The following is a 72,089-nucleotide window of genomic DNA, read 5'->3' on the forward strand; positions in this document are numbered from 1 at the left end:
TCCTGCTTTTCAAGTACATACCAAATTTAATCACAAAAGTTTGAGTTAAACAAATTTCCAATTTGTATTAAAATGTTGATTCCTTCTGTGAATTATTCTGGACCTTTCATAATATAGTATCCAAGGGACAATTTGATCACAAAATATGTCATTTTGATTTTTAACTTAGAAATTATCAAGTTACTGCAGTAAGAAATTATTTTGAGTTTTATATATATATTTAGTGAATGGCAGACTGTGATGTTCAGATAAAAAATTGAGTTTGCTTTGTTTAAACTCATCCTCTTAAGGACTTATTGGTTACATATCTTCATATCAATGTGAACTCTTTCTTTTAAAGAAATAGTTATTTTATTTTTTGTGAAATCTGTGGTAAATGATCTCTGAAATTTAAACATTATATTATTACTGATAATTTAATTCACTTTGCATGTGTTTGATAAAAACTAGATGCTTTGAGATACTATTTTTTATTCAGTTGAAACTTTAAACAAAAAACTAATTCTGAATCAATACCTTAAACTTTAATTTCATTAAAGTTTGGTGTCATCATTTAGTCTCTCTCTTACATACTAGCTGCATGTTTTTTCATGTATTTTGATTTATAGTTTCTTCTATGGTTTAGATATTTTTCAACATTCTGTCACTGGAAGTTTTCTCTGAGAGGTTCTTTGACAAATTATACACATCTTTTAAGAGCAAGTGCTAGATTGTCTCAAAACCCCCAAATCAGCTTTTTACAAAAAAATGTTTTGTTACCCTTCACTGACTGATATTTTTTATTATTATTATTTTATTTTAGAAGAAAGTCCTTGACATTTTATTTAAAAGTCTAAGCATTGTGTAATAGTACCATCAATTGTAATTGCACATGACAAGTTCTCAGATACTATATTTTTAAAATTCTAAAAGTAAAACTTAAAAATACTAGCTGAATAAAACCCCTTCTCTTACTGGGGAGATTGATCATGAAACTGAATTTAAATATTTAAAAATCACATTCACAGTATATAATTTTTTTACTATTACTACAATATTATGTTGAAGAAACCCAACTAGCATAACAAAAAAATATGCGATTCCTATGAGATGCTTGTAATGTGTTAGGTAATTGAACACCATGCTGCTGATTCTCATTATTTATTGAAAGTGCTCATTTCCATTACCTTAAATCTTTAAAGACAGTAAATCAAGACTTGTTTTAATTATATTTTGTGCTCAAGAATTTCACAATAAATTGTTGTTCCCTTGTTCATTCTTTTTAAACAGTGCATCTAATTTTCCATCTTTTGTGAATCTTGAGTTCATTTTTGCAGCTTATTAGTTCAACTATTAAAGTTAAATACAACTTATAACTTATACTGGGAGTTAAATTTTATGCTTTTAACAAAAAAATCAGTTTCCTTCTTGTGGTAAGTCTCACTGCTTGTTAAATACTACATTAGATTTTGAGTATTATTACCATAACAAAAAGTAATCAGCAGTTTAATTTTAAATATTCTGTAACCATTATAATGATAATCCAATAATAATTGTTAATCACTAAAAATCACATGTAAATATGTTTAATTCTAGATATAATTTTCTTTCTTTCTATATTCTTGATTACTTGTCACTCAACATCTTTGAAAGACAGAACTTTAAATCCCCCAAATCAGATTGATCTAGATAAATAGCTGACAATTAGGACTGAATTTTAAGTGACAGGCTTCAATTTAACTACATTAATATACCAAATGTATCATAATGTGTCACTTGAAGAGTTCTGTGATATATTATATGCAATTTATATTCTCTCCTCCATCTACTCAGGAGAAGGTCACCTCAGAGACTAGTCTCCTTGTTGTGACAGGAAAACTATAGAGCAATCTTCAGTGTGTGAAAAATCACAGCTATCAACCCCCCCCCCAAAAAAAACCCCAACCAACCAAACAAAAAAAACCCCAAACCCACCAAACTCCAAAAAAGAAAACCCCAAATTTCCACAAAACTAAAACGCCCTTCACATCACCTTAACTTTTTGAAAACTGGATGCTTCTCACAAGGTATAACCAACTAGTGACTGTAATTAGCAGGGAGAAAGAAGCAATTTCTAAGGATGAAACTCTCCCCTACATTTCCCTTCCTTTGACAATGACCCTGCCCACCATTTGTAAGCACACAAAACCTTTCACTCAGAAGTATATATTTGGCTGGTTAACCTGAGCTTACTGACATGTTTCATATTGGTGCAATTTTACTCTTTAGTGAAGTTACTTTTAATTTTAAAAGTATGAATAATGGTAGACTAGATTTAGGTCGGGAGCATTCATTTTTATCTATGGCTTAATTTACTTTTGTTTGTAGAAATTCAAACTATTGAATAACAGCAACTTAAAGACCCCTTCCTGTTGTGTGTACGCAGTTGTGTGCATATGAGCACCAATCTATGCTTTCTGCACAACAGCAATTTTTATATTGCACTAACTCATTTCAAACAACAGCAATTTTTATATTGCACTAACTCATTTCAAGCAAATGGAGTACAGGTTTTACACTTCATAACTAGAAGGATCATTAGAGATGCTTCGGTCTACAAATGGAGTATGCTTTGCATTAATTCAGATAATTACCAGGGCAAGTGCAGAATGAAAAACCAAAAAGTTTTTGGGGGGCGGAGGGGGAGGGGGGAGGAGAAATCCCTCTGTATAGCACTGCATCATCATCATTGTTGCATCATTTAATTTTTCCTTCAAGTACTCTGTATCTGAAGTGATAGATATTTGACTAGATACAGACATCTCCAATTACTGGCTGGATTAAGTATTAAAACCACCTCATCCTTATGGTGTCTGTAACTCCAAACACAGCTGCCTCCCATATTTATGACAGGTAAAGGAAAATAATAGCATAGAAGCAAGTAACACCATATAAACAAAAAACAACAAAGTCCAACTATGTAGGGAGATATTTGTCTTACCAATATCAATGACGTTTTCGTCTTTGCCTTAGTCTTTCTTTTACTTATTAAATAGTTCTGGTTCTTAAGTTGTGTTCACTAAAGTTGTGCACTACTCTAGTAAAAGACTGTGTCTTCACTTGCTTTTCCTGTGTTTTTCAATCCATACGTTAGATAAATCTCTGCATAAAGAGCTAAAAAAAAAAGCAAACCAACCAAACAAAAAACTCAAACAAAAATCCCATGAACATGACACCCAGAGAAATCATTCTTATATGTTTAAACATAGCTATTGGAGAAGAATAGAAATAAGAAGAAAAATTAAATTGCTCCCTGCTTCATATCTTTCAATTTTGGTCTAATCTGCATGCTCACCATGCTAGTCTGCTGGTTTAGAATTGATCGAGTATGTTGATTTGCAAGACAAAGCAATGCTATGTAAGTTTTCTCATGCTTCCAACATCAACTACTGTCTGAACATGATCATGTTTGTCATTCCAAAGGAATTATATTTCCTTTACCGTAATGCGCTCACTGTCATAGGTAACTTGCTATACATCTTTATCCTACTAATCAGTATCACATAAAATTCAGAAACTGAAAATTCACAAATTATTCTAATGTGAATCTTATTTCAGTAGAAATAGGTAATCTTTCTCAGTTATGCCCAGACACCAGAAGGACTACTTTCAGGCCGAACTTTTTTTTTCTTCTCTTCAAAACATTAAAATTATCAAGATTAGAAATTTGATTTTGAGACTTTTACTTTCATATTTTACGATCCCATTTAACAAAGTGTCCGTAAAGATTCCCTTGAATCAGTAGAAGAGTAAAAGAGGCAAATAAAGATCTATTAGAAGAAATATAATTGAAAAATAGCATCTTGAAACACCATGGTATTTACGTCCATTTATGCTTTAAACTACATCACTTCTATATTTACTTTCATTTACATAGGAAAAGCATAACTCTTTTGATGTTGATTCTACATGATACTGCTTAATTCCCTCTTTCACCAAAATTCATTAGAACACTTTATCCTTTCCAAACCAAACCTTGAACTCCTAATCTCTCACTGACTTTTCCTCACTAATTGTCTAGTCGCAGAGAATAATACATCTTACATTCTTTTTCTTAATGTCACTGCAAGTAATGCAGTGAAAGCAAGAACAGGTATGAAGTTAAACAGAGTATCTTTAAACACAATGTAGTTGCCTGCAAGTGTTGTTTCTATTTGGGGGAAAAAATGATTCTGTTTGTTATAAGAAACATAGTGTATAATACACAGGAACTGCTGTTAGAGCAGGCAATGCAGTATGGTTATTTTGAGCTACCAGCATTATCACTGAAAGTGTCAAAGATCAACCACAGTAAAACAGGGACACAGTTATGTGCTGCATAATGTTCTGTCTCAAGCCTTGTTGAAAAATCAGAGTAAGTGTTCTACAGTTCCTTCAGTTTGGTAGACGTTGGCATTTTTCTCCCCCTTACAGATATTTTTCTCACTAAATCCTAATTAGTAAGTGTTTTCTTTCCCTCCCCAACTCCCTTCTTCTTTTTTCCTTAGCAATGTTTAGCCAAAGTTATTGTTCAGTATATCTGTCATTTTTATGTTTACTTGCATAACCGGTATTTATTTGTGTTTTAAATGAAAATGCAACATTACATAGCAACAGTAGAAGGGAGATAATTAAGTATAAAATTTGGAATAGGCAGTAATTTTATTCCCAGAATCTTCTCAGACTATTTTGAAAATAATACATAAGTATTAGTACAGAATGGATTCTTATAATTCAATATTGGAAGAGCCAAAGCCCCTAACTTTAGTGTCTAAATTAGAGCTTCTCTTCATGACATAAACATTATTTTTTAAAAATTACCAAAAGAAAGCAAACTTTTCATTTACCTGGTGATAAAATATAAATCTTGTTGTGAAGACCTATTTCATGCATCTTAGTACTTTGAGCCATTCTCATTACTCAAGAGGTGGTCATGCCGTAAAGGTGACCACCATTAGTGGGTAAAATCACGACTATTTCCCCAGAAAACTTTGGGGTCTGTACAGAGTATAATTGGATTTTTTGCACACCATCGAGATAATTAGATAATTAGATAATTAGAGGGGACAGATATGCTCGAAGTTACTTATATAAAGAATAGACACTAGTATCTAATGAATAAATACTTAGACAACCCTGAAGAGAAAACATTTAACTATAAAAAAACCTAAACAAACAAACATTTGTATTGTAAGAGAATGCAGGGATTTTGACATTCTTCCCCCCTTTTGTTTTTTTGAAGTAATCAAGATTAATTTCATTTGCTTGGCTTTGTTTTGTTTTGATTTTTAAAAAGGCTGATCAAACTCATTTAAAAGATGTATTAAAAACCATCGTGGAATTGAATATTTGAAAGTCTTAATCTCAAAGGAAAAAAAAAAACAAAAGCAAAGAAAAGCATTTGAATTAAGATATTTAAAATATTAAGATAAAATTTAAAAAGAAATCATTTAGAATACAAATAAATGCTTTTATTAACTGTATCAAAGGAAATAAAAAGTGTTTTTTGGAAACTGCTGCAAAGTAGTTGGTTCTGGTAACATAACTATGGCAGTATGGTTCATGATTTCACTTAACTTCATAAAGGCTATACATAATTTATTAGAAACTAATTTAGTCATGAATATAAATTTTCTGCCATTTGGAAAAAAAAATCTTTATTATGCATATTTTGCAGTTAAACTTCCTCCTTTCCTTGATAAAATGTGCTATTATGGCACTTTCTTGCATTAACTTCTGACCGTATAATTATAAACCAACAGGGACCATCAAGTCTCACAAGACACACATTTGTGATACTTACCTACCAGACATCTTATTTATAAGCAAAGAAGATATTGTATTAAAATTATAAAATTTTCTTTTAAGTTCCTTTACCATATCTAATTCTGTACTTTAGCAAGGATGCAGCTTTGTGGCTTGTTGTGAAAACTAGAAAGTTTATTTTCAAAATAAAAGCTTACAAAAAACATGTTTGCGGTTAATTTAACCTTCCATCATCATATGATAGCAAAAGAAACCCATACAGAAAAACAAAGACAATACAAGAAATATTTTCTTGTTAACTGATCTCTATCCAATTAAAAAAAAAAGGTCAGAGCATAACAACAATTTGACAGTATGATTTCTGGCAACAACATATATCATTAACAGCTTTCAATATGCCTTAGAAGCACAGAAAGGGTAGACTATGAGTGTTGACCAGGTCTCCACCAATGACCACGTTTTTGAAAAGAGGGGAAAAAGAATGTTGAGGGGGGAGGGGATGGTGAAATCCTTATGGAACTGCACTGTGATGCCATTCAGAGTTTCAGCTCTGTGGTCTAAGCAGCTACAAAAGGAAAGGAAAAAATGAGAGAGGGATAAATGCAAACAGACAAGCAGTTGTCCTCCTCAAACACCCAGATGAAAAATCTGTGCATAGTGGTTATAATCCAAATGCACTTTTCACTTTTATAATTCACATCCTCTGTAATATTATTGTTCTATCACATGCGAAATAAAGCCAAAACAACCTCCTTTGACCATGGTTATATAAATATTTTTTTAAAGCAGAAACGAAGGGTTTGTAATGACAAGGAGAATCAGGAATCTACTCTCTCAATGTACCAAAAGCTCTTGCTTAGTTCAGTAAAAAGATGAATGAGAGGAAATATAATTACAATTTTATAAGTCCATCAGCTGAGAACACTCAAGGGCTGCAGGGAAGATAAACTATTTAACTAGACAACAATACTGGCACAGAAACAAATGAGTACAGATTGACCATAAATAAATGTAAGTTGACAATGGACCTCTTACAGGCTTACAAAAGACAGAAGAGAGGGTAAAAGCACAACAAAAAACTGGACCTCTAAATTGAAGTTGATAAAACAATGTTGTATATTACCCAAGGTGATTCTCATGATAGCCCACGGCTAGACTTCAGCTCATGGGAAATCCTTTCCAATCCTATATTTTTAGGGTAAAACTATTTTTCACTCATCTGAGAAAAGAAAAATAAAACATGTAAACCAAAACTTTCTCTTAAGAAAAATATACAATAATACAATGCCTCTTGATTTTGAGATCTGAGTTTTTACAACGGAAGAGGTATGTAAGTCACTAATAAAGTTTTTTGAGAAATCTGTTAAACAGAACAACTTTTTGTGCCATGGCAATTTTGAGATCCCTCTCCTTCTCTCTCAGTTTTTCTCTAATGTCAAGTGCAGAAACACGCACAACATGCTGCAGAGAAAGGTCAATGTATTCTGATCCACGCAGAAAGAAAAAAAATCCCAGCTCTAAGAATCTCTATTTTTTGAAGACAAATCTTTTCACTGAAAAGCCTGTTAAATTTTTTATGCCATCACTAGGCACTGCACAACCAGCATGCCAGACGTGAGCATAACCTTAATGAGGAGTATACTACTGGTTTTACTTAAAGCACTTCAGAGCATTAATTCTAAACTGAATGAGAATATGTCAAATATAGAAGAGTATAAGCTAATTTTTTTTTATAAAAGAGAAATGCTAAGATTCCAATAAAACCTCACACAAAGGTGGAAATGTAGGTGATATAAGAAATTAGGTTAAGCTTCCCTATTTTAAAAGCAGAAAGGAAAGCTTCTGTTTTCCCTTACACTTACCATTAATGCTATAATAAGACAAAACATTCCCATTCAATCGAAAGAGTAAGCATCCACTATTCTGAAAACTGTGACACAAAATTGTCAAAATAAAAAAAGAGGTCAAATGTGTGATGAGTGTGAAAGCAAACTAAAGGCATTCTTGCACTGTAGCACAAAGCCCAGTTATTTTAATACTTCTACTTCCCATCAATCTGGTTTTTATGCATAAAGCTAGGGAGTATTAGACTTTGCTCCCCACTTTTATTGAAGTATTTGTATTTGATCCATTTACAGAGATAGACACACTGGCACGAACGCCAATCATTATACAAATAACCACACATGCTCTAAGCCAAATGTTCCTTTGATTTCCTGTTCTGTTTGCTACATTTCTAAATGCTGTAGTGGAAAGTAACTTAAAAAATTAAGTTGCTTTCTTTAAATTCTCATAAAATCTGCATGCATTTCCAGCATCACCCAAATCGAGTGGAAAAAGACAAATAAAAAACCCAAAACAACAAAGTCAAAACAAACTCTCTAAAAGACTGAATAAGCAAGGTGTTTGGTTTCTTTATGCAAACAGAAATCTAGGTCACACTGTAAAGTAAGGCTTTATTTGCATATAGGTTTTTATGTTTCAGATGGCTTAAAATATTAATGACTTTAGAAATTCATTCAAGATGCATTAAGTTCACAGAGCATTGTAACTGCAGAACTACATGCTACATTATAATAATCTTTCATTTTATGTTAAAGTGGAATTGTTTATATAATAATATATAATATATATTCCTGTTACTTGAGTAAACTAACTCATAAGTAGAGTTCCTTAAGGTTCATATTTTATATAAGGCTCTAGACATTGAAAAAATGGCAAAAATTTTGTTTGACCAGACAAATTATTAACTTGAACATTATAAACTGTGTGAACCCCACAACCAAGGAGCTTGGTTAAGAAGACTGTACATGCATCACTCCCTCATTATATGATACTGTAGTAAACCTCACAATCATCTGTCCTACTCAGAAACCAATCTATATATCTTAACACTCAGTGGTGGGTTTATAAAAACATATTGAAAATTGCACGATACAATGGTATACAAAAATGTACCATTCCATGCATCCCATTAGCTTTCAGTAACTTCAAATATTGGGGAAAGAAAGGAGGCAAAAAAAAGGGACATCAGGAACACTAGCTGTGAAATCTTGGAACATCATCTATATCACCTGTTCCACCAACAGATCAAATATCTTCCTCTCAGAGTAATAAATGTATATGTTCATGACTGGATAGGAACAGATGAAACTCTTCTACTAGGTAAAGTATGCCAGCAACAGGTAGGTTGCAGATATTTACAAGAAAATACAGTGTATACTTTAAGGAAGAAAATATTGCCACTCTAAGAAAGACAAAACACTGACTATAAAATAGGTGATATTTTATTTCTTATTTTTTGCCTTTTTATTAGTGAGTAGGAATTATAATAGCTCCTAATCCAGGATAAATACCTTTATTTTTTGAGGCAGACCTGCAAACAGAAAGCACATCTGTGCCAAGTCAGTCATGTTTTTACCATGAAAAACTAGAAAAAGAAGCTAAATTGGTGCCTTCTAACATCCATCTCTAATTGAATTTTCTACTAAACTAAATGCAAACCTGATTCAAGCCACCAGGATACAGCAAAAAATGTGCCTGAAATGAGCAGAGTAAAGCTAAAAAATAGAAACTGATGAGAGACCTACAAAGAACTGTGAAAATTTGTGTTCAAGAATCCTGGGTTAAACAATTAACAAGCCAATTCTATTTGCTGATAGGAAGTTGCAATTCCCAAGCAAAAGGTGACAATGAAAACTCAGTCCTAGAGATGAGGGAGTCAAACAGGGAAGTTGACGAGGAAAGGAAGCAGCAGCTGGTAAAGAAGAGGAAATGGATTGTCAAAGACATTGCAAAATTTTCTCTGGATCCAACTGTATGAAAATGAAACTGTAGTTCATTCAACGATACAAAAAAATCACCCTGGAAACACGGTGCCTTCCATTTATGAAACTAAGAAAAAAATAGTGCAAACATTAATGAAAGCATTTATTTTAAATATGGTACTGTACAAAGGTCGGGTAGAGAATAATTGCCATAAAAAGATTGCATGCAAAGATAAAGAATCATGAATGTCTCAGAGAAGCACCTGATGCAGATTATGAAACAGGAACTATGATTTGAAAGACTAGCAGAAATGCAGAAGGACATGCCCTACTAACCCTAGGTAGCAGAGCACTCCTAAGTAGAGTTTGGGTATGAAATCAACAGTGAAGCAAAATGAATAACCCCCAAAAAAGATACAATGACTAAGACAGTCTGTTCATAGGAATATATTGTGTTGACTGGGCTTTAAAAGGAAAAAGAGGAGTGACTAGAATCATGTACTCGGGCTCTGTGAAGATGCATAGGACTTGTCTTTATAATACCTTAGGGTAAGTCTCAAGCTCCTGAAGGCAATTCTGAAGGAACACAGACTTAAGAATAGGTCTTACCACATGACCATGAATTGCTCAAATTACTTACTCCAGACCCACTTCCTTAAGATTAAATCCATGGCATAAACCATGACAGGGAATACAATCGGAGGTGGACTGAATGTGAACTGTAGCCACAAACAGAGTGATAGCACAAGGCTAATCAAAGTGTCATTTCACACACAACAGTCCCCAGAGTAGCATTTACATTCACAGAGTTCTAGCATCAGAGATAGAGGGAGGTATAACTAGTGGAGGGAGTGAATTAATATCCTTATTAAAGAATATTACAATAAAATATACACATATACACTCACCCATATTGTATCACCTTTCAGGGTCTACTGAATGTGAGATCTAAGAAAATTTTAAATGTTTATATTGAGGGGTTTTTTTCTCCTACTGATTTTTTTCCTTTTTTTTCTGCAGAGAACATAAAATAAACAAAGCCAACATCTTTCCCATCTAAAAGAAAAAACGTAATTGGGGCATTAGTCAATGCAGTTAGCAATATCTTGATTACCTCCAGCATGCAGCAGTGTTAAAATTAGATTAGCCTTATAATGTACTGTCACTTGTGGATTGATTTAAATATAATTCTTAGACTAATACTTAATAACTGTGCTGTGTTCCCTTCCAATAAAATCTCTATATTTTCATGTGTTATGTTTTTTAGAAAAATACTCAGAGAAAATTAATTTTATTTTTTTCGATGTTCATATAATGTTTTGACTGCATGTTCATCTATGATGAGGAAATGGAAAGGACTGTGAAATACACAGAGCTGTAAGATCACGTTATCTTATAAACTACTTACTGAGCAACGCACACATGAGGAAAGCAAAACGCGATTAGAGAATGCAGTTTTGGGACAGGTTGTTGTGTATTCTTAGTGGAGATGACAGGTCAAATTCATCCCTAATGTAATATCGTAACGATGTTATTATCATTGAAGTTACTCAAGAGATTATCTGACTTGTGAAACATAAGATGAACATGCTGAGAAGCAGCAGTTTGGATGTGAACTCAGAAAAGTAGCTTCCCAGCACATCAAGCAACGTCATATAAAGATTTACTTAGAATTTTTTTTCAGGCTTGTGAATTCAAAACCTTTGGTAGCAGGCAATACCTTTGTTAACACCTTCTGCTCTCCAGAAATGTTGATGACAACAGGGAAATGTGAAGCAGTCACCATTAGAAGGACAGGACTGTTTTCTGCACTTCTGTTAGAGCATTGGTTCCTTCAGAGATCTCTGCCTCCAAAGAGTGACACTGACACATTGAGAAACTCTAGGTGAGCTGCAAGGACTGTATTCCTCTTTCCAGTTCTTAATTTTGAAGATTATAACACCAATATGCCCTTCCTCACTCCTTTACAAACAGCAAAGTATGTTTTCCAATTTAGCGAATGCTTGGCACTTCTGCCTTTTCAGCAGGTACTTGAGCTGCTAAACTCTACCAAACTCAACTCAGAGGTGGATGATACCTCCAATTTGATTGCAATGAGAGAAATCTGCTCCTGCTGGGCTCTAAGCTTCAAACCTTCAGCACACAAGTAGAATATGTGCTATTTGAATCGAAAAAAGGTTAAGGGAGCCTTAAACATGTGGTCAAAAGAGAAGATATATCATAAAAGCCATCTCAGATGTACTCCAAGGAGGCAATGAAAGATCAAAGCCTTTCTGATACTATATCAGTAGATTTAAGTTCTGATAAAGAGGTGGATAACTGTGACGTAAATGATCAGCACTGATTGTAAATTAATCCAGTCAGAACGTGCACTTGTTTTAAGAAATCAGAGGTTTACTGAATGTGTGGCATATTATGAAAAGCAATTTTTATTTTGATATTAAGAAGCAATATAACTCTAAACCATCTAATGCTAGATTAAATAATGTGAACATAAGAACTATATTCATTTTTAATTCCTACTTAAGGAACTTAATTTTGTGAGCATTGCACTAGCGTATATCTCTAATCTCGATGACAAAAATAAACTCTAACTAAAAAATAAAATCTTACAAAAACAGAAAAAAAGAAAAACAAAAAATACACTACTACCTTGAAAACACTGCAGCACAACTTTCAGCTGTCATTCTTTGCTGCCTCTACAACATCAGTTTCCTACAAGTTGTTCACATTATTCGGAGTCAGTGCAAATGCAGAGGTTTCCTAAATTACTTTATTTGTTCAGAGCACAGAAACAGCTGTGACATCATGTCATAAACCCACAAAATGCTCCTAGTTTCATAATTTTTTGGAATGTGTCTCTCTGAAAAAGAGATGGGCAAATGCATATTCCTTACACATTTATGGGTAGTATCTCGTAAGTATGAGATTAGGCCAAGATAGTAGATACCATCTGGAAAAGATGGTGTCTACTTCACTTTTGTTCAGGTCCTTATTTAACTATGACTACCGAGGCTGCACCATAGGACACACCATGTAGCAGTAATCTCACTTTGATGTTTACGTAACTTCAACATAATAAAAATTTCATTTTATTATTTGATGGAGTGGAGGTTCTTTTGTTGGTTTTTTTTTTCTCATTGTTTGTAATATAGAATTATTAGGAGAACAATCTATTTCCTGTAGTTGACAACGTATTTCTTCTCCCAGTAAGGAGAGATAATCTGTTAGTTTATTACTTGATTTACATCACTTCAGTCTACATTTTAAAATTTATTGCACCTATCTCAATAATAAGTAATTCTTTTCTTTGTATTTGAGCATATACAGAAACAACTAATGGGCCGTCGACTTCCTCAAAGGCAGAGAGGCCCTGCAGAGAGACCTTGACAAATCTGAGGACTAGACAATCACCAATCATATGAAGTTCAACGAGGGGAAGTGCTGGATTATGCATCAGGATAGGGTAACCGTGGATGTTTGTACAGACTGGGGAATGAGACGCTGGAAAGCAGTGCTACAGAAAGGGACCTGGGGTCCTGGTCAATGGCAAGTTGAATATGAGTCAGCAGTGCCCTGGTAGCCAGGAGGGTCAACCGTGTCCTGGGGATCAGCAGGCAGAGCATCGCCAGCCGGTCAAGGAAGTGGATTGTCCCACTCTGCTCAGCACTAGTGCAGCTTCACTTTGAATATTGTGTGCAGTTTTGGGCACTGTAATATAGGAAATATATTAAGCTTTTAGAGGGTGTCCAAAGGAGACCAATAAAGATGGTGAAGGGCCTTGAGAGGAAACCATACAAGGAGCAGCTGAGGTCACTTAGTCTGTTCAGTCTGAAGAAGATGAGACTGAGGGGAGACATCATTGCAGTCTACAACTTCCTTGTGAGGGGAAGAAAAGGGGCAGGTGCTGATCTCTTCCCTGTGGTGGCCAGTGACAGACCTGAGGAAATGGCCTGAAGTTGTGTCAGGGGAGGTTTAGGTTGGGTATTAGGAAAAGATTCTTCATCCAGAGGGTGGTTAGGCACTGGAACAGGCTACCTAGGGAAGTGGTCATAGCACCAAGCCTGACAGAGTTCCAGAAGCATTTGGGTAATACTCTCAGGTCTGTGGTGTGACTCGGGGTAGTCCCGCGCAGGGCCAGGAGTTGGACTTTGATGATCCTTGTGGGTCCCTTTCAACTCAGAATATTCTGTGATTCTGTGATTACTTATTGAATTAGTAACCCACTCAGTACCAGGCATTTGTTCTGAAGTTTGGAGAGCACTGGAATACAGTGAATATAACAGCTGAGAGAAGTAAGGGGAGGAAATTGAAACGACAACATAAAATGCAAAAGAGAAATGAAACTGAATTAAATAAACTAATTTAAGGCATAAAGTAACTGTGCAATCCAAAACATAATCAGTCAAGTAACCAAGTTTTTCTGAGACTAAGATTTGTAGAAGGGTGCCTCTAAAGGTGAAATTGAATTTACAACTGAGTAACAATCAAATTTGAATGCATATGGACAAGAAATAAGAAGTAAATCCAGTAAGGAAGTGCTGATATATCCTATTTTGGATCAGTTATTACAAGGCAACAATTTGGGATATTTCACCTTTATCTTAACATTTTTTTGACATCCATTAAGATGTCAAGGTGTTTTACACCTTGTAATGAAGCTTGTGAGAGATGAAAGGCAGGCATTAACCACTATTTCACTATCACGGAATGAGAAAGAGGGAGGCCAAAGGGGTGATTTTCACCTTGGGTGTCTTCAAAATACTGACAAGGACATTTGTTCATTATTAGTAATAGCTGAATAATAAAAGTCTGCTAAAAGCTGCATAGGGGAAAGAACAAACAGGAAAGAAAACCCTTCACTTGAATTAAGAACCAAATACATTAATATACTGAATTCTAAATATTAGCTGTGACCACTAACTTTAAGTTTCTTCTTCCTCCATGCAAATTCCCATATCATCTTTCAAGAAGCTTCTGCCTAAGGATAGTCCAGGAAGTTAAAATCCAAACAATCCCCCTCAAGCCCTGTCCCCAGAATGCACAACTTTGGTTATTTATATATTATAATATATATATATTTTTTATAAGGTGAACTAATTCAAAATATATCTATTATTGATACAGAAATTAGACTATCAAATAAAATGGTTGGGGTTTTTTTCATAATAAATTAAATGCTGACGCCACTCATTACTGGTTAAAGTAGACATGAACAAGCAGAGATTTTCACTAGCCTTCTCAAAAGCCTGATTGTATTTCATTGCTATGCTTACAGCACCATTGCAGGTAAAAGCTTTAATTAAACTACAGATACCATAGCATATGCCACTCATTTTTCAGTTCAGGAATACAAACCACAGAATATTTCTCAACTGGTAAAGAAGTAATTGTTCATATTTTGCCTAAGTGAAAACTTGAAATATAAAAACTCCCTTATGTTAATGGTAAAAATTACAATGTGAAATTACAATGATGTTGCTAAATTAGTTACTAATTAAAAAAAAAAAATACAGCTGCAATAGAGAATATCTATCTCTATAGCCACTGAGATAGTCAAGTGGTTTACTTATCCAAACTCAAAAATGGCTTATTCAAAGGAGAGGATGCTTTTTAAAATATTACTCAAATTTAAAATTTGTCTTTAAAAGTCAAATATAAGTATAATAATGATAGTCAGACTATCACTTCATAAACAACATTTGTATTTCCTTGCAACAGAATTTCAATTGCTAATAATGACAGATGGAATAAGAAGCGAATTTCAGAAAATGGATTAGGAAAATGAAAAATTTAAGAACTTCTACTGCAGAGACTGTCTGGGAATGTTCAGCCACCAAAAAAACATGTTCTAAATAGCTGAATACACATCAAACAGATGTGTATTAATGAAAATGTTACACAAAATAGCTCAGTATGGAGCTGTGTTGGCAAATTTCAAATACATAAAACCCGAGATGGGTATTATGAAAAGTTTTTGAAAGGCTTCTAAATTGAACAGTCTCCCTCTGCTTCTCTTCAGCTTTAAAATTCATTTTATTTATCAATATCTGTAGCAGCCAGACAGGTAAAAATACAGAGAATGAAATGTAACACAAAAATTCAGTGGGTGTTCATGGTGGTTTCCATACAACATGCCATCACTAAGAACCATTGCCATGGGGGGAAGATGATATCTGTGTGAACATGGCACACACAAGACACACACGGAGGATTTTTTTCTTGCAGTTTTATAAGAAGGACAGTAAAACACTGAGACAATTTGTATCACAGACACCATCATTAAATTCAAACTAATATAGATGTTACATGAGACAAACATCCACATAACTTAGGTTGAATGTTCCTGATTCTTTCAGAATATCTTCTCTTGAGATAATACTTTGAATAGATTTGTGGTTTTTGCCCTAATCCACCCCCATCCCGCCCCCTTGGAATTGGGGCTGGGAGTTCTTTCGGGACCACTTCTTCATCATCTTCTTCAGAGCACAAAGGGTACACTTCTACTATATAACTACTTATAAAGCTTAGAAAAATTAGAAAAAACAAAAAACTAAAAGAATCTTAAGGCATCACTACAAAGACAGCAGAACATGCAGAAATGTGGTAGGGGTCCCATCTGACATACTTTGTACACTCTGAAGAATTCAATTTTCCGGCTTTTCCTCCAATGGCATTTCTTTCAATATTTTGTACTTTTTCCGTGCACACAGGCAGAACACAGATGGAATCATTCTGTCTTGGCTTGTACCTCAAGTATAAAGTATTTTTTATGACTCTTCATAAAGTTTTTGGAATATATAGAAAGTGGAACCATATCTGGGGAAAAATCACAGCTTTAGCAAAGCAGAGTTTCCACTGAAATTAATGTTAATATTGAAATTAGAGGTATATATTACCTCATCTGGGGGGAGGAAAGCCCAAAACTCCAATGCTAACACTTTCACTTGCAGTAAACAAGTTAAAACTAGTTTTTTCCTTGCATATTAATAAATACATTACTTACTTTTTCATTATAAGAGGAATATTTAAAGTGCTTATCCAACAAACATTAAAAATTTTAAAAAATAATTAAATTCATAGGCTGATAATTCTATTATTTGTTTTCATATGTAATCCTGAAATTCCAGAATGAGGAAAAATAGATGAATGAAAATTACTTTTTTCAATACTATATTATTAAACAATGTTCTGAAATCTCTAAGTATGTGAGATTTCATATAGTATAACATATTCCAAAACCATTGCAGCTGTCAGAGCCTGACTAGCTAGGTGCTCATACACCAGAGTAACTTCAAAATCAGATTAAATTCATTTTTCCATACCCAGTCTATATTCGTAATTTTCTGGAACATTTTTGTCATACATGTCCAACTTCTTATGAACAACAGACTAGCATCTTGACAGTAGAAATGAAAAATTAGCATCAGTAATCTTGAAACAAGTTCTTGCTGGCCACCATAAAAGTGTTAAAAGTCATAAACTATAGTTGGAGAAAAATGTGTACATATTTTTCTTCAAGTGTAAAAGCAAATGATCTAAAGGCCATTCAAATTTATATGATTTTAAGTGAATTTTATTCTTTTATTAGTGATAAAAAATAAAGGATTTGGGGTTTAGTTTTTTTTTTCCTTTCTCGTATGTGCATTTTGAATAGATTTCCTAAATTTAAATATATTACAATGCTTCAGAATTTATGAACATGACAAACATTTCATACTGCATGAAATGAAACCTTCAATTTTTATTGTCTTACTGTCCTCTAACTTTAAGTATATAAAGCACAGGTGTTTGGATGAAGTAATTTCCCCCGCTTCCTATATCTAATCACTTTTGACAAATAAACAATTTTGTCTCGTCTTGATGTTCTGCTTTATGATAATGTAAACTAGACTAGGCTACTCTGATGCATTAAAGTAGTTTTTTATGACCAGATCCAAAGTGTACCTCTAGAAAGTAAACATACATTTAATCAGAGGGGAAAAAAAAACCAAAAAATCCCCACCAAAATCCACAAACAAACAGAAACCAAAACAAACCCCCCCCCCAAAAAAAAAAACAAACAAACAAACCCCACACAACTTAGTAATTCTTTAACAAATTTGAAATTCAGTGGGAAATTCAAAAGGTTCTGGTATTCAAAATAGCCAGAGGCAGTCTTGACCCTTCTGGCTCATCATATAAATAGATATTGTTTCATGCGTAGATCTTGTTTCTGCCAATAAACAAGAGAGTTTAAAAACAGAGGGACAGGACAATATTCTTTCTTTGCTGATGGTACTGGTAAAGTTCAAGTAAAATGTAATCAGAATTTCATGTTCCAGGTGTATCATTTGCTATATTTTAAAAATTAAAGTTTAATTTTGCACTGAGAATGGCATAGGCTAAATTAGACATCTATTCAGAGCTTTGTCAATTTAATGGACTTCCACAGAGCACAGAGAGGTCTTTCAGCCAGCTTATCCAGAACAAAGACTCAAAAACTTACCATTCATCTCTCCTCTGGCACAGACAGCATTTATAGTGCTGAGATATAAAAAGAGAGCATTTTTCCCACTTCTGTCTTTAGAATAATTTTCTTTCCCATATGGTACAGTCTCCCTGTTGGCTAACACTAATTCCAGATCACTCAAGAGGACCTGAAGGACAGGTCACCCTCCTTTTCTTCAGCACTGGGAACTGTGATGTCCCAGAGTAAATGAGATAAGGTTACTTATCCAGCTGTAATCCAACAGACACAAAGATGTAAAATATCCATCTTCATAGATTTAAAATCTTTTAATATGTATATAAAGTTTTCAGTAGACTCAACTTGTGTGAGAGGAGATATCAGACAAGTAGACTGCAAGAAATGGACCTCATCTTTCTACCACAGTGCAATCTAATGCAAAGCTTAGCATCAGCTTGAAACCTAGAAACATTGCAACACATACCATAAACAGTAAACATTCCACTTCTAGTACTGTGACACCTTTATTTCACACTTGGAAAAGTCCTCCCACCACCAACCATAAAGTGCAACTACTTTGAAGAACAAGGGAAAGCATAAACAAAGAATAAAAGAAACCAAAAAATCAGAAGAAAAACATATTTGTATTCACGCTATTTTTTTCTACCTCTTTAAAGTCTTTCCTGTAGTATTCCCTGCAGATTCACATGAAACTAAAATTAAAATTGCAAGTACAATAACTAATATATTTTCAGCTTGATATCAAATTCGTTATAACCTTAATACAGTTTTGATTTTCTCCCAGCAAGAAGTAGACTGTCATCAAAAATACTTTTCTTGAATCAGAAATATTTTAACATCAAGCAAAATATTTCCTTTGCTGCTTTAAAATTAGTACTATGAGAAGCTGAACAAGTCTTATTACTTCATGGAGTTGCTTGCCCTATTATTACAATGAGAAAACTAACACACAGTCTCTGATAATATCAGAGACATTTTAGAATTCAATAATTCCCTAGCAGACAAGAACTTGCTGCTTTGAGCTTCTTGCTTGACAACAGGAGAAGAAATTGCTGCTTATAACTATTTAAAATGTTAACACAGACAATGCAGGCCTATTGTAACCCTGATGAGGTTTCAACATCTGATGTTGATAGGTGGTGGATTAGAAAAAAACAACCCAAAAAACACACACATAAAAAACCACCACAAAAGAAACGAAAAAACAATAAAAAACTATTTTAACATTACGTTAATATGATATGTGAAAAAAACAGGTAATAAATTTCAGGGTTGTGTGTGCATTTTTTTTTAGTACATGCAAATGTATATAATTGACCAAAAGAAAGACAATATGAAATTTTTCAAATCAAAATCAAGAAGTCTATTTTTTTCTTATATTTGTTAATGAATTTCAAGTTCAGAGAGTTTACTTAATAAAGTTTTGTGGGATAAGTTGGTGTCTTGATCCTTTTCCCATTATATGCAATGGGACTTTGAATGGCAGCCAGCTGCTAATGACTTTGAGAGTGAAGTCTTCTCATAGCAAGTGCAGACCCTTCTGGATACTACCAATGTCTTAAACTACCTGCATTTTTTTAATAGCATTTGGCCTTGCTGCCACTACCAAAGTGCCAGAGAAAGTGGCAATTCTGTTGTTCAGGAAACTAATTCAACTAGCAACCTTTTGCATATCTGTAACAAAGAACGTTTCATGGGTTTATCTAGTATGCTGCTGCATATTTGCATTTTATTTAAGCCTCACATATTTTTCAACTTTAAGGATTTTTTTTATATAATTATGAAGTTTGAGAACTCTAAGAAACTGTGGTGTAGCTGCTGAAATTCTAAAGGCTGTCTCCGTTCTGATGCCTTTCAAAGCCTTAAATGCAAAATACAATTTAAATGTGACATCTGGTAGAGTTATTAAATCTAGCAGCAGCTGAGGAAACATAAAAGGATTCTTCTTTTAAATAGAAAACAAGCTGACATTTTACAAACACTTATTCACTATTTCAGCTTCTGGTATACATTAGAGAAGACTAAAATAATCAGAAAGAATTTGAATGATTTACAAAACAAAAGTATCTACTAAATTACAAAGACAGCAGATGTTTCAGCATTTATTTCTCTTTAAAGGGGTTGCTTTCATTCATTTCCAGGTCAAACCATCAGTACCTATAATTTTTTCTCCTATTAATTTTCAGCTGTATATTCCACTCCATAGTATGTATGACATTTTGTTAATTTATTCTGAAACGAAGTCTCAGCCAGATCACAGAAATACGATATAATTACCAGTCTATTATATCAGTTTTTACATAGTAGCTCCTTGAACTTCAGGTGTTTGATTTGCATGATCATAGGGGTCTTTGTTGTGAAATCGTCATTACTTTTACTGCATTTGTATCTTTAACCAGGCATGGTGTGGAATAAAACCTTTTCACTACCTGAATGTATCACACATCGTTTTACAAATGGCATGCGTTAGCATAGGGTATGTGCAGTCTGATTTTATGCACAGTCAAAACAAAAAATAATATCAATTGACTAAGCTAGCCCCCTTTACACTAGGAAGTGTCTTTAAATTATGCCTGTTGACTTCAGATGACAAACAGTTGGCCTCTGAGCAAAACTTTCCTCTCAGGTTTGAGTTGGGTTATTTTGATGGCTTTTTCGCTTGGGTTTTCGACCTGTGGTCCTGAATTTGCTTGCAGTTGTATTGTACTTACCCTTCCTTAAGAAGTTGTTTATTTCTAATTTTACTGGTCTATTATTTATTTAAGGGTTTGGAGAGACAGAAAAAAATATATCAAAACTATACTAAGAAAAACCCAAAGAAAACAGAGCAAAACCAAAGCATTAATGGTGCATTCCTTTTTTTCAGAGAAAATTGTCATTGACTTGAGAAGAAAGATATCTTGTTCACTTTCGCCTGAGAACTCATTCTCTAACAATTTCTTTCCAACTAATGATGAACAGGCTCTTTTTGATGATATACAGCACCAAATGAGTCACAGGCTATCCAGTTGTAATGGATCTCCAATCTTAAAGCTAATAGAAATAGCTAATAGAAATATGTGACTTAAGATAGTCACTGGTAGTGGAATGATTGACTTACAGTTGCTCTCAACTCTGGAAAACAACAAAAGGGGAAAAAAAGTACATGCTGGGTTTTTTTTAACAAAAATTGAAGTTAGAGAGTAGATTTAACAATGGGTAGAGCTCAGACCACTTCAGACAGAAAAAGTCTACAAAAAGGAAAAATAAAGAAAGGAGCAGAAACTCATCTAAAGTGTCCAAAGCATCAGATTCCATTAAACTATGCAAATTTCTCATATTTGGGAAGATTAAATTTCTTTTATATTCATTGTCAAATATTCAGATTAATTCACATGCTAATAATTTCCTTACTTAGAAGTCCAAGTCCTAAATTCTCACTGTAAGATCTATTTTCCATAAAGGATATAGAATCATAGAATGACCTGGGTTGGAAGGGACTTTAACGATCATCTAGCTCTAACCCCTCTGCCATGGACAGGAGCACCTTTCACTAGACCAGGTTACTCAGAGCCCCATTCAGCCTGGCCTTGACCGCTTCCAGGGATGGGGCATCCACAACTTATTTGGCCAACCTGTTTCAGTGTCTCACCACCTTCACAGTAAAAATTTCTTCCTGATATCTAACCTAAATCTAATCTCAGCTTAAAGCCATTCCCCCTTGTTCTGTCACAACATACTCTTTTAAAAGTGCCTCTCCATTTTTATTTTAGGCTTGCTTCAGGTACTAGAAAGCTGCAATTAGATCACCCTGAAGCCTTCTCATTTCCAGGCTGACATTTTCTTTCACATATGTGAAAGAAAAATGTTATCAAGTCCTGTGAGTACTGAATAACTTGAGCTGCCACATGAACTTTTGTTCTATAAAAAACCTGGTTTGGCAACCACTCCCAACTACTCACTCCCTCTTCTTTTCTTGCCTCGAGCCAATCGCTTCTCAGCTTTGCCAATGCAACTATTGAGGTGGCTTCACTTGAAACTCAGTCATCAAAATACTCATGGTTATCAGACTCATTCATGTCACAACAGAGTCAGGAATAAACTTTTATATCTTCTTTCTGCTGTCTCAGATCCAACTTTGAATAATGGTTATGTGATAGTCCAGCCATCTCCTTGCTGATCAATTAAATCAATGATTATGTGGTCAAAACAGTCTAATTTTACCAAGATTTATGGAATGAAATGAAACCTTGCAGTTCTCACAGGCAATTCTCATAGGCCCAGACCTAAAAGAGGACTAAACTGTAGAGCAAAAATTTTGTGACACTTGAATGTTTAGTTCTAAAATATAGTTCTTCTGATGCTTCAGGCACTCAAAAACTTGGAAACACTGGCATTTTTAATCATTAAAGTTTCCACAGTGACTAAATTCTTTGGCTATAAATTTTTCTATGCCTGTTTATACTTGTAAGCATCTTAAATAGATTAAATAACAAGAGTAGTACTCTTATTTCACATGTATGCCAAAGAAATAACTAACTCCATTGCAAGTTACATGTCCAAGAAAATCCACACTACAGTATTTCAGTTCTCCAGGAAAGTTTTAGGGTTTAAAACATTAAAATTACAACCAAGAAAATTTCTCATTTGCCATACTCAAGGACAACTGAGTTATACTGAGGAATGATTAAAAAGAACCCCAAAACTTGGATAACACTTGAAAGTAAGTCCAGTGTAATACTGATTTGTATTAATTTATTTTTAGTTTTACTATACCAAAATGCTACAGAAAGACATTATTCGCATTTTATACACAGCGAATTCTACTATATCATAGAATTTATGACCAGATTTCTGTTTTGAGCTTGTCATTGGCTTTAGCCAAGATATGTCACTTTAAAAAATTTGGTTTTCTTCTTTCATTGTCCCTCTCCTTTAAGAAGTGCTTTAAAAAAGTGAACACATTGTCCAGCTGTGGTTACCCAGGATGATAATGAAGACTGTGCTGATCAATATGGTCCCACTGTTCCTCTGTATCTCCACTAGCCTCCTTCAACAGTTCTTGCATTATATTTATATTACTTATGCTGTTTGAGGCAAAGATCATCTTTTCATTACACATGTGAATGATGGTTAACAGAGGGGAAATCTCAAAGTTCTCGGACCCTGAAATTACAAGGAAATCAACCTAAATCAAGTTAATGATGATGAAGAATTGCTGAATGGGATTTGAAATCACTGCAAGTATCACAATCTTATTTTTGGAGTAGTTAAATTTATGCTGTATGGATTTACGCACTTCATCTTTCTGTTTGAATATAATGCGAATTGGGTTGAAATCTAGTTTCTTAAAATTTCTATATAAAGGAAGAATTAAGTAACATATTAGAAAACATTTTTTAGATTTCATTTTCCTTATCCCTGAAAGTGATATTTTGTAATGATTTAAATAAAATTTTAGAATAATTAAGAACTCCTAACCAAATCAAGCAGATCAAAAGTTCGGTTCTTCAAAGAACTTCATGGGTCAAAGTTGTTCCTTTGTTCTAATTTTGAAAAAAAAAAAGTTATTAAGCTTTTCATGAAGAAAGATATTTAAAAATTCTTCACTGAATAAAACATTTCCTTTTACATATGTGCAAAGTGATTTTTTTTTTGTAGTTGCCAAAAACAACTTCAAATGGAAATTTTAAATAAAATGTTTCAATTTAAGTTATGCAATTTCTCCAAGTAGATACCTCAGCAAACTACAAATTAATTTGTTATGCATGTTATTTTTTGCATCAGCTCAGTTTTGGTGGAAAATTCTCCAACCAAATCTTTAGTGAAAGTTTTAAGATACTTAATAAAGTTATCTTATCAAATTTTAAATGTTAAGCTTGTATAGATGTCTGTTGCTGCATTCCTAATGTATCTTAATTTTGCACCTTCAATCTTTTACAGCTTTTATTAAACCTGTATAATAACTATATATAGACTATTCAGGATATCTAAAGGATTACACTAAACCCTGGGTTTGTATTTTTGAATGAGAGGAAACAACAAAACAGTTTCCCAAGTATTTAAAGTAGCCTTTTAAGAATAGTCACAGAGTTACAAAAAAATAAAAGAAACAAACCCCAAACTTGTTTTGCATTCAGGCTTCAGTCTTCAGAACGGTCTCTGGAGCCCTTTGTATCATCAGTGTGTTTGTGTTGGATATCTGTATAGACAGTAATGGCAATAGTGGCAGTGGATTCATGCTTTTATGAAAACTGAAAATCATTCCAGTCAGATGTCTCTTAGCAAATTTAAGAAAAATTACTTTGGAAACTGTCTATTCAGATGTGATTTATATCAGAAGTCTTCCAATGTAGCAAGGAACTTTTGAACAGGAAAGTCACAAGTTACAACAATATCTTACAGACTTGAAACTAAACCAACACTTGAATATGAAAAATCATTGGCAAGAAGGAATATATTTTTCTATGGTACATATTTAAGGATTGAAATTGTTCCTATGAAAAAGAAAAGAAAATATAAAAAAATCCTTGTCATACATATGTATTAAATGTTGGAGAGATGTGGCTCATCTGCTAAACAAAAAACTATAGATTGATGCATCAAAATGTTTTCATGCATCAACCTGAAAATCATTGAGTATTTGTTTATTATATTTTTTTTTCTCTTTTCATTAAAATGTCAACTCCTCCACTTGAAGGTTATCTTGCTCCCTAAAAAGTCTCAAACAAAAAGATAACATGAAATGACTACTACTGCTTTACCATTATATGTATGCAGCATCATAATGAACTTGTAAAATACTGTGAATTTACTAAGTTTACTAAAAGAGTACAGCAGAAACAGAATATTCATGAATTAGAAAGTTCTTTCATAATTTTGGTGCCTGCGAAGCAGCTGTTTCTTTGAGCCTCCTCCTAATTTCAATGTTATACTAGCCTTAGCATATGTCTGTGTAGCAGGAACATCATGGTCTGATTTTCCTTTCAGGGAGGAAAATAAAATAGCACAATACTGAAATCTTAAGTATTATATCATGATACAAATATACTAATGAGAAACATGGTATGATGAAGTTAAGCACATAAGCCTTACAGAGTGGCATGCAAGTAGTATATAGATGTGGTCTGATCAGTTATGCTTTCCTCAAAAGAGCCCCTAAAGTGCCTAAATAAACTTTTCATTCTTCAGTGTCCCCAGGCTTACCTTCTGGACAAGGCTTCAGAAGCCAGAAGTGGATAAAGTTGGTATCACACAGACTCAGGAAAGGTCTATGTCTCAGAGGGAGGAATTCTCTCTCTCTAGTGAAAAGGGAAAGTCTGGGAAAGACATTGAAGTCAGGAAAAATGAGGGCAACTGCAGATATAGTCTCCCTGTATCTCATTCAAATTAAATCCTGGTGAAAAATCAGGAAGCCAACAGAGCAAAACACATCCAGGTTTTTTGGGTTTAGGTAACCAGCCTGACCCTTAAACATCAGCTACTCACTCTGCCCATTGACCATCCAATTGTTCTCCCTACAGGCACAGAGATGAAGCAGAAGGGTTACTGATTATCTTACCCTGTAGCTTGGGCAAAATTTGAAGAGAAGAGATGTTGATTCTCCACAGGGGGAAAATGAGGGTCTCCTAGTAATGGTCCAGGTAGTGAGAAAACAAAGCCATCATCATGGAAATATTTTTTTTAAAGCAGCACCTTAAAAAGAACAAAATAATGAAGAAATAAGACCTTTCCAGCATTCTAGAGAAAGGGAATATATTTACAGGTAAATGTAAGATTGTCAGGCCTATATTTGATATAGACCATATGCTGAAATTACTTATAGGAAGTAATTACTATATAGCCACTCAGAAGCTGAACAGCCTGCCAGCAGGATACAGATTCCAGCCAAAAAGTCAAATCCTTTTGTACAGTCAGACTTTTAGCTCTAGGTACTATGCATTGTAGATATATGTATGTACATATATATTGATATAGACAGAACTACTACCTTGGAAAAGAAGATTATGAAAAGTATATGCTAAAATCTCTATTTTTTAATATATAGAATAGAATTTGATTACATTATTTTCATCAAGGTGATTTTTAACCAGTAACAACAAAAAGTCTTTTATACTGCAAAATTTATTCAGAAGGATGTTGATGGTAAAAACAGCCTAATAAAAATCTTATCACATAGTTATATTGAAGAATGAAGAAAGATAATGTGGGGCTACACAGGTATGGCACATCAAATCACGTTTTCAGCATAAACACAAAACACAACCCCATACTAGCTCCTGTGAAGAAAACCAACTCTACCCCAGTCATAACCAGCATAGAGTGTGAACTTCCTTCCTCAGAGTTCATTTTTTCATTCTATTTGGAAGAGATGATGTTCGCTCACCCTTTTAATTGATATAACTTTCTGCATTCAGGTTAGGATCTTAAATGGATGAAGGTATTTTCTGAAATACATTGAGCATCTACACTTTAGAGAAGGATGAATCTTAGGATATAAGTCTGTTCTACTGAGTTTTGCACTACTCAGCTCAACATTCTGAGTCAACGAAACTACTTAAAGAGTTGAGATACACTATGCAGAATTCTGTACATGGGTTCAAAGTCAAAACACCCAGAACTTATTTGCTGCAGTACTTACCTCCTAGGCATCAGACTTTTTTTGATCCAGGCTTAGCTCACTTTTTTCATTTTACGGTAACTTTTTGCTAGTAAAGCACTCAACATGTCAGTCAGGCATTAATGCAGAAATCAACATTTTGATCATATCTAAATGCCTTTTTAAAGACATAAGTCAATATAGAAATAGAAATTATGGGCTGAAATGCTGTGACAGCACTGTGTACAAGATCAAACAATGCTAGCTGTCCCTTTTGTCTTTATTGCTTAAAAATACAGCAATGTATTTTAACATTTCTACAGTTAGAGCAGATGTTATTTTCCACAAACATCCCTTCAGAGGCAGATGAATTCTGCATTTTCAAAAAACTGCATATCACGGATCTTGATTCAGTCTGTCAAGCACTCCTCTCAGATTTACTATTTATTTGACCTTGAAAATATGGATCCATGATTCCAAAGGTATAACTAAGCATTCAACTCCTCATTGACTGCATACACCTTACTAGCTCCTGAAAGCCAGAAAAACAAATTCCTCTTAACTAAACAAATCATCTTTCCATCTATCTCTTCTTCCCTTTAGGCAGCTCACATGGCTAGAATTCAAGATGATCCATCAAGAAAAGAAAAAAGCCCTAGAATCAGTTTAATGAAAAGAATTCAAAAATGTAATTAATTTTCATTTTCCTAATGACAGTCAGAAGCCAGATTCATGCTGCAAATGAACAGTAGTCAAAAGTTAACCCCAGCACTTCCTATCATTCCAACTGCTGGTTCCTTCAGATGCTTTTCTTCCTCCATTTCATAATAATTTTTCCACTGAGTCTTATTAATCATACAAAATCTCCTGACAAAGTAACCCACCTGTCTTCATCTCTTCAGGAGACAGTTTTCATTTTATATAGAATCGCAGGATACTCTGAGTTGGAAAACACCCACAAGATCATTGAGTCCAACTCTCAAGTGAATGACCCATGTGAGGATCCAACCCGTGGCCCAAACCAGAACCCATGAACAAACCAGAACCATGCATTTCTTCAGTGAACGATAATTGCATATTGCACTGGAAGCTAGAAGGGGTGATTTAACTCAGTAGTGAATGGGGATAAAAGGTAAAATATAAAAATATATAAAATATAAAATTATATAAAATATATTTTTTTTGTACATTCTCAAATGTTTCTATATTCGCAAGTGATTCTAATACGGAAGCCTGGAGAGTCCTCTACAATATGTATTTATTTGTTCTTTATATTATAATCTCTTGATGTAACTGCTTAGGTTCTGGAGATTGATTAGAAAGGGCTGGTAATGTCCAATTATTCCTCTGCTCCAGCATAATGTCCCTCCCACAGAAGACAGTTATCCATGAACTTCTTCAATATGAGTCCTTCCCATGGGATGCAGTTCTTCACAAATCACTCCAGAGTGGGTTCTTTCCATGTGATCACAAATCCTGCCAACAAGCCTGTTCCAGCATGGGCTTCTCTCTCCATGGGTCCACAGGTCCTGCCAGGACCCTGCTCCAGCATGGGCTTTGCACAGAGTCACAGCTTTCTTCCAACATCCATGTGCTCCGTGGGCTGCAGATGGATTCCTGCTCCACTGTGGACCTCCATGGGCTGCAGAGGCACAGCTGTTTCACCATGGTCTGCGCCATGGGCTGCCAGAAGCACATCCTCCTCCTCCTATTTCTCTCACATATTCTCACTCCTCTCCATTTCTCTGGCTGCTGTTCCTGTTGCACAGTAGTTTTTTTCCCCTTCTTAAATACATGATCCTAGAGGTGCTATACCACTATCCCTGATGGGCCCACTCTTGGCCAGCAGCAGGTCCACCTTGGAGCTGATTGACATCAACTCTGCCAGACATGGGGAAGCATCTGGCAGCTCCTCACAGAAACCACCCCTGCAGCCTCTCTTCTACTACCATAACCTTGCCACACAAACTCAAAACAGCAAGGCAGGGGAATAGTTTCATTCAGTAGATTTTTTAATATATATTTTTTTACTAATTATAGACTGATAGTCCCTTTATTGAAATATTCATTTTAAACTAGACAATCCCTCTCTTGAAAGCCTACTTGATTCCATAATCTCAATTTAAATGCAAAGATGGATTTGGGGAAACGGAATTAGCGGTATTACTTGGGAAATAAAATAGTATCATGGATACAAAACTACAAAAAAAGTTCCCCACATTTCTAAATAAATACAATACCAGGAAAATTAAGTACAATTTTGGAGAAATTGTCTCTTCTTAAAATTTTACAGATTCAAAAATAAAGTATGTTCAAGTAATTTTTTTTTAAGTTATTCCAAAACACAGCTAAAACAACAATGCAGGTTTTCATCACACAAAAAAAAATTATCTTACAGTTTGTTTGTTATTTTCTTTTCCCTCTAAGATGGAAAATACATAGGAAGTGGCAACTCTGCCCATTACTTCTGTCTGCTGGTAGTAGAACTTTTTCCAAGACTCATGTGCAAATTCTGATGATAGAGTTATGCCACGCAAAGAGAACCTTAAACTTCTTTAGGTATTTTAATTAAATTAGAAGCAGGGTTATTATTGAACCTATGTTATGGAAGAAAAATAAGCTGCTGCTTTGCTGCCTGAAATTATTCAGTCAATCAGTTTCAGAGCTGAAATCCCTTCTGATTTCCCATTTCCTATACAATGTATGAGAAACTCAAAATTATTCAGGAAGTGTATTAGTATATTGGAAAAGTACTTTAAATTGGCCAAGAGCCCAGAAATCTGCATCCTCTAGAGGTCAAGTCTTCCGGTTCCTAATGAAAAATGCCTGGGAATAGTTTAAGGTTCGATACAATGCAGTACTTTTAAATTATGAAAACACTTCATACAAAAAGAACAACATTATAATTTTATGTTTTACTAATGTTACAGAAGCTATTCAAATACAAGTCTATTAAGGAAGCTAACTTATTCGATAATGGAATAGATGGGTGTGATTCTAAGACTGAAAAAATATTTTACAACTGCTTTATCATTTCACCAGTATTTAATATACACAGTTTGCTGAAAAAGGATTGAGCATAAATGTAAAATTAAGAAAGGCTAATACAGTGTGTACTTGAAAGGAAGACCAGACTGACTACATGTCTCACACTCTCTTTTTAAGTAATATATGGAATCAAATCACCTTAAAAAAATAAATATGTACTACACTTTAATGACAGAAAAAGTGCAAATGAATGTTTCTTATAACACAAGTACGATCTGAAAAAGCATTAACTAAGCCAGCCTGACAATAACATCTCTGCCAAAGTTACTGCTCCTGTGGGCTGTTTTCCCTTGTTTACATAATAGACTTTAAGTGCAAATACACAAAAATATAACATTATTTTTAGCATCACCTGCAAGAAGACACGGGAAGTTATTTACTAACTCAGTGGTCCCAGGTAATACCTCTTGTCTACAGGCATCTTCAGTTGCATAGTATGATGCTGTATATTAAAAAGTGTGTCAGCATGAGGTAATGTGGGAAACATCACCATGCAACCCCTTTTTACGTTTACACTTGGTCCTTCATATGATGTAGGTCAAACAGAATTTTTTGTGCCAGCAAATCATATATATTATTTAAAAAGAAAAGAATATTTTTTTCAATACAGAGTATGTTTGTCTGAAGCGACTAACAAAATTTGAATGACAAAACTATGGTATCTTCTCATGATCTCTCTGAATTGAGACCATTATTGTGTTTCATTTGCATTTCTTCCACAGCCATGTAGTGGTGTTACTGACATTTCTCAGCTTTTTTTTTTTTTAAGAATAGTCATTCCAGAGTATATATCTAATTGCCAAATTTATAGAACATTTGGACAAGACCTAACCTTGAAACTCCAATCTGATCCTGAATTTAAAAATAATGATTGAGTATAAGGTAGACAGATCTATTTAACTCACTTATACAAAGAAGAAACTATTTAATATTCATTGTATAAAGTTCTTACTGAGAGAAAATTATTTTTCCTGCTATCTTGATGACAAGTGGAAATAGTGATGTATAATTTTTGTGATAAGCACATATAAAGATCAGAAAGTAAAAGATTTTATTTGGGTTATTCAGTACCAGAGCAAGAAACTGCACAATGAAGCTGTACAGCTCTCATCTCTCATCATCATTAGATTTTAAATTATAGTCAAAAGAGTGATAGAATGGCTGCTGATGGCACAAATTATTTAATGGATAATAGTCAAGACGCGCTATATATATATGAAATAGCACTATCAGGTTGACTGACTGTATCATGCTCATTGGCTAAGTTTCAAGCAGTGTCATAGGGTAGGACTGATACACATTAACATGATCAGCGACATCACATACGGTGTGACTAATGAAGAGTATGTTTCACTGTGAGCGATTGTCCATAATTAGGTGAGATTATGTTTTCCATGACACTTGCTCTTTAAAAGGTTGTATTTATGATAAAATATTCTAAATATTCTCGCTGGTTTATTTTCAAATACTCCAATGTCAACTAATCAGTAATTTTATTTATGGTAAAGGACCTTTTTTTCCTTTCTGGATTCTTTTTTTAATCTACTTTCATTTTTTCCATTTTGTTTCGGAGGAAAACCACCAATTTAGGCATCAAACAAGCTAGTCAAAGAGAAGAAAGTCTTGCCATGTTTGAGTAGCTTGACTGAAATATAGGTAAATTGGAATTGCGATGGTACTCTTTCTGAGTAATTCCACCAGTAGGTAGTTTCAGAAACAATTAAAAAAGAGGTCTTAAAATATTCAGTGCAAAATAACGCATTTTAACATTATTGTTTTTCTCAGCTCTTCCTTTTCAGTATTTTATCACGCTATAGAGCTGTCTAAAGGTTCACAAAAGTTTATAATCACATCCTAGACCTAGTACTTGCCTGAAGAGACTGCAGACAAATTCTGAGGTTATACACAAGGCATGGTATGATTTTTCTAAGGCCATATTCCAGCCAAGAGTGAAATCTGCATTAAAGAGTTGCATCTCTCAAAACTAAATCAATTTTCTTATATAATGTGCTCTGTAATACCTCCTAGAAATAGAAATTATTGTCTTTAAACAACAGCAACACCAGTCAGGAATTTTGTACTGGTTTCTCAAGATAGGCGGTAACTAAAGGGGAAAGAAAGAAGCAGACATGATGAGAGAAGCAAAATAATTGCAAAGAAGGGCCCTGAACAAATGAAGAAGAAAGGAAAAGAAGGTAAAAACTATCTCATATCAGTGAAAGAGACAGGTTTAGCCTACACACCTTTTTATTTATTTTTTTTTTAGTAGGTTAGACTAACACAATAACTAACACTCAAATAATTGCTTCAGGGCTATATTTGCAATTAAAAAGTGTCTTTTTTTTTTAATTAAATTATTTCAGGCAAATAAACATTCTCCTAAAATAATATGGGCTTTCTTGTGCCAGTTCTAATTTGAAAAGATGGCTTCGAAAATTGTGGAAAATGGTCATAAAGAAGAAAAAAGTCTTCAGTAAAGCCCTTGGGACTTTGGAGAGATAATTTTAGTCTTACAAAGTGATAAGAATAATGAGAAAGGATGACAAAAAAAGCCATCTGAAATCAGATCTTAGGGGATTGTAAACCAGAATGTATTCTATTTTAATATTGCCTTAAGGTTTATACCTAGAATGTTCATGTTTAGTACAAAATTGAAATTTAAAACTGCACAATAAAAATTATCAAACCTCTGTTGGTTATCATAAAAAAAAGAGTTTGAATTTTGGTGTTATCTGTCTTTTCAGTATGAACACTTTATTTTAAAAAGTGATCATGCTGATTATCATCAATTAGGATTATCATCAATTCTGGATTAAAATTTTTGGGGTTATTTTCTTATCTGAGAAATATTTTGAATCAATTTAAGTTTATTTGTGAATAGTAGAAACTAAATAAAGGCTAAATTTACAATACAAATAAGATATAACATCCTTTCATCATTATAATGATGATTTATTTAGAAATCTATTTTTAGTATTACTGTATCAAAGTCCTCTATCAAGGCTGACATGAAATTTTACTTGGAGTTAACAGAATTTCCAGCTAATGTCTGGAAATCAGCTAGTGAACATTTATGCTCAGGTCACACATATTAACTGAGAGCTGAAGAGTAAAACAAGTAAATCCAATCTGATCATCTGAAAAAAATGACTAACTTTGTTCTTAGATGAGAGATGCTTGAAATGAAAATTAAACATACATTCATGCAACCAATTTACAAGGTGAAGAACATAATTGATATTTCTATTTACAAGAGAAACCTCTTTTCTTCTTTAGGAGTTTAAAATAATTAACAATTTTTTTCCTGATGAAAACAAGATTAAAAATATAAATTAAATTTAGAGATGAATTATATATATCTATGTTTTGCAGTTAGGCTAGTGGAAGTGAAAAATAATTCTGCACAATCTTACTGAAATCCTACTTCTATATTGATATAAGAAATCTACTTTTTAATGCAAATTGGAATTTATACAGTGCTAAATTATGCATGACAAAATTACAGAATTGAAAATTTATACAGATTACAAAAGTAATTTCTGTTTCAGCCCTGATGCCTTCATCACGGAGTATGAAAGCCATAAAAATTGCTCACACAACAAAAAGATAAATCTACTGAAACAAAGCTTGTTTTAAGAGAAGACACCTTTAAAAATATTCTTATCTTTCTAACATTCCTCTCAACTTTAAAGCAACAGATCCAATTCTGCCTTCATTTTATCTGATGAAGTCATTATATTAAAGATACTGTAATTGTTATAATTTTACAAACAGGACAGGCCTGTTAGCCAGTCTTTCAAATGTGATATTTTAGAAAATACAGCAATATCCGTGGGAAACAAATGCCGAGGTACAAGACTTCATCATTTATCTAATGCAGCTAGTGTGATTCTATATAGACATTAAACTTGTTTACAATTAGGAATTATGTTTGGTTTTCATTCATAGAGTTATGGACATAAAAGAGGCTACTCCATCAGTGTTCGAGGTTGGACTACATTTTTGAATCATTTTGCAAACATCTTTGCCTTGATGTCTGTTGATTTGTGATGTGAACTGGATTCCTTATGAATAAAATGAAACTGGAGGACATACTGCAGGAGTCCACTTAATTGAGTGTACATGCAAAAGGGCTTTTCAGCTAAAACTAAATTTACAAACCCTTAAATGCTTTTGTTACAAATTCAAGGAACAACATTCAACTTATGTGGAAGAAAGCCCTGATTTCTGGTTCAAATCTGAATTTTTTTCCATTAAAATAATTTAACTTTTCATGGAAAATCAGGTAAATCAAACATTATTCAGAGTCTTTGCAATGAAGGAATAATAAAGAGGGAAAATGAAGAGGCTTTGTACTTTAATTCAAACCAAGCAAGAACTGGGTTCTGAAACATGTTGTTCTGAATATTTAATTACTGATATGAAGTGCAAACACTTCAAAGGTGGGACTTTTGCTCGGTGATCATGAAACTCCATTAGAAAGGACATATTAAATCTCCTTGTAAATAAGTAGAAATTAAGATCAGTTTTTTACTACAGTGTGGTTTTGTGCAAAGATCCAAAATTTAATCCTAAAACTTATTTTTATGGCTAGAGTTTCTTTAAAATTCTACCCATAATTATGCCGTTCTTTGCAGACAGCATAAGTTACATACTCATCTGTCCTGTGTGCATGGGGGAGGGAGGAATGTGGAACTTCCTTTGGGTTACTATTGGGTACTTAGGAACACGGTTTCCTGGTGGACTTGGCAGTGCTGGATTAACAATTAGACTTGATGATCTTGAAGGTCTTTCTCAAATGAAATGATTCTATAATCCCACAGTTCTGCCAGTCCCCATATAGAAAAGTAGTCTGCAGCACCAGCTGATTGGAAATCAAATGCTACTCTGTGTCTGTGTCTGCCTGAGCATTTTATTTCAGATCAGGAGAGAACTCTTGAACTGAATGAAGTTTTCCTACTCTGGCTCTCTGGTTCACATCACAGAACTGAAAGCATATAAACAGGTTTCCTTTCAGAGGAAACTATACTGGAAGATACATTACAGAAATGAACTTAATGTGCTTCAGCTGCTGGTAAATCCAACGGATTAGGCTAGGTTATACTAGGTCTACTCTGAAGTAAAATCCGCAACAGGCCCTGTGGATTTTGGATCCTTAACACTAACTGTTTCGCTCTACAGCTTTGCTCCTATTACTCCACAATATTTATTATAAGGATGCAACCAGACTCACAAATATCCCATTTTTTCATTCTTATAAACAATGCCTCATCTCTACCATCTACTATCAGAATTTCTTGAGGCTTTTAGTTTCTAATTATCATTGAATACTAAAATTCAAGTTTACACATTATAGATATAGCAAACAAAAATAAATGTACACTGACACCACATAAACACACAGTTTTGCTCTTGATATTAAATTTAAGGGATTACCAGCTTTTCCACAGCCAGAAATCTCCAGTCTTTCAATTACTTTTCCTTTTGAAAGCTTAATCAACACCTTTTTTTGCTACTTCTAGTTAGACTTCAAAAAGAAATAAATTAAACCCATGAAAAGATAATGTTTTCAGGATGCTAAAGAATATAGAGGTCATGATGAAGTAGCATCTGAGCAAAGAGGTGGCACAGCCATAAAACAGGTGGCACTATAAGTAGAACATTTTAGTTTACTTTTTGTAAATGAATGTAAATAACAGCTCCAATTTCAACATTCTTAAGTGCTTTCTGCCTGTTTGAAAGCCTTTATTTAACATTTTTCAAAAGCAACTTTTTGCCCTCAAGGTTTTATGCATACAGGATGCTCTCTGAAATTGCATGAGAATACTCTTTCCCCTCTGGAAGCCTGGTTTGTTACAGTGATACAAATGCAAAGCCATTTCCATCCTGATTGAATTTTAACACTGATAACTCTTGCTTATTTTACACTCTAGGACAGCAGTTTTATTTTATAATTGTGTTCTTAATGATGAATTGGACAATTACTTCCTGAGCAATTTGTTTCAATATAGTCCTGATTCAGTTCCAGAAAAACAAGGTCAAGCGCTAACCCTCAAATGATGAAAAGAAACAGCTGAGGATGAAAGTCCATTTGAAAGCACAGACCTTAGGCTAACATAGCCATTTGTCCTCAAAGAAGTTTTATGGGTTTGAAAATTGCTGTGTAACAGTGTCTAGTTGCTTGTAAATCCAAGCCTCAGAGACAAGGCGTGTCAAAGGAAAAGAATTTCCAGTATGGGGACAATAAGTAGATGTCAGCCTATGCAGTTTTTTTTCCCCCCTCAAATATATTTCTGAAAGAAGATAAATCCTTTGAAGTGTAGGCTGATTTGAAAATTTAAGCTGTCAAAGTTCAGACTGTTACTTAATTTTGCAAACCTCGCTGTTCCATAACTTCAAACACTTTGATCTTTTTTAGCTGCTTTGCACTGGGACTTTGAGCTTCTAGTTCTTTTTATATAACTAAAATGTCATATAAAAGTGCATGATTAAAAAACCATTTTTCTAATTGCATACATTCAAAAGTATAGGAAAGGTCTACATTTCCACAATGTAACATTTCGCCCACTTTTTTAATATGTAGGTGTTTGTGCTCTGAATTCCACCCTTTATAAGAGTTCTTCACACTACCTAAGAAAACTACATTCATGTCTGCTCTTTCAGACAAATTGGTGTCCTGGCCATTATGGTCATTATATGTCCCATAGCATATTTTCAGCTGGATGCTCTGTACTTCATGTATTCAAATAAAATGTTCCTAATTACATTGTGGCCCTTATTATTAACTCTTTGCATAATTTTCTAATAGTGAAGGGAATATTTTGCCACTAAAGCAGTTGTGTATTACTGCTATGTTGTTGTGCACAATTAAACATCTGTTGCCTAAGGAATGTTGCAAAGGTGACTGCATTTTATTATGCTCAGTGAATACATTTTATTGTATACACCTACAATAAGGACAGCCATGAGACAAATTGTGTTCATCATGTATGTCTCCTAACCTTCATCACTCTGCCCACTGATCCATCTCCTTAGAGCTATGTCTACTTCATATGAACTTTCTAACAAGCCTCATAAAAGTCTTTTGGAGAGGCATTCCTGGGCACAAAAACTTCCTCTCCACAGTTTCATGTGAGAAGAATACTAAATAGACAGAATTTAGATGATTTTCAATATACTTTCTGCAATTACACTAAACCAAAAATGCACATACTCAAAACAAACAAAAGACCCCCTCCATATAACCAAACACAGAATGATGACCTAAATCAAATAATTTGTAGCTTTTTCTGGCTGAAACATTTCTTCCCTTTCTGATTGTTGTCTGGGAGAAACATTTCATATGACATGAAAAATCTAAACAAGTGCAAATATGCTTGAATTTTCCATGAAGACAAAAAAAACACATACAGACTTTTGTAGGAGGAGCAATCTCTCCTTCATTCAATAACATACCAATTTTGTCCTCTTAGTGACAAATTGTTATCAACTCTTAGTTGATAATCCAAGGCTATGCAAAAGAGAGAATTAAAATCAAGGATTCTCGGGGAGGCATCTTCACTACTCATTCTACAGGACATGGACTAGAGAGCAGAATGAAAATGAAAAGAATTTAATAATAAATGAATTTGTTCTAAGGCTATTACTATCATATATGCAATAGAAAATATATTCATTGAGAGTAATAAATGCCCTCAACTGAGCTTCACAGACAGAGCTTTCCATTTGAAAGAAAAAAAATCCTTCATATATAAAATATATACATAGTCATTAAAATAGCTAGTATTTTTCTACAGATCAGTAAAATCATTTTGAAGATACAGTTTGACTATTCTTTAACAGAAGATGCAATGATATTTAAATTTACTTTTTCCTAGATGAGGACTCACCTCCTCCTGGAGTTAGTAGATAAAACCATATATAAATATACATTACAACAATTTTGTGAGTATAATTTCTGTTCAGGAAAAATTTAGAAAAATTCCCTGTCTGACCATCCAGAAGCTACTCTGGCAGTCACATCTGCACCACCTGAGCTGGGACCGAGACCCTTTAGCAGAGGGTGGCTCCAGTGTGACAACTGGTGCCCCGCTTGACTCCCTACACACCCCCCACACACAGTCAGACAAGGTTTCCTTTCCAGCTCGACCCCAGGTTTCCCATAGCAGAGTCTCTGACGTAAAATAAGGTAATTAAATTAAAATAATTCAATCATAGTGCAACAACAACATAGCAGCTCAAGGTAGTGTCTCCGAGGAGGGACCCCAAAGAAAGGCACCCCTGGACTTTTATCCACTGACAGTCTAAGCTCAGTAAAGTCTGGGATTCTCAGCTCCTGCCATGTCTCTGAATGTGCAGTTCCCTGCTGGGCCACAGGTCCCTGTGACGTTTGTTCTGCAAAGGGTCAGCAGTTCATGGCCTCTTGCCTAGGGCTTCAGCCACCCAGAGCTCAATCTACAGCTGGCACTGCCACTGTACAGACAGCTACCTGTACTAAAATATATTACTCAACAATCTTAGAGTAAATTTTTATCTATCTTTATAACTCAAATGTTTAGTTTTCATCTCCAATTTCCTGTAGATTCTTGGCAACAAAGCTTACAGAAACTCATAAATATTATTGAGGATCTTTAAGTCTTGTTGAAGTCTTGATCAAGAGTCCTGAGGCATCAGTTTGGCTGGCAAAGCCATCTGGACAGTGTCCCAAATGAATTATATTTCACCAGTCAACCTGTGTGGTGTTTAAAAAAATGATGTTTACAAATAAATGGGCTAAAATAAAAAATCTAACTCCTCCCCTAAACAGTAATATTTTTTTAATCTATTAAATATTTTCCAAGTCATGTATTTCCTTTCTTTGCAAAATGTGTCAAGACTGGAATACATGACAGTGTGAGTTATCAGTTGGACTGGTAGTTGACTGATGTAAGCCCTTGTGCTCTATGTCACTGTATGTAACTCTCTTGTATGTAAGAGAGTATGTAACTCTCTTCATGAGAGTTCCAGTACGTTGAGAATGAAGGAGGCTTACTGAATTATATATGCAAATGAGTAACATAATCAGCACAGCACTTGATTTAATTTCTTATTAACTCTTCTTACTAAAGACTGTCCCCAAACTCTCACTTTTGATGTGTTGCATAATTTTGCACTGAAAATACTTACTACTCTGTTAAGGGGCAATATATCACTCAGAAGAGTCACTCTGGATTGTGAGAGATATACTGTGTGAAAGAATTTTAGGAGTGTTGGGAGATGTGATAGGTGAAATTCATGCACAACTAATCTTTCATAAGGAGACATCAGAAGACGGTGTCTATTGTAAAGGAGTTTCTACGTTCAACAAGTGTTGGTCTTCCCAAGTTAGCTGTGTCAAGGACTGAAACAATAGGTTACACTGATGGAATTCATTGATGTTCAGGAACCCAAAAAAGTATGTCTGCCATCCATGCTGTTATAGGCATTTACGGGGTCTTTTGCACATAATTAGTCTAGCATTCTAGACCCAAGTGTGAACTTTTGCCTCTCTAGTAAATGTTCTGTCTCCTGAGAAGAGTGCTAACTAGGCCTGTAAGACTCCTGGAAAAAATGGAGTATGCTATATAAGTGAAATAATAATAACACAGAAACCACATTATTTGATTATGGCTTCTAATTTAGATCTCACTCCCTCAAAATATTTTCCTTGATGTAAGGAAAACAAGGTTATTATCTGAATCATAATAAATTATTTTCTCTTTTTCTATAAACATTTTTAAGACTGTAGTTTTTCTTTTTGATTCCAAAGCTTTCTTTGTTGGTTTCTTTTCTTTTTTTGGTTGCTGTTTTTGTTGTTTTTTTTTAAAAAAGAAACTTAGTTATTATGGTAACAAAAGACATGACTAAAGGAACAGAAATATTGGAAGATGGAAGGACTTACCAGTAAGACCCTTCTAAGAACTCTTCCTCCAATAACACTGAAATCTACTCACTATTTTATTTACTAAGCTTCTGATCTGCACATAAATCACATATGAGCTTAGTAGTTCAAGAGCTGGCTCGTTTATGAAAACAGGCATAATAAAATTAAATCAAAACCACACATTAAGACACTACAACTTTTTCATAAATCTGGGATGTTGATTTAAACAAAACACAGTTAATTTCATAAGTAAAACTCTGCAAGTACAATACGATATTGTATTTTGTGATATTACATTAATCAGTCTAAAATAATTCATAAAAAATTTTCATCCACCAGTAAATACTGCTCAGCTCAAGAATTTTAGGACAAAGGAGAATATTTCAATTAAGCAGAAATGTCTCACTTATCCTCACAATTGCTAATAAGACATGAGACAAGCATACTGTTGAGAAGGCTAAAGTGCCTGTTATGAAGAACTTATCTGTACTTAAATATAAGAGCTATTCATAGGCTGATAGAAAGCAGAGATATCTGTAGGAGGCAAATCAACCATAGGAAGCAGCAACTTACAGGTTAGGATCCTCTTTCATGAAGTTCTGCAAATGTGTGCTTATTGCAAATATAAGAAAACCTAAAGAAGCCAGTGGAAACATTTACTGCATAAAAATTTAAACAACTTGAGCCCTGCTACAGATAAAAGGCTTTTCTCCCTAAAGGTATGAGCTCTTTCATGTTTATAAACACAGCATTAAAGTAAAAACAAAACCAACCAGAATGCACTTTAATTATTTTTGGCCACATAAATTATGTGTCTAGTTTTGCTCATATGAGCATCTCTTTGACTTTAAAAGTACTGTAGTTAAAATATGTGTATAAATTTAATTTTTACCCCATTATATTTTATTGTTAATTTGAGTGTAGTCAAATAGAGAATCACTAAATCTGAAGGACTACATCCCAGTTGAAATCAAAAGAGGCTGTACATTATGCACACAATGAAGAATTAATATTGAATAAATAAATGGATGATGAAAATGAGAATTCAGAACTTAGAAGATGCAAGAATCAGTAAATACTTTTTTTGTTCATTGTTTCATTTTGCTTTACTGTGTGTAATGCAATATACTGATGTACTTTGACCTTCTCTCTAATGTGTCAGTGTGCTCTATCTGGACCACCTTTATTATCCATCTGTTACCTTATATTATCTAAACATATTTTATTGATTTGCAATAAGAGTATATCCTCATACTGACTTTTTCCTACTCTGCTGTATTACCTCTGAATTTTTTTACATTTAGAAAACAGAGAACTTCTTAAATTAACCATAGAAATATAAAAATAGAATTAATGTCAGGCTATTAAAATAAAAATGAAAATTTCTGGATAGAAAATTTACAATTATTTTTTTCCAAAATATTGATGCAAAATTTTATAAGGTGAAATCTTTCCATTTAAATTAATCTTTTATTAGATAATACATTGTATTCCTTGGAATTCTTGATACTATTATTGTAACTTCACATTCATTCCTATACAATTTCTTCCTAAAATGTTTTGAACAGCAGGTCCATTATATCTTTATAAACATTTGCTTTACTCTAGGGAGCAGTGAAATTATATCTACATTTTAAAATTAGAGCTTAGTCATGTATACAATATTCACATGGCACATATATGTTTTTCTTCTATACCTATAGTAAGGTACATTTTTGTGTGTGTATTTGAATCTTAACCCTTCTAATGAGTCCCTTAAAATGCTTAATATCCCTATGGCTCAGTCTTCTAGGGGAAAAGGATCTGTTACTCATAATGTTTTCTATGTCTGTATTTCTTTTTTTACAAGTGTAAGAATAAAAAAAAAAATCCTCTGAACTTCTTTTATATGTTAGGGGTTTTTTCCACTACTAGGGTCCTCAGCACATTGATTTTAACTAGTGAATATAGTTGTTCTCAGAATAGAGTTGCCTAAAAACAGAAGAGTAATGAGTTTATACTTATGATAGTCCTGAATACAATGGAATAATCACAAAGACTAAATTAATAATGTTTCCATATACGTACGTATAGCCATAAAACAGGTTTGTTTTTTGAAATTTTTACTAAAATTATTTTTCCACAACATAAGTCTACTGTGCATGGATATCTACTGTGTTTGAAGGCATTTTAAAAATAAATAAGCATTTTTTCCACTTCTGTGTTTGAAGGCAAACAAAATTATAACAATGTGTTTCATTCACATAAAGGATATATAAAGAGAAAGACATGAAAGCACTAAAATGAACTAAAAAAAAATTTTTCCATTAGTAAAATAAACATAGCTTATAAAACATAATTATAAATCTACCGTACTCTTATCTCTGATGCTGGTGTGTGCAACAAACCAGAAATTCAATGAAAGATTTTATTATTGTACACTGCTTAGTTTAAACAGGGCATGGCATAAAATGTTCCCCAAATACTATCACCACATTTTTGTACCTCAATATTTGAAATTTTATTTAATTTCATATTTAATTTGGCCTAAAGCAGGTAAAAAAGGATTAAAGCTGTGGGGAAAAAAACCAATCCGTTCTTCCTGTCACCAAATAGTTGTTTTCCTGTGCAGTGTGAATGACCACAGGGAAGAAAAAACAATTTAGATTTTGTGATAAAACCATGATGACAGACACAATTTAAATGGGAAAAGGACAAAAGATTTCTGAAAGGGTTGCATTTGTTCAGGAAGATACTCAAAACTAGCATTATGTGGCCACATATTGCTTTACGATGTTACTTTTCCACAATCAGTGTCAATTAGAGGAAATACCAGCCTGTTGAGGAGTGATTTCAAACCAGGTTAGTAGAAACTGAACTGACATCAGCAGCAAGTGAAAACTGACTCCCATGTCTGATGTAGTTCCTGGAACTTATAAGGTTATCTTAGAATCATAGAAATATAGAATGGTTTCAGTTGGAAAGGAACCTTAAAGATTGTTTCGTTTCAACCACCTGCCATGGACAGGGACACCTTCTACTAGACCAGCTTGCTCAAAGCCCCATCCAACATGGCCTTGAACACTTCCAGGTATGGGGAATCTGCAGCTTCTCTGACCAATCTGTTCCAGTGCCTCACCATCCTCATCATAAATAATTTCTTCCTGATATCTCATATAAACCTACCTTAAAAGTCATTCAGCTTGAAGCCATTCTCCCTTGTCCTATCACTACATGCCCTTATGAAAAGTCCTTCTCCAGGTTTCCTATAGGCTCCCTTCAGGTGCTGGAAGCCTGTTGTAATTTCAGAAATAATGATGCATGTAAAGCATGACTCTTCAAGACAGTAAGGTTTCTTGATTAATTAGAATGATTCTAATTATGCTTAGAAATAAGGAAATAGAAATCTGAGAGCTTTTTCTAAATCTATTGTGTACAGTATAGCAATTGACAAGAAAAGAAAGTTCTTAATTGATTTTTTGAGTCAAGGTAATAATCTGTTCTCTGCAGGCAGGTTCTCACTCCTGAAGCATAACAAAAAAAAAAAAAAATCAAATCCCTGATGTGCCATAATTAAAAAAAACCCTAAAAAGTTGCAAAGAGACTTCCTTTTCCAGATTTAAAATGTAGTAACTTCAGTATCATTTATGTGTTTGCAGATAATTTAGAATAACTATTAAGCTTCTGTAGCTCATCAGGGACTTATGTTAAGGCTATTTAATGGAAATTATTATTATGAAGCATTCAACAACATTTTACTTGTGCCTGCTACTCTTGTGATTTTTCCCATTCTCCTTCTAAACTAAACAACAACAAATAACCCCTGAACATTATGTCTTATTCAATACAGCATAAGGTTCAAAAAGTTGCACCAGCTGTCCATTTCCTCATTTCCATAGCCTGTTCTGAAAACTGCTAAAGTATGCTGAGGAAAAAAGCACCTGAAATGTTAATGTACCCATTTCAGAGTCTTAAAGAACTACAGCAACACTTAGACACTAAACTTTCTTTCATCTTAACAGCCATCTAGACACCTTTGCTGCACTACCCTCTAGTGTAGTCAAAGGCAGCATTTATAACACCAACACCAGGCCACCTGTATCATGAAAGGCAGTAGCCTTTCACTACCTAATACTGGAAAATGAAAAACAAAACAAAACAAAGCAAGACAACAGCAAAAAAACCCTTTAGAGTATCATTCAGAAAACTGAAAATTCTTATCTATTTCCTATTTTCCTAAATTTTTCTATTGTTAAAATTCATATTTTAAGTATAACTGGTTAGAAAAACAGTACTTTAATGCCATTTGTGTGTTGTACAATTACTCAAGTCTCTTTGTTAGGACAGTCTAACCCTGCCATCGTGATCAATCATCATATTAACAAGCAATAGGTTTTTGTGCAGGGAAGGTAGTGTAAATATCTGACTTTGTAACTCAGTGTCCTTACAAAATTGCAAACTGTTTTGGGGGCTTTGAATGGCTGATTCTCATTATCTGAGTGGTAAGTCATATACACACATGAATCAGATGAAGATGCTAAGAGCTTTTTTGACTTTCACAGGAATTTACAGATCACTTTTTTGAGCCTAAGTCCATACCATCACTGTCCATAAGGGAAGTTCTGGATGTTATTTCAGAAAATGTCATAGCTGGTCCCATGCTTTGAGATGCATACTCATGCATTAAGGCTCCTGGAAAAAGTAAAGACTTGACACTGTCTGTAAATCCCGATTAAAGAACTTTCTCTTATCTGCATCTCTGATCACCACTGTGAAAGACAGAGGCTGTTGCAGTAGATTCTGTACTTAAGCCTAAGCTTAAAAATTTATCTGCTGTCTTCTTCAGTTTGGCCCTCCTCATTCAGATCCTGTCTGAGTGCTTCACTAGATCATTCAACTGTTCTTAACAAACACATTAATATCATGAATACTCTTCAAGGAGATTAAACCCGTTTTTTCTGGCCCTTTTCTCTTTCAGATATCTTCTTTCTTTATAGACTGATGGTATTATACATTAGTCTTATTCACAGGCAAAAAGTGAAATGATGCGCTGTTCACTTTCCTGACATATACTAGAGAAGTGGCTTTTACTGCATGTTCTCTTGAGTAATGTAATAGAAGTCCACTTTTGGGTTAACCTGTTCCAATTTGCCCTCAGAGCCTATAGATGTATTCCTGCCATTTGTATCTATAGCCTATCCATCTTTATCTTTTAAATAAAATATAAAATATAACTTGTTTAATTTAGCTGAAGGTAAATTTAATGATGCAAAATTATTGACTTGAGAATTTAAATTTAAATGTTCTCATCAGAGAACAGGTACAAGCTTTTTAGCAAAATTCTTCCTACAGGTTTAGAACATGATAAATGGAGTGGAGTGTTCCAATCATATTTTATGTGGATAATAATTCTCTGTGATCAGTTTCCTCTCATTTGCCTGTCTTCCCAATATGTGCATCCTGACTACTCCTTTTCTTGAATCTTTTGCTTAGATTCTTCATCTTCTCTGGGGCATTTGGTTTCAGTGCTATTAAAATTTATGGACTACAGAAAATTATTTCAGACTACATCCTTTCCTCAGTTTGTACAACGATGTGCACGAATATACATCCAAATGATTTATACTGAAAGGTTTCCTAAAATATCTGATTATGTTTGCTACCCAGAAACAGTCTCCCATTAACTTTTAAGAGAGGTTTCTGTTGAAGGTGTGACTATAATGTAACATTTGCTCCACTATAGTCAAATTTACAATATTAAAAAGAAAATAATTTCTTATGGTAACATAGCTAAGGAGAGAAAGAAGAAAGAGAAGTCAGAAGATACAGATTTACTAAATTGGAGTACTTTAATGTTCATTATTAATGAGGAAGAAGAAACCTAAATATGTATCTAAAGTGATCATTAATAAAATTTTATAATTCCATAAAAAATGTAGGTCTTTAAAAGCTCACTCATCCAGTATCTGATGTATTTTATATTAAAAATATTTCTACACACTTGGGAGCTGAAGAATATTTTGCTTACCATTATGGTCAGATAAATTAAAGAAATCACAAGGATTTATATTTTCTGTCACTCAAAGACAGCAAACCATCTGGAGTAGGATACTTACATGAATCAGGGAATTAGGTATATAACTAAGGAACTTGTTTTCTTCTACTTTGTTCTGACATTGACCTTCAAAGTAAGTGCAGCCCATTCCACAGGAGAATCATCCGCTAATTTTATAAGGCTACACCCTATTCCACCCTATTTCATTGTTAAGCCATTAACGAAAAATACTCAATAAAACTAGAAGACATCTTCAGAATATATTATCTCCTCATTTGGTACTATAACAATGCTATTTAAACTTTGTAATTACTTGTGGATTTGTCTTTTCTTGGCTACATTTAAGCTGTACATTAACCCATTTATAAAAGGACTCTTTCTTGGGGACCCTGGGCACATGGCTCCTCACAAAATTAGTTTTGCAAAGTTATAAACATCTTGCCTGTGCACGAACTGGTGTCTTTGTGAGTACCTGTAATCCTGCCAGGAGTAGGAAAAAAAATCTGTCAGGAATGTCCATAAGTATCTCTGCAAAGCAAGAACTTCTACCTGCATTAACCAATAAAGCATTCACCCACTTGTCTTAGGCCAGTTATAAAGAATTCAATTTACCATTTGGCTTCAGATTTTGATATTCAATCACAGCTTCATTACATGAATTATTAATGCATTAAATCTCTTGATATATATATAAAGGGCTCTGCCAAAAAATGAAAGTAACATTGCTAGAAGGCTACAGAAAAAAACATTAGGAGTGCAGGAGTTTAATGGGAAAATTCTAGTACAAGTGGATAATAAGTTCATTTTTTAAACACAAAATTATTCTGATTACTGATTCAAAATATAAGACAAACAACAGATACAATAACATTCAGCAGAACATTCCCTGTAGACTGAGATTCTCATTGGGAGTGTTTTGTCCCCACATCACTGCAAGAGAAAGACAGTGCAAAACAACAAGTTACTTATGAACAACAGGCCAGGCTTTGCTTCAAAAGTTATTTTACTTGAATGAATAGCAGAATTATCCATGATACGGGAATTACTTGAAATCAGAGTTGACATTTAATAAATTCTTTAGGTGATCAAGTGTTCACTAGCTCACTAGTTACACTTCCTCATAGCTTTTAGAAAAGACTTGAAACATTATAACTTTGTTCAGAGCTACTCCAGTTATGCCAGTTTTATACTATCTTTTTAAATTCCCTTTCTCCATTTTCTTTTAAAGATTTATCATTTCTTCTAACACCTGGTCAATTTTTAAGTATTCTTTCTATTACCAAGTATACTCAATAGTCAGTCTGATTGGATGTTCAGAGAATAAAGTCAATTTTTTTGTCTTTATTTAACGCTGAACAACATTAGCTTACTTCATGAACTGGATAGCTGATATATTTTATTTTTCATGCGTAAGAATAGCCCAAAATACAATTTATCTTTGATATAGTTTGCTGTTTTTTTCTTGATGTGTGTTGAGAGAGTGTTTTGGTTTGTTTTTTACTTTTTTTACCTCCCTATATTGGACAGTGTGGTTGCCCAAACACAAGTATTTTCGGTTCAATTCCATTTAGCTTCCAGTGCCTTAAAAGTACACGTATACTCTGTTAATGCCTGGTTCTCAGTCTTGTTCTTCTTATTGCTTGCTACTACAAAAGATGTTTTATGACAGATTAAGGGAACCTTTTTCCTCTTCACGTACGTGGAAGCTTTAAAGTTTCACTTTTGAAGCTGCAGCTTTTTCCTTGATCTTGGACACTTTGGCAGGTGCTTTCATACTTTTTATCAAGTCAACCTTCAAATTACCTTTCACTTCAAAGTTTTGAAACTTTTATAGAGAAAGAAGGCAGCCCACTTTTGAAATTTTCTGAGGACAGAAAGCAGGAGTAAAATCATTAAAAATATTGTCACTGGGAATCTCAAAGGCAGATATTATTCAATGGCATCAAGCAAATGCTACATTTGTTTCAGAAGATGAATGATGATCAAACATCAAAAGATTTTCTGAAGATAAAACCCTCTCACTCTTCAAAAGATACTTTTTTTAAAATTCAAACTTCTACAGCATAACAAATGATCCAAAAATGAAAGCTCTCAGATTTTAAAAACATTTATAATCTGAAGTATTCCTGAATTAGTTCCTTGTGCCATTCCAATGGACATGGTTTAGACGGAGTATATATTTTCCAGGACACATCCAAAACAAGTGTTTTTAAGAATTTTTAGTTCATTAAGCAACTATGTGACTCTGTGTTACTGTATCATTCTGTTCTCCAAATCAAGATTGTTTCACAGTACGAACATGAGCAGAAGTCTGTGTAATAACAGTTTTTTATCATCAGAGTTTCATCACCAAGTTGTGTGAATTCCTAGAATAAAGATACCAGGTTATTTTTACAACATTTATTTCATGTAAAACATGTTTGCTCCTCAAGTTTTCATTAACTTAATATCTTATAGTCATGTCATATCTTTGTGTGTCATCACTTACAGTGCAGTAGAGATCATTCCCCTCAACACATTTAAAATTTTGGCATAATGTGTGTATATTTTGTAATCTCACTCTTCCATTTGAATCCAGAAATGCTTACAACATGTAAGTCTGAGCAGGAATAACCAAGAGAGAAAAATGATAAACAACTGAAACAACAAGTGAGTGAAAGAAGGATAAAGAAGCTGAGATAACCTTCAGACCATGCTCAAAGACTCCTTTAGATCTGAGTCTGAGCTTTTGGCATCTCAAAAAGTTCAGAAGTCAAATCTGATTCTAAACAACCCTTGCCTTTTAAAGTTGAAAGGACCCAGAAGCTTTGCTAACAGTACTCTCGTGTTCTCCAGTCCTGGACTTTTAAGGGCTATAATATCTTTCTCACTCTTTCCTAATTTTTAAAGTAAAAATGAATCTGAAGTGTGTGATCTATACACACAGCTCTAAATCTAGCACTCTAGATTTCTATTTGCTGCCAACCTTCAGAGGATTTATATTGCAATCCATTCCAGAGCAATGAGGGATTCAAGCAATAGAATAGTAAGCTGCAATAAAGGCAGCCATCTTGAACCAGTGTATCATTATGGCATAAATGAAGGTACTTGAGAGATTTCTGTGTTCTTTTTTTTCTCCCAAACTGGGTAGTTTTAATGAAATTATATTCCGATTTTTAAATGAAAAGTGAAACTAATTGAATTTTAGGGAAAGCACTCAATCTTTCAGTATTGGTGATGCTTTTCATCTTTTGTTCAATTACATGTTAACTGACTCAAACTACTGGAAAATCTCATGGGAATGACAGTTGTCCTTTAATCTCTGCTTTTTAATCTATGGGTTTGGTGGACTCTACATCCCAAGAAGTATCAAAATTTCCTCCTGATTAAATTGCTCTAATGTACTATTAAAATATGACAGTTGGAAATGACAAATATGATGAGGTGGAAATATTTTGCAAAGCATTAGAACTGTTTCAATCAGCTCTGCCTTCTGATATCTGAATGATAAATACTTCAGCAATGACTGTGATGCTAAAATGCACAACAACAACAAAAAAAGGATGTACAGTATAATTTTCTCCATTCACAGTAAAGTACACTACAAATAAAGATGAGATCCACAGAAATTCCTGTCTTAATCATCATAAAGATTTTCTGCATCTAAATTAGCCTTCAGGCATATACATCTTTACATACGTTTGTTCTGAACATTTCTAAAGAGGGTTTTAACCATCATACTAATTATACTTGTAGTCCTCAAAGATTCATTAAATAACTGTATACACTCTATATGTTAGTTACATACATTAGCTAAGAAACCTTTGAAATTCATTATCTGATATATCAGTTCTCATAAAAAAATTCAAAAGGTGCCTTTTCTCCAGAAAAACAAACAAACAGACAAAACAACAGCATAATGTCAAATTATATTTTTCTGCTTTCCAGTCTTTCAGTTGAAGAGCTGTTTAAAACAAAGTTGGAAAAAAATACTTATATTCTTGGAAGAGTAAACAGACCTCTAGACTTCCTGCCAAGCGAATGGCGTATGGGTGTATTTAGGGGTTGTCTACTCTTGCAGGGGCCTAAGTCTTCTTATATAAGCACTACACAAGCATAGTTTTACAAATGGATGAAAAACTAAAGCTAGACATTCATTAAGCCTCATCCGACCAAAGCTAGGAAGTAGAGCATGACTTTTTGCTGGGTTTTGTTTTTGCAATGAAGGAACCTATTTAGGTATCTAATGGATTCCTTGTTGCTTAACCTCTAAAATCCATCTTCCTCATAAATGTCCTATTGCTGCAGAAAAGATTGAAAGTTTAAAATTAGCTAGTAAAATTATGAACGCTGTAGGAGGCAAGTGCAAAGGATGTCTTCGAGCAGAGTACCTCTATCTAAAGATAAAGGCACATAATCAGTTTGGCCGACTCTGTACAAAAGGAACAAGGAAAAAAAAGCTGTTATATTGCTCCCTCTTTGGAAAACACCAAAATATAAATGCATAAAAATAATATGTCTTTCCTTCTCAAAGTTTAAATTAATCTTTTAGTCATAAAATGAAATATCACTATTCAAATACATTCCCTGATGTATTACTGTGGCTGTATTCTTCATGTGTCTCTTCTCCTTTATTGGTATGTATTGCTGCTCAGACTCTATTTCTTTTCTTGTGCAGCCTTCCCTGGACCAGAGCAGTGGTGTAGTACAAGAGGTATTACCTGGGACCCCCTTCACCAATTGATAGTCATAGCATTTCCACTGCATCTTTACTCTTCTCCCACAGATTTTCCTCTAAATCATGTTGGGTTTATTAAATTTATTTCATTTATTCTTAACATTATTTTATAACAGTGTTTGGGTTGTTCTATCTTCTAGGAAGCTCTAGAGGAAAGAGAATAATATAGCTCAATTTTACCGCAATTCTTGCACATTAAAAATAAAAATAAAATAAATCTTTATTTAGCTATATTGAAGGTGAGAATTCTTTTCTTCAATGTATAGCAATTATAATTCATTCAAATATCTCGAGAAAGTTTGATTTCTCTACATTTTAATTAATTGACAACAAAATCTTTTACTGGAATATATTTATGTAATGGAAGGTGGCTGCAACAAAAGAATCAAGAAATTAATTGGTAAAGGTGAGTTGCTTCTGAAAAGCAAAGAATTTTGACCAAAATTGTCACCAAAACCTAGTGCTTCTCTGGATTAAATGTAGACTTGGATACTTCTTATCTCCTAGTGTGACAATACACCTGGACAGGCATCCTACAGGTACCTCACTTCCCTTTTATTCATCTTTAATTATGTTCAAAGAATGTTTCCAGTATTCATACTCATAATCTTATTTCTGTACTTCTTAATAATTAACAACTCTTTCCCTGCCTTTCTCTGTGCTTTTGAAGGTCCTTTTGCTGCTCTGTTAAACTCTCCATTCAGTTTCACTTAACAGTGAATTTAAATTTCTGGTATATGTTGGCACACAGCACAGAATATCCTCTGTGACCTTTCATTTTCCTGACAGCTACAACAGCCAACATAAAATCAAAAAAGAAAAGAGCAGTAGAGAAGCTAGCTTTCTTGATATAAACACAAATAAGAAATCAGGCCAGAAAACCCCAAGTTAAAATGTTGGCATTGTCTTTTCAGGGAGGTTAGGTATTTGAAAAAAAAATAGAAATTTTAAGTTTGCTTCAGGAGAAAAAGAAATTAAAAATAAAGACTTCGAGCACACACCCTCCAATATTATGTAAAAACATGCTGAGCCAGCCTACTAGCAAAGACAGGGCCTGTGCTGCTCTTCCCATAACATTCTGTAAATTTTTTGTCATGTGTGACACAGCAACAGTGTCAGTCCTGCAGGGTCTGACCTTGCTGTAGCCACTGGATCTGAGACTGGACTGCCACTTCCCTCTACCTCCTCCATCCCCTCCAAGGGTTTGACATCTACCCTCTCAGTCCTCCCAGCAACCCACAAGCACCCCTTTGCCAACTTGGGCAGCAAGCTCCTGAAAAGTCTGATTGACATTCAAAGCTCAAGAGTAAAGCAGCACACCCTGCTTCCACATGAGCAACTTCAGGCACTGTAAGACAAGCTCTGCTACAGGGACCTCACAGACCTGATGTCTAGGCAGTGACAAAACTATTGAGATCACGGGTGGTCTATATGTAGGGGCTTCTTGTATTTGCTCTGCTATGAACAAAGTACTTCTTTGTTCACTTTTAGATAGATGTTAATAGTAAAAGCCACACCTTTGTGTAGCCAATGCCATATTTTTCTAGGTTTGTTTTCCATGAGCAAAAGAAACCAGAAAAAATTATGATTGCAAACCACTATGATTGCAGAGGGTCTGCATTATTTTCAAGAAGAATATGTCTCAGTGGAAGTAGAGGATGGAGATCCATGTGGTAGCAAAGATTCAAGGGTTATTGTTTTGTGAGAAACCATGGAACTGCATGTCAATGGTCACATAGGAATTAAGGCTTCTCCCCCCAGAAAGGTGATGGGATCAGTAGCCCAACTGAAGTGCATGTACACCAGTGCACACAGCACAGGCAACCAACAGGTGAAACTGGGAGCCATTGCACAGCAGGCAAACTCTAGTTGCCACTATGGAAAGATGGGGGGATGACACATAGAACTGGAGTGCCACAACGGATGGCTGTAAGCCTTTCAACAAGGATAGGCAAGGAAGGAGAGGCAACGGGGTAGGCCTGCATGTTAGGGAGTATTTTAATTGTCTGAAGCTCAATGATGGTGCCAACAGAGTTGTGTGTTTATAGGTAAGAGTCAGGGGGAAGGCCAACAAGGCAGATATCCTGGTAGGAGTCTGTTATAGACCCCCAAACAGGATGAAGAGGCAGATGAAATATTCTATTAGTAGCTGGAAGAAGTCTCATGTTTGCTAACCCTTGTTCTCACAAAGAGCTTTAATGTACCAGATGTCTGCCAGAAATACAACTGAGCAGAGAAGAAACAGTTTGGAATGTTCCTGGACTCTCTGGAAGATCATTTCCCAACACAGCTGGTGAGTCAGCCTACCAGGGGAGATACCCTGCTAGACCTCCTGTTTATGAACAAAGGACAGGTGAGTGATGTGACAGTTGGAGGCTACCTTGGGTACAGCAATTACAAAACAATGGAGTTTGTGATTCTCAGAGCAGTAAGGAGGAGGATCAGCAGAACTGCCACCTTGGACTTCCAGAGGGCAGACTTTGGCCTGTTTAGGAGACTGGTTGAGAGAGTCCCTTGGGAGGCAGTCCTGAAAAGCAGAGGAGTCCATGAAGGCTGGATATGATTCATGAAGGAAATCTTAAAAGTGCAGGCTGTCCCAGTGTGCTGGTTTAAAGGTAAACCGGCAGGAGAAATAAACCCAATTCAAAAGAGATTATAAATCAGAGTTACAATTTAGTAATAATAATATGATAAATACAATTTTACGGACAAACAATTGGTTTTAATCCACAAAACCCAGACGTATAACCCAGCACCCTGGAGCACGAACAGAATGGTGTTCGTTGCCCCCCCCGCTAAGCCCCACATGGTCCCCCGAGGCCAAAATAAAAGGAAAGGGGAACCTGTTGGTGAGAGTGCTGGTCAGTCACAATCTGGTCAAGAGTGGTGATCGCAGTCCAGTTGAGAGTGGTGTTTGCAGTCCAGTCGAGGTTCTGGTCCTCCTCTGGATCTGACGAGTGGGCCCAGAAGTCCCAAGACCCCAAGATTATATACACTCAGGTTTGAGTGGGAATGCCCAGTACCTCCCCCAGGGCAGAGAGTTCCACAATGAGTGACTTTGAGTTGTGAGATATTTTTGGAATCCTTGGTGGTCCACTAGCAAACATGACCCCTCAGACTGGGTGTGGAGGTGGTAATGACTCTCTGGAGGGGAGTTATCACACCTGAGCCATTGGTGTGAGGACAGGAACATCCTCCTATCTCACAGGCTTTTTAACACCCAGCTTATAGCCTGAGGGGTCAGGTGTGCTCTGGGCAGCTGCTGCAAATGGTCTGTTGTTAACAGTTCCTGGGAAATGACATAGAGGGTGTAGAATACAGTTTGGATTACACCCACACAGTGATGAACTGGTCCCAGGTGCTCTAACTAGGACACCCGAGATGCCAAAAAATGAGCCGGCAACAAAGAAGACCAGTGTGGCTGAACAGAGAGCTTTCACTGGAACTCAGGGAGAAAAATACAGTTTATCACCTCTTAAAAAAGGGGCAGGCAGGTCAGAAGGACTACAAGGATGTTGTGAGGTTGTGCAGCGAGAAATTAGAAGGGATAAAGCCCAGCTAGAACTCAGTCTGGCCTCTGCTGTAAAAGACAATAAAAAATGTTTCTATAAATATATTCACAACAAAAGGAGGGCTAAGGAGAATCTCCATCCCTTATTGTATGTGGGGGAAAACAGTGACACACTGTTGAGGAAACGGCTGATGTACTTAATGCCTACTTTGCCTCAGTCTTTAATAGCAAGTCCTCAGGGTACCCAGCCCCATAAACTGGAAGAATGAAATCCCCGTAATCCAAAGGGGAAATGGTCAGTGACCTGCTATAACACTTAGACGCACATGGGGCTGGCTGGGATCCACACAAGGGTACTGAGGGAGCTGACAGAAGTTCTCATCAAGCCACTTTCAATCCTTTACCAACAGCCCCGGTTAACTGGAGAGGTCTCAGGTGCCTGGAGGTGTACCAAGGTGACACCCACCCACAAGAAGTGTTGAAAGGAGAATCCAAGGAACAACAGGTCAGTCAGCTGGACTTTGGTGCCGGGGAAAGTCATGGAGCAGAGCATCTTGAGAATCATCATGTAGCACATTCAGGATGACCAGGCAATCAGACCTACCCAGCATGGGTTTCTGAAAAGTAGGTCCTTCTTGACCAACCTGACCTCCTTCTACGACAAGATAACCTGCTTAGTAGGTGAGGGAAAGGCTGTGGATACTGTCTAACTTGACTTTAGTAAAGCCTTTGACACCATTTCCCACAGGATTATCCTGGAGAAACTGGCTGCTTATACCTTGGACAGGTACATGGTTCACTGGGTAAAAAAATGGTTGAATAGTTGAGCCCAGAGAGTGGTGGTGAATGGAGAACATTCAGCTGGCGGTCAGTCAGAAGTGTTCTTCAGGGCTCAGTGTTGCGGCCAGCCCTGTTTAACGTCTTTGTTAAATTTTTTCTGGACAAGGGGATCAAGGTCACCCTCAATAAGTTTGTAAGTTAGGTGGGAATATTGGTCTTCTGGAGGATAAAAAAGCTCTACAGAGGGATCTAACAGGCTGATCAATGGACCGAGGCCGATTGCATGTGGTTCAGCAAGGCAAAGTGCCTGATTCTGAACTTGAATCCCAACAACCCCATGCAGCAATTCAGGCTGGGGAAGAGTGGCTGGAAAGCTGCCCAGAAGAAAAGGACCAGCTGTGCTGGTCAACAGGGGCTGAACACAAGCCAGCAGTGTGCCCAGGTGGCCAAGAAGCTTATTGGCATCCTGGTCTGTGTCATGGGTTGAGGTGGCTGGGTTTTTCGGTAGCGGGGGCGGTGGGGCTACATAGAGCAGCTTCGGTTAGAATCTGCTGAAAGTTTCCCCCCCAAGGAAGCCAATGATAGCTGGTTACAGGAGGAACTTCCTGCTGCTGGCCAAGGGAGAGCCAATAATCACGCCTCTGTGATAACAAGCTTGTTGCACAGAAGAAACTCCACCCAGGGAAGAGCTGACTGAAGCTCCCAGGTGACCCTGCCGCCTTCCCCACCCCAGGTGCTGGGGGGGAGTGGGGCAGCAGCAGCCTGGCCTGGGCTTCTCGGCACCTAGCCCGGAGTAGGCACCCACAGCCCCTGCAAAGGGGCGGCTGGGACCAGGGCCGGGGAGTGCAGTCCCGTGGAGCCCCACAGCCCCCGGGCCCACCCCGTGAGCAGCTCGTGCTGGAGCCCGTCCTGCCTGAGGAACTGAACAGCACCGACAGCGCCAAAGCCCCCAGGGTGAACTGCGAGGGGTGGGGGGGAGTGCCCTGTAGGCTAGGCCAGGGCAGCAGAGTGGCCCCTGCCAGCGGGCACTGCCCTCCCTTCCTCTCCAGCCTAGTTGAGCTGGGCCGGGGCCGAGGTGGCTCACCACGGTGCAGCTGAGCCCATGCTGGAGCAGATGGATGCATGGAAGAAGGCCGTTACCCCCTGTGGAAGCCCCAGGATGGAGCAGAGTCCTTCAAGAGAGTTGTGGCCCATGGAGAGGAAAATCCATGCCAGAGCAGGTTATTCCAAGCAGGATTCTTGGCCCTGTGGGGGCTTCACATTGGTACAGCTCACCCTATGAAGGACTGCATCCTATGAAGGACCATTGGAGAATTGGCCTTCGGGACAATAGATATGGAAGAGTTCTTCTCCTACTGCCTGAGGGATGGAGCCACATTGGAGAAGTCCATCAAGGACTGTTACTCATGGGAGGGACCCCACGGAACAGTGGAAGGACTCAGAGCTGTGGCTCCCCCCTGTAAGCCATGGTGAGGACCGTGGTGGAGCAGGCTGTCCCCCTGCAGCCCATGGAAGAGTGACCTACGGGACAGCAGATTTGGAAGACCTGTTGCCCGAGGGGTGGACTTGTCTCCCTGCACTGCTGCGGAGGGAGAAGGGAGAACATGAAAGGAAGGAGGGGTAGGTGGAAAGTGTGTTTAAGACTGTTTTATTTCTCACTCTTTAGATCTTACCCCATTAGTAATAAATTTTAGTATTAACCCCACTTTGAATTTTTGGTTTGCCTGTGCGACCTCTCCCAGTTCAGAGCGACTTTACCAGATGCCTAGAATCCAGCCAAGGTCAACCCACGACAGTCTGTATCCCCCTGTACCCAGCACTGGTGAGGCTGTACCTTCAGTACTGTGTTTTGTGCCCCTCAGTAAAAGAAAGACATTGAGGTGCTGGAGCATGTCCGGAGAAGAGCAATGAAGTTGGTGAATGGTCTGGAGCACAAGTGTTATGAGGAGCAGCTGAGGAAGCTAGTGTTGTTTAGCCTGGATAAGAGGAGGATTAGTGATGACCTTATCGCTCTCTACAGCTACTTGAAAAGAGGTTGTAAAAAGGTGGGAGTTGGTCTCTTCTCCCAAATAACAGGTGATATGATAAGAGGAAATATCTTCAAGTTGCACCAGGAGATATTAGGAAAAAAAGTCCTCGCTGAAAATGTAGTCAGGCTTTGGAACAGGCTGCCCAGGGAAGTGGTCGAATCAACATCCCTGGAGGTATTCAAAAGGCATGTAAATGTGACATTTAGGGATATGCTTTAGTGACGGACTTGACAGTGCTGGGTTAACAGTTGGACTCGATGACCTCAAAAGGTCTTTTCCAACCTTAACAATTCAAAGATTTCATGAAAAACACCTACAGAATGTTCCTCTATTCTCCTTCCTCCCCTCTTCCCTACAGAGTTTTCCTTTTATCACTCCCAAAGCTGTCAAGCTTCTTCAGAAATAATCAGGTTTGACAGTTCTGGAGTTAAGAATAATATCTTATCGTCTTACGTCCCAGCAGACACTCACTAAGCAATTTATCACAGTCCAGACAGCAGGGTTATACTATCTCATGTTAAATGCAGGACCCTTATCTAAAAATGTGATCCTATGTGTAGTTAGTGAATTTGAATTGAAATACCATATATTTATTCAGATCTTTTGTTTCAGTGTTAATTCTCCTTGTTGAATCTCTTTGCTAAACATTGTAATACCAATGCCACGTTATGCTAATTAATACAAAATATTTCAGCTATTGTTTATTTATTAATTCAAGCAAGATGCTTGTAAATAAGATAGAAACAGGGCAGGGGGATATGGAAGAGAAAAAAAAAAAGTCCAAAACTTGCATTAGACTTGCAAATTATTTCTGTAGATTTTCAGCTTTTGTCCATGGAAATTAATGGTTTGTAGCAGAGCTAGTTATTTCCTCTTAGAATAAATCATTTATTATAGACTAATTATAAACAAAGAATAACTGATACAATTAAAGTGTAATAAATACACCAAAATTTAACATTGTTTTGTAGATTGCAAAACAAAAAAAACCCCATAGCTTTTGGTAAGAATTATTCAAATTTTCACTGGTTTAGATAGTATAGTGTCAGTGTAGTGACTTGGCTGTTGTTACTGGAATATGTGAAGTAAAGAAGTTAATGATGTATTGTGTTTATTGTGTTTGAATCCTAAGAGGTTTTCCCTGTTTCTTGCTCTTCATTTCCACCATCCTCTCTTTTTATGCACATAAATACTACGTGTGTGTGTATATATATATACACAGACATACTCCTGAACTGCAGAGTTTATCTGTACAGAGTTTACACATATGGTTTGGCACAGATTCTTCTGACATTTGCACATGACTAGTGCAGCATGTCATGTGTTTCTTCTCAGCTGCACTGTGCTCCTTTTTTAAGACAAAAACCAGGAAGGAATGAGGAGGAATGCACATGCACAGAGCTAACAGCAGAAGATTGCTTTGGTGCTTGTCCATTTTAACAGAGCAAGCTCAGAAAAAAAGGATGACTACCCAGTAGGGCAAATTAATTCTTTTTTCTTTGTACTTGAGAGGTTATTAGCAGTCAGGTTGCATACAGCAGAAATTCCCATTAATGATTTTAGAGAAAAAGAGGACAATGAAAACCATCTTGAAGCCTGAACATAAAATTTCATAGTATGAAAAAATGGTCATTTGCAGGAAGGGGATTTTCAAGGCCTTGAAAGACCAGGTGAACTCTAAGGAATATTCAAATGCAACAAAGAAATGCAGACTGAAAACAAGCATAGAAATCTGAGTTTCTTTAGCTTCCTGCCAGTCAGAACTACTCAGTGTCATAGCCATATCAGTACAACATGTCACTGTCTTTAGTCTAACAAAAAGACAGGACCTGATGAACATGGAAAAATCTAATTAAAAACCCCTCTGTTTCCTGGCAAGGCATGCTACGTTATCCACCCATGCATACAAAAAACAACCCACCTGTATAACTAACATTCCTACCTGTTTTTGAGGAAATTCTCTCCAAAAATAATTCTCTCCAATTTATTCTTCTTTGTATTTTCTGGATTGAAAATTTATTTAAATGTATTGGTTTTCCTTTAAGCTCCTTGGCTATGGTACAGGTCCTAAACTAGCTTCTTCTACAATGCCTGTTATTAAGACAAGTGGATCTTATTTACTGATGTCCTTAATTACACAAGGGCATAGCAGAAATCCTTTGTCTTCCTTACACAAATAAAGAAGCAGTATGATTATAGTCCCACAGCAAGGATTTTACTGTGGCTTTCAGATAACTACCTTCACCGAATGAAGCTACATGACAATTCTAAAAAAAGATTTTTTTGAAAGAAGAAGTGAAGCATGCAGTAATTTTCTATTAGTAAACATGCACCCAGGTATGAGAATTCAACCCGTACCTCTTCTGCATATTTACCTGTAGCCAGTTCATCATACTTACAAAGAGGACTGATCAGGCACCTGAACTGGCTATCACTGTGGTTTCTTCTATCCTTGTGGTTCTTCTTTCATCTGAGTTTCTCAGTCAGATACAGCAAATCACAATTTTTATTACAAGCCAGGAAAACTTCAGATGTTTCCTTTAGGCATTGCTGGTCTCAAAAGTATTAATGGATTTGACTTTTTGTAGTGAAGATGTCACTAATCAGAGTGCCTTTACCCTATTGTTTTGTATTACGTTGGCATTTTATATTTAAAAGAAAAAAATCTGCTATATTCAAGTATTTTTTATCACAAGAAACCTTCTAGCCAAATCCTCCTGACTCAAGCAGCATTCTATTGTTAACGTTCTCATTTGGAAGAGAAGATTAAGAAAATATCTATGAGAAAAGACTGAGCAACTAAGGGATCTGTAAACTGACTCAATGTTGAGAATACTGAAAAGTATTCTCAAATCTATGGCATCTTCCATGAAACTAGAGTGAGCAAAGAGAGAGAAAGAGAGGACATTGGAAAGGAGTCTCCAGTCTTGTCATCAGGGCTACATGGCAGAAATCTCTTCTTATACCTGCTTTTAGTCTATGGTCCTGTAACTTAGCTCTGACTGAATACTTGAAGTGATGGGACCACCATGACCATCTTCTTTCCTAATGTTCAAACTTTCAAAAAGTTTGACATTTTAGTACTGGTTTTACTAGTTTTATTTATGTTAATTATCTTAATATCCTTCTTCTTCAGTGTCCTTAACTGAGGACTGAATCTGATATACACGTAACCTCCAGAGAGCAACATGCACAAGTCACTCTTATCTGTAGTTGTCCTCTACATACACTGAAACGAACACAATTCCCTGTTCAGCTCTACAGCATAAGATTTAATTGAAGCCATGAAAACAAATTCTGCTCATGCAGTGTAATTGCAATATGATAATTTGAATCATTGGCATATATCAATATAATTGAAAATGAAGGGTTAAACATGTTAGTTGTGTATCAAACCATTTATTAGAATTAAAAGAAATCAATATTGTAATCTCAACTTCTGTATTCAGAAGCAACAGACCCCTAGCATTTAACTGGACAACATTTATTTTATGCAAAAGCAAAGAATCTTGTATTTTATATTTTAATTTAATATTTTTTAACAAAATAGGTGAAGTTAAAACTCTGATACCTGAATTAATTAAAATAAATTGGGGGGGGGGAAGGTGTTTAAAACTTTCTGTAATTGGTATTGGGGTTTTTTTAGTTCATTTGTTATTTAATCAAGATGACCTCTGAGTCAGTCATCTGAGTATTGAACAAAGTTTTCACGTGTACACAGGTCAACAATCTTTTAATGACTATCTGTAGATCAAAAATAGCTTGAGCTGAAACCTCAGTATACAATATATAACCATCAAGTTAAACCTTCTCCACTTAAACAAAAATCACTGATCTGTATATATATATTAGTTATATTTTAGCTTTAGGCATTAAAAAAAATATTACTTTTAGAGAAATAGTACTTCTGGAATTGATCTGAGGAAATGGTAAGAAACTCAGTTGTAACATGATTTTCAGAAATTCTGCAAGCTTATAATGGATTCAAGACCTTTTATGGCAAGTGACCTCTGGATATGAAATACTGTAAAGAAAAAACAGTTCTGTCTAAGAGAACTGATTTTTTAGAAAAAACTTTATGCCCTGAGGACCCTGAGCAATCACCAAGCAAACATTTTATTTTATGTATTAATCCCTGTCTAGTGGCTTCTTAGAATTTGCCAGCTATTTTATACTATTTAGAACTTACACATAAGCATCCTGGTTTGAATTATAGTATTCCTAAAAGTTAGAGCTAACTGAAAAATAGCAAAACTAAGGAGCATTTGTCCTGTAGTGACACCTTCTGCCTCAGGTCCTTCAACTTGTGTCTTCTACAAATAATTTCTGGAGCCAATAATGTCATGGAAATTAAATAATTGGATTTCTGGGAGTGAAATTAAGACCTCAAAGAAGCAAGCTGCCTACATACCACATTTATGATTGCACACTTGGTTGAGTACCCTCATAGGCAAACCATAGTCTTAATTTCTGTATTAGACATGCTATATTGTATCTCTGCAGTATATCTATTCCTTTTTTTATCTTCTTACTGTAGTTACTTCTACACCACTTGAACTTGGGCTTTGTTAAGAACAACATCTAGGACCTGACCGGACTTCTAAAAAAAATACAAACAGAAATAGAAGTTATCTTGTGCTATAGTTTATTTTAAATAAATATAATGCTTCCTCTTATATCTTTACGATATTAACACGAGTTAATATTTTTGTGTTTTAGCTTATTACATATATGTACCACAAAAAATATACATAAATGACAGTGACAATGGAATTTCCAGTGACACAATAACATTTCTAATTTCTTCTGACATAGTATGTAATTTTAAAATACTAAGTGACTGTCAAAATAAGCTTAAAGGTCTGAGCTCTTCTTCCTCATTGTTTTTTGAAAAGTAGTCTCTACAGAGAAAGGAAGGAAGGACACCTTCAAAATTCCAATTTCTAATTTGATTTTCAATTCTCATAAAAAATGTTTCTTTTCATTATTCATTTCTGCAGGCTCCTGAGACTGCTTTTCAAATTTCCAAAGAAGCAGTAATGGAATTCAAAAAAGGCTATACAGCATCTAAAAATAATAGGAAACATTAAGTTTTATTATAATTCCAGTAATTAAATAATCAGCTTTGCCAACCTCAATTTAAATGAGATTACTTATGAATGAGGCTTTTACTCCCCTTTGGTCTCTATCAAAATAAGCCCCGTGTTTCTTTAAATGAAACTTGCTGATAATACATACCTGTCATGCCATTCCCTTTGAGTGCTTGGGGAAATAAAAATTCATTGCAATTGATTGCTCTGTGTAGCCATGGCTCCAGATGCCCTTTCAAATATTCATAAAGATCTTAAAGGGGTCCCTGTGGATACCATTTGTCTGCTGTATATTTATATATCATTCCAGTCTTCAGGAAAACTGTCAAACAAAAGTCACTTTTGCAGCTAGATATTATTGACTCTTTCTACCTTGTAGATTTTTGTATTCTCATGCTATGTACTGTGAGTGAAAAATGGAACAAGATTAAGAAATGTTTATGAATATCATGTACTGAGTGTTAGGAGTTCTTCATTAAAGTTGGGGGCTTGAAAGCTCTAACTGATCATAAATGGATGAAATGAAAGGACAACAGTGTTAAATTGGAGAGAAGTGTAGTAAAATCTGAGATAAAAGTAACAGACAAAAATGTCACGTTTGCACTCAAAGTCAGACCACTAAATTCTGAGCTACATGCCTGCTGAGCATTCAAAACCTCACACTGAGATCAATGTAAAGATTGAATACAAATGTAAAGCAATTTTTTAAAGTTTAATTCTCTTTTAGACGATATTTTCATGGTATTAAGTGTGTGAAACATATCTCAAACAACTGGAAATTTCAAAGTATCTTTCTTTCCTCCTGCTCTCCCTAGGAAGTTATCAGGTTTCACAATCTGAAGAAAGTTGGAAACAACCTTTCATCCCATCTGTAAATGCTTTGTCTTATCTGTTCTGTTCAAAAAGTCACATAGCAGAAGGTGCTCATCCAATCTCGTAGAAGCATCCATACCATCTTGCAGTATGAAATTCTGGCCGCACAACAATTTAGGAGTTAGCAGCCAGTTTCCATTTCCATCTTTCAAACTTAATGAGATTTTCAATTTCAATTTGTTTCTCTTTTTAAGAGAATATTCCCAAACTGTGTTCAAAAACTTTCTGAGTGGAAACTCGGAGTACTCCCTGAACCCTTCAATCCTTGCCCTGTTCTGTGACAGCTGCAATTAACTTGAACAGGCCATCACTATTGACACTGCTCCCATATCCTTGCTCCAGCAGAGCGTAACAACAGGAGTGCAACAGAGAGCCAGAACCTGGCCAGGAAATGACTCTTGTCTGTCACCAGTCGTTTCCATTCTGCTGCTTAGGTAATTACTGTAGTTCAGAGTCCAGGAGTTAATTAGAAATGTAGAAGCTGTTATATTGTCTATGAAGTAATAACATAAGCTAAGCTAATGTCCATAATGCAGCATACTAGTGAAAGGTAATTATGCATCGTGATACCTGTCACAAATTTGCACCATCTAGAGGTATCAGTTGAAGCATAAAATTTTAAGTACATCTCCATCATTATACATTTAGATAGACATCAGAAGATTTATTCTGGGACATAGCATTGTTATCCATCAGATTCTGTAGGCTTTTGTTGAGTGATTTTTCACAATCTTCAAAAATACACTGACAAATATGACATATTAAAGACTTCAACAAACCTCAATAGAAAAGATGGGCTGATTTTTGTTGATTTTTAATTTTAAAAAGAAAAGAGAAGGAGTGACTCAGTTTTAATTAAAGTGACTAGAAGAGAAAAACAAAAACAACAAAAACAAAAACAAAAAAAACCAAACAAACAAACAAAACAAAACAAAACAAAAAAAAAAGAACCAAAACCAAGTGTATATATGCCTCTAAGTTCTATGATATTGTACAAAAAGATACAACACAATCAGTATGTAAAGTGAATGTGCTATGCACTTATTTTCCACTTAAAAAGCAGCTGTTTGCTTAGGTAGTATCCTTCTCAGTTGAAATCAGGATGCAAACCAGCAGAAAGTATATGTTCACTGTGGGAAGATTTCTCTGTTCTTGGTGGATTGGATGAATCCACAAGAACAGGAGGTCGACTGTCTCTCACATACTTAAAGAAACTCATAGGAAAAAAATGGAGGAAACAAATGTAACAATATGGGGTTAATTTAAATGTCAAAATACGGAAATAAAGATGCAAGTCTCTCTCCATGGTGAATGAAAAAGAGCAGGGGGCCACCATATGGACTGCGGAATATTTTGTAGAATGATTTAATTAAAATAAAATTAAAGTGTCTCCTCTAAACTCTATTGCTTATGTGACTTTTGTCAGATAGTTCATATAGTGTTAGCAAAGAAACGTAAGACAAAAGGCTAACAATAAATGTGAGTCATTATGTTTTTATGTGTTGAGTATGCTAATGTCCCCTTCTGTTACCTTAGTGGGCAAAATCCATTTGCTGAAAACAAGGAAGACTTTATTTTTTAAGGTTAAGACTATCAAATATGAATGAAGAGAAAGTGGAAAAGCTTGTCCTGAATATATTCAATAACATCAAGGGTTTGGAAATTCTCTTGCAAGGGGTACCTATAATAGTGAAATTTTCAGTAAAGATCCTGGGATACATTCTAAAGGAGTCAGGAGTTAGTCTTTATGGTCCAGTTCAGAATCCAATGTGAAGTCCAGTGGAAGAATGTGATTGTCTCTTCCTAATGCAAATTTTAGTGGAATTGTCTCTGTTAGTTCAACATGATTCAATGATTCTTGGCAATGTGTGCAACTGCAAAATAATTAGTTTTTTACTATGATGTAAAGAGATTTGATAAATGACAAAAAAAATGGTAAAATACAGAATAACCTGCACATTTGACAGATTTCATCAGACAGAAGAAAACTCTAATTTTCTGCTTTTTAGGGGTAGCTCCCCATATCTTCTCTCTACTTCTCATTTTTTATTTTGCAGAAATAAAATTACGTCTAATAAAATATTTGTTTACTGGCTGCCAAGTTCTCACCAAATCACTCTATCATGCCTCCTTCTCTACAGGACGGGGGGAAAATACTATATAAAACTCATGGGTTTAGATAAAGATAGGGAGAGCCCTTACCAGTTACTGTCATAGCCAAACCAGTCTTGACTTGGGGCAGACTTGGTGATACACTGCAACAGGTTGCCCAGGGAGGTGGTAGATGCACCATTCCTGGAAACAATCAAAGGTTGGACAGGGCTCTGACCAACCTGATCTAGTTGAAGATATCCCTGTTCATTGTAGGGGTCCCTTCCAACACAAACAGTTCTATGATTATATGATAAGATTAATGTAACTTATTACTAAGTAAACAGAGTATGATAATAAGAACTAAGATCAAATCTAAAAACTCCGTCTCCCCTCTCTTCACTTCACAAGATTTTCAGCATTACTTCCCAGGTTTAACTTCACTCCCAGCTTCTCTACCTCCTCTCTACCAACCATGAGAGGGAATGCCAAATAGAGATTGTGGTCATTGAAAATGTTTTTTCTGCCACTCCTTTCTCCTCCCACTCTTCCTCTGATCCAGTGTGGGGTCCTATCCACAGGAGACAGTCCTTCACAAACTTCTCCCATTTTGGTCCTCTCTTAGGGTTACATTCTTTCAGGACCGGCCTGCTCAAGAATGTTCAGAATTTCCGCAGGGTCACAAATCCTGCCAGCAAACCTGGTCCAGCCAGGGATTCTGGGCCAGGACCCTGCTCCAGCATGGCCTTCCCACAGGGTCACAGCCTCCTTCTGGCATCCAGCTGCTCTGGTTAGGGCTTCCTCCATGGGCTGCAGGTGAATCTCTGCTGCCCTGTGGACCTCCACGGGCTGCAGGGGCACAGCTGCCTCACCATTGTCTTCACCACAGGCTGCAGGGAATCTTTGCTCTGATGCCTGGAGCTCCTCCTTCTCCTCCTCCTGCTTCACTGACTTTGGTGTCTTCAGGGCTATTGCTCTCACATAATTTCTCTCCTCTCTCCCAATTGCTGTTTTACAGCAGTTTTTATCCTTTCTTATATATGTTTTCACAGAGGCACTATCACCATCACTACTTTGGCCAGTGGTGGGTCAGTCTTGGAGCTTGAGCTGACTAGATCAGGCTTAGTCCAACATGAGGGCAGCTCCTGGTATCTTCTCACAGAAGCCGCCCCTGCAGCCTCCCACTGCTGAAACCTTGTCACATAAATGAAAATAGTTAATGTGATGCCACATTAGCTGGAGGGAAAATAAATTTTCATTTGGGTTAAAATATTCAGACAAAAAATTGACAGTGAATCTTCTGTATATCAGAGAACCATTACATTTGTAAATACACTCCACATTGAAATACATTCTTATTAAATTTCTAAACTTTTGATTTTCAAAACAGAGACAATATTTAAATAAAATTTTATTCAAAAAATTGGGGAAAAAAAATTGAAGTTTCTGTTCAAATTCCTTTATTTCTGCTGTGAAATTTCAGATTAATCAATATTCTTTGAAATCAGATTTTATTATTGGATGCCAAAACATTGCACCATCCAAAAATAGGACAAAAAATAAAAATTGCCTGTATCTTCTGTATATACTAAACAGTATCAGATTGATCTAGTCTAACATTATTTTGAAACACTAGGTAAGTAAAAATGAATGTTTAATCAATTAATGTGATTTGTTCTATTTAATTCCATCATTGATGGTGCTCAGTATTTCCTGCTGTGCTGCTACAGTCACTTTAGACATGTTCCATGAAATCAATGAAAGGAATGTATGGTTATGGTGAGTTTGTGTGCAACCCTCTTAGCCCCTTGGCTTGCTGTGATTCATTCTTTTGTGACTATAAAATTTGTTTGTAATGGCATGTAAAAATCTATTGGTTTGCTAATCAAGATGATTTAAAGTATTGCCTACCAGTAGAATTACCCCATAAGGAAATAAAGAAGGGGGAAATGGCAAGAAACTAATTCTTTTTAAATGTTTTCATCAAAGAAATTGTGCTTGGGTGCATGCGTGCCAAGGAGAGTATGAAAAGATGTGAAACTGATTTTGTACATAAAAACTAAAGGCAAAGACTAGGCATATTATTTCATTCCAGCCACAGTGTTTCAGGGGAAATTTTTAAAAGGAGCTATTTAAGTGAATCAAGAATTAGAAATGTATCCTCAATGCATTTCCTATGCAATCAAAATTAAGTGTACTCTATCTGATACTCTTCCAGATTTTATGTGCTCTCATACTAATTTCAAAAGCAGTGATTGCTCCTGGATTCAACACTTACATTGGACTGTGCTTTGGGGTGGAACAATATGTCACTAAATGTGGCAAGAGCATATAGGATGAAAAGGAATTACAAGAAGCCATATTGTTACACATTAGTAAGTTAAGTGCTGCCCTGAAAAATTCCATGTTTTTGTCTGAATCTGCCACTTAGATACACTTTATTATTGGAGAAAAAAATCACCTAAATCAAATTTTCCCTGGATGCCTGGGAATTGTATGCTTCTGTACGCTGAGAATTCTGAACTTGAACCCTTAAAATACTTGTGCACTGGGAAGAAAAATGGTCTAAATTGGTCTAAATTTTGAAAAACATTTCAAATTATTTAAATTAGCCCATGTTAATGGATAGTTTTGATTTTAATCTCTTTTTCATTTGCCATATTTCAAATGGTGATGTAATATCAAATATTCGGAAATTGGTCCATGAAGTACACCAGTATAATTCTTCTGGGAAATTCGTGCCTCATCTGGCTACCATCATACTAGCTACCCTCGTGTTCTTTACATTGAAGCATTTACTTTCTTGGACAGACAAGCAGACAAGTCGTTGCCATCACTTGACAGCAATAACTTCAGTGTGAAGTACCTACTTGTGTCATTGACAAAACCATCTGTTTTCTTTTGCTAAGAAGGCAAAGGTAATCCTACTCTGTTGATCAGGATACCTACCGAAGTTTTATTTGCAAATTGAGCCCCTGGTTACTGACACAAAAGAGCTATATTTATACCACTCTCATCTAAGATTCCTGATTTGTGACTTTACAGTGTTAACAATCTAACAGAGGGTAGCGGCTATGGTGATCGGTGCTTGTTGCTGTATAATAGAGGCTTGCCACTGCAAGGTGTTTAGAGCCAGACTTTTATAAGTATCCTGATATCTATCTATCATTCATTTCAACACTTAAAATCCTTTGGTAATTCGAGATATGAATGGGATGAAAACTGCACGGGGAAAAATGCAAGTAAGTACCACAATTTTATAGAAGACTTCATAAGAAGTAACAGAGAACAGAAAAGCAGATCTTTTCTGCAGTGAGAAGATGAATGTACTAGTCATTACACTTGTCAGATTCTACTGTCAGAATGTTGGTGTGGGTGTATACAGATTGATTTTTTGCAACCTAGTTGGTTTTATTTCTTATTCAATTGTTACTAAAATGTTTTTGTACAAATGCTAAAACAATAAAAAGCCTTAATTTCTGTTGGATGAGTAAATATCTATTGTGACATTCTGGGATCTTCAGAAGACTTGAAAGAGCTAAAAAAAGTCTAACATTGGAGAAGATGACAACAATAATAAGAGAAATTATGTGTGAGAAAAAAACAGAAACAGGAATTTTTGCACTTTGTCAGTAGAGAAACATGTAGACATTATCCAAACACCTTAACACCTTTGGCATTTTATGTTCTAAATGCCTAAGAGAACAATGAATTGATTTTGTGTTGTATTACTGCTGCTCATCTGTAGAGGATGGCATTAAATCTCATTAAAGGTAAAATAAAATCGAAGTAATCTGTTGAAAATGTGGACCACTTAGACCAAAGCGGAAAGAGAAATAAGTCCTATAAGGCCGTGATGTCAGATACAAATCCTGCACCAGGCATTTTACTATAAATTTGTTTTTGATGTAAACAATCTCTTTTCAAAGCAGTTCAGTTGGAAAATTATATTCAGGGTCCAGTGAGATAGAACTATGCTTTTTAGTCAATCATTTCAGTGGAGGAAACAGGCGGTGCATTCGTATTCAGCCCCTGACATACTGATTTCTGCACATGCTGAGCAAAAATAGAAAGTCTGTTTCTGTATTTGTTGCAATATTGTTCACAGGAAAATACAATGTCCGTTGTAATGAATCACTTTGGAACAACTACCATGCCTTTGAATTCATACTTCGCAGTTGCACTGATGATATGTTGTTTTAAGATTAAGTCCATCAAAGGTGAAAATTTTCAATCTTATGTTTAATTTCCTCGTAAAGCAGAAAAGGCCGATACCAACTCCACTTTAAGGCTCTGGTTCTTCATTATAAACAAGACCAAACCAAAGATACTCGGAGCTTTAGTTTCAAAGTGTTTACTGTTTTACTTGCTTGAAGGAAGAATCTCAACTGACTTCAAAGCCTTAAATTAAGAATTGTCGTATACAAACTACCTTGGACCAGTTCTGTTTAGTGACTTATTAACAACTTAGATAATGGAATAAAGTGTCAACTAGAAGGACAGCATCAGAATTCAAAGTGGTCTTAGTAAACAATACAGTGATCAAGGAGATAATCTTTGATGAAATGTACTGTATTTTATCTTAGGTAGGAGGTGAAAACCAAAGCACAGATACAGAGGAATCAGCACAGCAGGAAACAATCTGTTGTTGTAATGAACAACAGACAAGGGAAAGTCATTACTCTCCCCTGTTCTAAACCTGCTAATTAAAACTCTAACATGAGAACTACACCAAGTCTGGGACATCTACTTAAAGGAAGATCTAGAGGAGGTGATAAAAATCTAAATGAGAAGCAAAAATATAAGAGACAAATATGTAAGAATACTATTGGATTCTTTGATGTTTTTTTGATGACTATTTCACAGTCTGGAAAAAAAAGGAGAGAAATACAATTTTACAAAAAAAATAGTGGATAAAGTTATTAATTCTGTTCAATAATGCTACGCGCAGTAGTAAACTTATTTCAAAAAAACTAATTTTATAGTGAAGATTTCACCAGATATTATAATAAATTCCTAATTATTAAGTAAGAAAAAATAATATAGAAGTTGTGTGATTCTCTTCACTGCAGTTTTTTGAATGCACAATACACAGATTTGCACAGATAACCTGTGAAGAGTTATCCTGCCTCAAACTATTGAGTTAATTAATTTGCACTATCTATACTCTTTATATCATGCAAGTGTTGACCATATTTTCAGCAATTGCTACGAGAATAACATTTTCTGTTCTTTTAGTTCTCAAAATGGATGCTCAAAACTTGTTGCACAGAGAGATTACCTTGTTTCTTTCATATTTGTTGGAGACATGAAAATTGTTTAGATTTCCTTCTCACTAGCTGCTCAATGAGTAAGAGATTGGAGCATCTGTCATATGAGGAGCAGCTGAGGGATCTGGGACTCTTCAGCCCAGAGAAGAGGATTCGCAGGAGTGATCTTACTAACATATATAAATACGTGAAAGAATGAGGTAAAATGAAAGAAAAGAGAAACCAAACTCTTCTTATTGGTGCCCAAAGACAAGGCAAGAGACAACCGCCACAATCTGAAATACAGGAATTTCCATTTTAAAATAAAAAGAAACTTTTCTTCACTATGAAGGCAGTCAAATAGTGGAACAGATTGCCTAAAGAAATTGTATCATTTCTACTCCTGGGTACAATTAAAAACCTGTCTGGATACAACCTTAAGCATTGCGTTGGAGTTGACCCTGATTTGAACAGGGGGACTGGACTAAACAATCTCCAGAGGTGTCTTCCAACCTCCACTATTCTGTGATGCCAGATCACAGATAACTGGCACTAAAAGAAATTAAGGAATTAAAAAAGGATAGGTAGATAACTAGAAAGAAAATCAAATAATTCCTATTTTTACTACAAAGACAAAAATGGTTTTTAGAAGAAAAAAAAAAGTGAATTATTTTATAAAATAGAACTCAACAGAAAATCATATCAGCAATTTTGTATAATGCATCTCCTGTTAAACTTTTTTCACTGTTAATAACATCAACTTTTTAAAATCTGTTAAGATTCGTAAAATGACATCTATTTGTTATTTTCATGACTCAGTTTATTGGATGCTATGGTATTTCATGCTTTTTTTTTTTTAATTCCCCGATTGAATTGTTTATATATGTATATCAACAAGTATGACATTGCGATCTGGTTTTGGGGATTTTTTTGTTATTTTTTGAAAAACAATATTTTACGTGTTTGAAGAACTTAATTATAAGATATTTGGACAAATACAATAAAGCTTCTGCTCATTCCTGACACAATTTTTTTTTTGAACACAGCCAAGCCAGGTGAGGGAAAGTTTACTAACAAAGCTGAACTTCCCTTTCTTGCCCTTATTGCACTGTAACACCAGGGACCACAGAGCCTCTGATGCTGTAGGCCCACGAATACCTCCTGTAGCCTCTGAAATACTGTAAAACTTCTCCAGAGAGAAAATCATAATCTGAATATGTAGTAGACTCTTGTTTAATCCACACAGTGAAGTAGATACCTATAATGGACACGCCTCCTACACAAAGATATGCATTCACTATGTTTGATTTGATTATTTGAGTCTATGTAGTGGTTTGAACCTTGTTTTCCCCCAGAGGCTGAGAAAAGTAGTAGACCCCAAGGGGTGGAAACCCCTAGAAGTTTTGAAGTTCTGCCCAATGGGCGCTCCTGCAGAAATGTAAACATATCACAACCAGACCGGAAGAGAAGAGTTGTAGTTTTGGTTGTAGAAGGGGTGGCCATGTTGTAGAGCCACGAGGAAGGGGGCTCTGAACCCCTCGGGCCCTCTTGGGCCCTCTGGGCCCTCCCAGCCCCGGCTGGGGGGGCTGCAGGGACCTGGAACAGCATAAAGCTGGGCTAGGTGCCTGCAGTTAAGACGGGAGATGTTCTCTCCATGGGCGCAGAGCAGCAGCCGACGCTGACCAGAGAAATGGTGGCAGAGAGCCAGGAGATAAGAACCTGAACTGAAGGAGCAGCAGAAGCAACAGCAACATGCAGCACTACAGAGAAGACTCCTGGAAAGGGAGAGAGAGAGAACCAGCAGCTGAGAGACAGAGTTTGGGGTAAGACTGTACCAGATCCCCCAAAACTCCCTTGGAGACCCTCTTGGAGAAGAGGGACATGGACTCCTATTTTAGAGGAGCCTTGGAGTATGCAGCACGAGAGAGAGAGAAGCTCAGAGCGTCCCGGAGCTGGACCGGGACGGCCAGATGGAATGCGGGGGGAGTTGACCTTGGCTCCCCCCCCTTGCACTGCTGCCGCGGTGGCAGCCTGAGAGACAGGGCACAGAGGCCCTGCAAGCAAGGAGCTGAGTCTCCTGAAGATACCAGACCGTCACGAAGACCCCCCTGTGTCTTCGTGATATGACGTGGTGATACGACCTTGTCTGGGGTTACGAAGCCCACGGAAGACCCCTCGGTTGTGAGG

The sequence above is a fragment of the Pseudopipra pipra genome, chromosome 1 (assembly GCF_036250125.1).
Source record: "Pseudopipra pipra isolate bDixPip1 chromosome 1, bDixPip1.hap1, whole genome shotgun sequence".
Lineage (NCBI taxonomy): Eukaryota > Metazoa > Chordata > Aves > Passeriformes > Pipridae > Pseudopipra > Pseudopipra pipra.